Source organism: Saccostrea echinata, unplaced genomic scaffold, assembly GCF_033153115.1.
Source record: "Saccostrea echinata isolate AGI-Se365-2 ecotype Australia unplaced genomic scaffold, CSIRO_AGI_Sech_v1 ptg000020l, whole genome shotgun sequence".
NCBI classification, from domain to species: Eukaryota; Metazoa; Mollusca; class Bivalvia; order Ostreida; family Ostreidae; genus Saccostrea; species Saccostrea echinata.
In genome coordinates this window covers 5,297,057-5,369,145 of record NW_026889769.1, presented here as the reverse complement: position 1 = coordinate 5,369,145, position 72,089 = coordinate 5,297,057, and the positions used below count along the sequence as shown (strand labels likewise).

The window sequence follows — 72,089 nt, the reverse complement described above, 5'->3', positions numbered from 1 at the left end:
TTTATTATATATTTATGACACAGATTTTACATATGAAGTGAGTTTATTAAATACTAAAACCAGAGAAATCAAAACCAACAGGTGCAATGACCTGAGGACACACTTACATAATAGGTCAAACTATTTTAACAACTTATATGACAGTTAATGTTCCCTCTTGGTCAGTTAAAAACAATTATGAATGACAGACAGCTGTTGTTTCCCATTCTGTTACCAAATAACATAACTACTGAAATGAATTTTGGTATAAATGTAAATGTATCATTCAAATGTGCAAAATCCAAACAGGGATTGTAGTTCTTAATATCAGTAGTTGCAAAATATTCCCACGTATCTTAATTAGGACTCAGTTCCTTACAAATGGAGTATCAAACTTGAAAAAGGATTTCTTGCATAAGGTAAAGTATTAGAGCATTAATTAACAACTTGACAAGATTTTAATTCTTTTAAATATAATTAAGGAATGTTTTTAAGTTTTGTGTAAGTTATTGGTGTGTAAATCACACAGGCTTGTTATGTTGGCATATTTCATGAAAAATAGGCTTACGTGCAAGTCTATGCGATTTACACACCAGTAATTCACACTAAACTTAAAAACATTCCTTATATTTACATTTTACATGCTAAAATGCACCAAAAAATATACTCAATGTTTGAATTTCTCGCTGCCCTATATCTTCATATTTTTATTAACATCTCTGTAGCCTCATTATGACGTCACTTTAACGCCACTTTCTCCATGTATATTTTTACCCCTGAGTATACACAATAATGGCTTTAAAATCAATTTCACAGTTTGCTTAGTAGAAAAACACAGCAAATGTAAATATATATCAATAAACATCAATTACCGTAAGTTAGTTTTTAGCATGTCTAAAAGAAACTTGAAGCATATATGTAACAGAGACTTAATGGATTTGAACCCAGGACCTCTAGCATGCCAGTCAAGTGCTCTACCAAATGAGCTAAAGGGTTAAGCCTTGGAGTATGTATGAAGCCTCTACACATCTTTTTTAAATAATGTTTAGGAAGTAATCTATAGAGATATCTGAGCAGACACTGCATACTGTTACTTTATTTTTATTGTTTAAATCTTCCCTTATTGTAAACCATGCAATATAATTTGAAATGCCAAAGGCTTTGTCCATTGACTGTTTACAAGTCTTTATGTTAATTCTTTCTATTCTTTAAGGCGTATTTTAGGGGTGAAACAGTTCACCGCAGTATCGATCCACCACAGTATTTTTTCTCAGTTTGATACACAGTGCAAAATTTCAATTTTCACTTCGGTTCATTTTTCAGTAATCAGTCAGGTTTGGAATTGGTAAAACACACTACTCAGTCTGACCCAGCATAATTAAATTTTAAAAATCTTAAATTTTTTAGGAACGATAGTTTGTAAAATAATCTTTAACAGTCAATTCATTTTAATCCATGTCTTAGAGTCAATTTTCATGTAGATAAAGTGACTGGATTTACCGAAACAAAACATAAAAAAAATTTTGAATTTGCTTCCTTCTGTCGAAATGTACTGTATCAAAAATAACTGTACCGAGACAAAATTATACAATATATATCATATTGTTAAGGAGGTGTATAGTTTCACCCCTACAGTATTTTGACTTCTTACCTATCCCCAGTTGTGGATACTGCATTAGAGGACTCTTGAAGTCATATTTCTGATCATTCTTCCACTCTATGAGAGCCAGTTTAGCTCTCTCTTCTTCACTAAGATTTTTCTCCCATTTTTCTATCTGCTGTGGATCCACTTCATTCATGTTTGAACTCTCTTGTGGCATCACTGTAATTTGACATTATCAGGTCTGGTACAATCACTACATTTTTAAAATTAACTGTCTTGAATTACTTTTATTTACCTACCTTAAGTAGCTTTATTTAGCTACTAAATCATATTTACTTCTTAAATAAACATTTTTTCTGGACATACAAAAAAAAAAAAAAAAAAGCACATCAATGCAGCAATAATTATCAACTTTGCATTGATCTGAAAACAGTTCATGAAAAAATCACTCTCAAAGACGTGTCCCCTACGGTAAATTGCAATCAAATTAAGTTCCAGAAGTTTTGGGGCTGTATACAACAGTAGGTTTGTGCCCATACAGTTACTTCTTGAATATAAACAAGGAAGACCATGCAGCTTAACTCCAATATATAGATAAAATAGTACATGTAAAATTACTTTCTGCACATTTCAAGTATTTCTACAGACTGATAATTGTAAGTCATAATTCTAGTGTGGACCAGGGACAGGTCGACGGTTGACACTTTCCATATTCATGTCCTAGCGTCGACCGGGTACAGGTTGCAACTGACAGTTGCAGTTCTGGTTTACTTAATAATTGATCAGTAATAATTCAGAACAATGTGAAGTAATCATCCTCTTATCCATGCCTCACCAAGGTGGTGTACAGTTGCTCAAACCTTTTGCTTACAAATGTTCAGAAGCAGCAATGTTTAAACTATCTTTACTCTGACTGCGTTGCTTAAAAAACTCCACAGCACAAATATTAGTAAATCTAGTCACATACTTGGGATTCTTTGTCTATTTTAAATAAAGAGCAAATTTGTTAAAGTTTGCATTAAAATAGCTAAAAAAGCTACTTCAAGTAGCTAAATAAAGCTATGTAGGACTAGGTAATTCAAGCTACGTAGCTGAATGTAGTGATTGTACTGGACCTGGTTTATCTCTCTGAAAATATCTTGTACACTAATTACACACATTTTCAATATTTCAAAAGTATCCGATATCTTTTTAAGCATAGCTTCGTACACTTAAACTAAAAACTTGTTACTTTAAAACGATTATATACGAACAAACCTTAACGCCTGTCAAAAGGTCTTACAACAGCTGTACAAAGGCCGAGTAAATTCGCGCTTGTTCAGCTGCTTGTTCAGTCCCTTGCTTTTTGAAATATTCACGTCATATCCTCATTTAACAAGAAATAACTTGTACCGTTAACTTCATAGATTATTCATCTGAAATCAGACACCTTAACTGGCTTAACTGCCTTAAGGTTTGGATGTACTCAAGTGTGTACGTGCAAGTTTTCAGTTTTTTTTAAAGTTGCGTAAGCAGAAGACGAAATGACCTTTTTCAATCGAATTCCGAACCCGATCACAATTTGCATTCCTAGATTGTAGCAAGATACCCTACTACAACGATTTGTCTTAATATGCGATATTGAAAATTGATTTACTATTTAGATATCAAAGAATTACCATTTTGTTTAATTTAAATAATTTGAATCATTTTTGTTTTCTACTTCTTCCAATATTAGATTGACTCAATCATTGAGTGTCTACTCAGAAATGTCTTTTAAATAAAACACTATATACAGGCCCGTAGGAAGCAATTTCAATTGGGGGGGGGGGGGGCACAGCCATACATTTTTCAGTTGACAGTTGAGGGGGCACTACCAAAAATTTCCTGACAAGCAAAAAAAAAAAAAAAAAAAAAAGAAGGTCACCAGACGTTTTTATTGAGGGGACACAAACACATAATTATCTATGTTTACTATAGTAATCTATATATCGGCAAAATTATTGTGGGGGACTCCCCCCCCCTCTGCCCCCCGGTTCCTACGGCCATTATATATATATATATATATATATATATATATATATATATATATATATATATATATATATATATATATATATATATATATCGTATAGAAAGCACTACAAAAACCAACAACACACTGTATATCCTAAGTGTCGGATCTACTAACTAGATACAAGGTCAAGGATGGAAATTTATATAAAGCACTAAAAATGACCAACGACACGAACAATAGAAATTGTCAAATTTTCGGGACGCCCTGTCCCTTCCTCAGGACAAAGAAAAAAGTTGATTAAGAAATTATAAAAACAAAGGAAATAAAAAACAAAAACGGCTAGCACTACTACTAAACTACCAAGTGCCACTTCACCAGAGTACACCCGAGAGATCGGACGTATTTCATAGCGATCCGGATTTATTTCTTTACAACTGATCATAAAATTCAAATTCAACATGTAACATTGTAAATAAATAATGTTTGGTAGTTTAGTAGTAGTGCTAGCCGTTTTTGTTTTTCCCATTTCCTTTGTTTTTATGATTTCTTAACTTTTTTCTTTGTATATAATATAGAATAGAATAGAATAGGAATTATTACCAAATCAGGGCCTAATGGGCATAAACATATAACATGTATAATTACAGACAGGATAACAGACAGAATACAACATATAATGAAGAGCAATTCTTCCATTTAGTACATTGGTGGTGTTTTGAGTGTCATATGTAGACATAGATTGTCTTGATTTAAGATATATCTGTACTCTTAATTGATACAACTTAATGTGCAATCATGTGCATTACTATTACAAATATTATTCATATAACTGAACACATAAAAAATGTCTGATACATCAACAAGAGGCAGCAAGAGTATAAAGGATGCTAAAGGATATACAGAAATCCACTTCTGAACAGATACATAATATATATATATATATATATATATATATATATATATATATATATATATATATATATATATATATATATATATATATATATATATATATATATATATATATATATAATCTAAAAGACATATATATTCAGTTTAACATCGAAATCAATGACATTTACCGCCAAATATTCTAAACCAAAATACGTGAGGGAGGGATAGACATTAACTTTCAGATTCACTTGCCCTTTGGGCAGGGGATCTCAAACTTTGACTTGTCCGAATCCAAAACTTGGTTGCCCAAATTAGAAAAAAAATTACTGTAAATTTTATGATAAAGTGTGACCAGATACACTACTGTAAACTTGGCAATTTGAGGTACCTGAATCTAGAAATGCTTCCAAGGGATTACGAATGCAAAAACAAAGTCAGTCAGGTACCTGGTGGATATCAATTGTTCGATCTTTTGTTTAATTTATAAATTAATTTATTAAAGTAATGTAAACTAGTATTAATTGTAACGGGGACCGTTACAGATGTTCCCCAAACGCTCCCCAACTTCCTTTTGGTGTCTTATTCTATTCCCTGTAAGCTTCATTAAAAAAGGCAATCAAGTATATTGGTTTTTTTACGCATTACACGCGGGCGCACGGGCATGCATGTAAAAAAATGACCATGTCAACTTGTCTACACTTTTAATACATCTTTATTTTCAAATTTCATCAAAAGATTAAAAAAATTCGGCTATATTAAGTATATCTGTCATTTTACGCATTGCAAGCGCGCGCACGTGTATGCATGTCCATGATGACCGTGTCATCTTGTCAACACTTATTAATATATCTACATATTTGAGTATCAAAGCATTTCATCAAAAAGTGTAAAATTTACAGCTATATCAAGTAATTTGGTCATTTTAGCATTGCATGCGCGCGCATGTGCATGTTGACAATGTCGTCTTGTCTACATTTATAAAGGGTCAATATATTCTGAGTATCAAAGCATTACATCAAAAAATGTAAAAGTTATGGTTATATCAAGTATATTGGTCATTTTACTCATTGCACGCGTACGCACGTGCATGCATGTACATGCCGACCATGTCATCTTGTCTACACATTAATATATCCTTATATTCTGAGTATTAAAGTATTTCATCAAAAGATATGAAAGTTTTGGCTATATCAAGTATATTGGTCATTCTACTCATTGCACGCGCACGCACGTGCTTGCAAGTGCATGCATGTGTGCGCTGATCATGTCATCTTGTGTACACTTCTAATATATATTTATATTCTGAGTTTCAAAGCAATTCATCAAATAATGTACAAGTTAAGTCTATATCATTTGCATTGTTTATTTCAATCATTGCGCATGCGCACACGTGTATGCATGTGCATTCTGACCATGTTATCTTGTCTACACTTTTAATATATCCTGATATCCAAAGTATCAAAGCATTTCATCAAAGGATATGAAAGTTATAGCTATATCAAGTATATCTGTCATTTTACTCATTGCACGTGCACGCACGTGCATGCATGTGTGCGCTGATCAAGTCTTCTTGTGTACACTTCTAATATATATTTATATTCTGAGTTTCAAAGCAATTCATCAAAAAATGTACAAGTTTCGTCTATATCATTTGCATTGGTTACTTCAATCATTGCGCATGCGCACACGCGCATGCATGTGCATTCTGACCATGTCATCTTGTCTACACTTTTAATATACCCTGATCTCCTGAGTATCAAAGCATTTCATCAAAGGATATGAAAGTTACAGCTATATCAAGTATATCTGTCATCTTACTCATTGCACGCGCGCGCACGTGCATGCATGTGTGCGCTGATCAAGTCTTCTTTGTACACTTTTAATATATATTTATATTCTGAGTTTCAATGCAATTTATCAAAAAATGTACAAGTTAAGTCTATATCGATTGTATTGGTTATTTCAATCAATGCGCATGCGCGCACGTGCATGCATGCACATTCTGACCATGTCATCTTGTCTACACTATTAATACATCCTTATATTCTGAGTATCAAAGCATTTCATCAAAAAATATAAAAGTTACAGCTATAACAAGTATATAGGTCATTTTACGCATTGCACGCGCACGCACGTGCATGCGCGTGCGCGCAAAATGACCTTCGTTCCGCAAATCTACATAACATTCCTATTAACCCTAAAAAGGTTTCACCTCAATCGGATGTGTAGTTTCGGAGATCACTCACGGACAAAAAAGTACCCAGGAAGAAAAATAATAATAATAATAATAATAAGAAACAGAGTAAAAACAAAATGTTCCCAAACTTCGTTTGGGGAACATAACTAGACTGAAAACAATATACATTTCTGTCAGAAAAAATCACTTGCCCGGTGTCGCATAATCCGGTCGGACAAGTAAGTTGACAATTTCACTTGCCCAAACTTTGAATTGATTGTGAACTGTAATTTAACTCACCGGTAATTTCCGGTTTTGCAAAACGTAAACAATGACACTTGACCCAGCTGTCCAGCGCCATGCAGCCACTAGAAAACACATCTGCGTTTTTAATTTTATCGTGCACTGTACATAGACACTCACCCCCTGACGCAGAATGCGATAATACTTAAGTGGTTTTGCACTGAACGGGAAGAAGAAGAAGAGAAATCTCAGAAAACCCCTCTTTTATTACATACAACAATGAATGTCCAGTACTATCCCTCTTAAATAGACAGTATTGGGGAAGGGGGCACTGCTGCCCCCTTTTGTTGCGGTACAGTTAAATCAGGCAATGTGGAAAATTGTTAATGTTTTAATAAAATGTGACTTGTGAAAAAAAGAAAAAAAATAACCTAACACCCCCCCCCCCACACACACACACACACATACACACACTAAATAGGATTTGGAATATAAACAATTTTTACCTTTATTTTGACCGGTCATAGCTTTTCCACGTAAGTTGTCAATTCCCCCTCCCCCTTTTCAAAAACTATACTACGTACCTGTAAAATATAGCAACATTTTATTTCGGCAACAAAATCTTCTGAAAACACACAACTCAGAATGAAATAATTTAATAGATCTATGATCAGAAGATAGTAAAAAAAGATCGGCTGATCAAAACTGACCGCTAGTAAATAAGAGCGGGATAATTCCGACACTTAAATTCATCATTGATATCGCTTTTTTTGGGGTGTGTATTCTTGGGGGGGGGGGGGGGGATTTGAATCATAAATTTACAATTCGAAAATCAACTCACCGAATGAATATTCAAATAATCGTTGAAATCCCTACTTTAAAATATTTTTTCAATTAATTTTTTGTGGACTTGTAAGAAACATTGTTTTTATAATTCGTAATTTTTTTTTTCGGGGGGGGGGGGGGGGTAAGTATATACGAATGCCGGATAGGCTCATTTTTGACACGATGAAAAAATAATTAACTCGTTATAACAAGATAATTATCTCGTTATAACGTGATACGAACTCGTTATAACAAGATAATTATTTCGTTATAACGAGATAAGTAGCTCGTTTTAACGAGATACTAACTCGTTATAACGAGTTAATTATTTTTTATCTTGTCAAAAATGAGCCTATCCGGCTTTCGTACTTAAATGTATTATAGTGCATGTATTTTCTCACCAGCACCCCGAAGATATACCAGCTTACATCAAAGAAAGAAAAAAAAAAACTTTTTTTTACTACTTTTGTCTTGCACAAGATTTTCTATTTCACTTTGAAATCTAACATATTGAGTCTAAATGTAATCTCATCGCCCTGTAGGCTGTACGATATATACATATGTCTTAAATAATCCGTCCACATAGGTCACATGAATAGTCTTTTTATGTAAATAAGGTGTTTTTTGTCATTGATAAGTCTACAATGTGGTTAGTTTAAGTACACAAGGTTTAAACCTTTCCTAGGGTTCAAACATATAGTCTAGATAATAAATGGTTTGACGATCTGTTGCAAGATAGAATAAACTGGAATGTACAGTGAAAGACACAATGTGTACTAGATAAAAGTACTTTTAACATTATATTAGACCAATTAAGTTAAAGTAATTGAATAAATTTATCATTTGCATGTATCTTCCCAATGTACGGATGTTTGTTTGTATGTTGTTTAATGTCCCTCTCGAGAATATTTCACTCACATGGAGATGCCACCACTTGCGGGTGGAGAGCTGCAAATTTTGTCTTATGCTCGGCACTTACGGCCATTGAGCAGTGAGGGGTCTTTTTCGTGTCAACACCTACTGCGACACGGGACCTCGGTTTATACGGTCTCATCCGCAGGACCGGTCTCCACGTCCCACAGTGGGATTCGAATCCGCGACGTAAGGATCAACTCCTTACCTCGCCACTCTAGAGCAGACGCTCTAACCACTGCGCCACGCGGGCGACCCCAATGTACGTAAACAGCGGTAAATTCTGTTAAATAAGGCTTCATTGTCTTTGAACATTTTTTTTCAGGGGAAATATGGTACCTCATGTTGGAAATGAATTAGATAACCTTAATCTATATGACAACATTTTCTCCAAGTCCTGAAAACATTTTATGTTAGTGTTAAGGGCTTCTTTAAAGAGTATACAAACCCACAGCTCTTTATCAATATCTCTCAGAAAGTCGACAAATAATCAGTGTTTTTGGCATTTTATGGGTATATGAAATTTTCTGACAAAAGAAAACAGAACAATTTCGGTTGAAAAATAAGATTGGAGCAGGGACCTATATACTAAGTATATAGGTCCCTGATTGGAGCAAACATTTTTTAAAACAACAAATTCATATGAAAGAAAAGCACAAAACCTAAGTTGGAAATTGTTTTATTATGCAAACACGGCGCTTTACACACAAGTAAAACTAATTTTTACAACGGTAACAAACGATTGTTCGACGCGGGGTTATATAATTTGAATACAATATCGTAAATTACAAGTTCTGATACTTTGCAAAGTTATTCTTCAATGTTTTGTATGTTTGATACCGTTGACCCCCCCCCCTTTCCTAAAAATGTCCCTTTCCTGAAAGTTAGTTGTACATGTATGAGCAAAGATTACGTGAGAATATATATTCCAACACAGTTCAAGGCACTCTCAAGATACCTCTTATATGTACCGATTTTTTTTAACCTACCAATCTAATAACACTGATCTCGAATGTCTATCCCGACCTATATATCCCTGTAGTTTGTACATGTAGCAACTCACATTTCTTTTTACAATTAAAAACATTCTTAGACTAAATTTAATAGGTCTATATTATATTTACCTGTTTATCTTACACTTTTCTTACCTACATGTAGTTAGTACCAATTTATATTCCTACACGATACATGTATAGGACATACCCATACCTATCTTTTGACAGATACAATGTACCAGATTATTTTTACCTGTGTTTCTCTTATCCCAGATATCTTTTTCCACGGACATGTAGTTTGTCTTTAAAAAACCTTACATTTGAAAGGAACCAGATTCAGTTCACATATATATTATGCTGATCTCGGATGTATTTTCCCAATTACCTCTAGTTGTACCAACTTATACATTCCTAGAAAAGAAGGCATTCCCAAAGCTACTTATACGAGGGTTGTTCGGAAAGTTCGTGGACTACCGTCATAACCTTTTTACTAAACGTCATATTATATCCAAATTTGGAAGAAATATTTCAACAATAAATTCAAATGATTAGTATTAAAAAATTTTAAAATATCGTGGTTTATTTCAAACTTATTTAGACTTAAAACATGCGAAAATCGGATCACGGAGCAGGTCAAAATTTTTTAATTTACAATCAAGACACTAAATGATGTCTGAAGTCATATCTTCTGTAAAATGACACGAAAACGAAAAAATTCTACACATTCAAATTAAGAATTGTTTCATCGTTTCTAATTCCAAATTATGACTTGATATTTTGCTTTGTTGAAAAGAAATCAGTTTCAGAAGATTGGTAGTCCTCATCGAAAAAGGCAAAAAAAAAAAAAAAAAAAAAAAAAAAGATGACGTCGTAGAACGCCACGAAGCAGCAGCTAACCATAAAATTTTGTGTTGTACTCTGGAAAACTCCAGGAAAAAGTTCTGAAAACTGAAAATACCGGAGGAAGTAGGAAATATTTCAAAAGCGAGCCATACATGTGTGTGTACATGGTACGAGCGGTATTTGAATAGATAAACTACTCTGCTAAGACGATGGTGATCTGTGAGAAAACGGATTATCTGTAAAAATCTTATCAAAAACATTGAAAAGTTAGTAACGTCATGCTAAGTGTTTGGCGCTTCACAGATGCTGATCTTGTGAAAGCACACTTATGCTGTGAAAAAAATATAACACTGACAAACAAAAAAATGCTACTGGAACAATTGTTAGCAAAATAGATTTTAAGTGATAGAGCAACGTTTTTTAATGAGTGCACTGGTATAGTGCAATACTGTGTGAAATGTATAGGGATAGTATTTTTGAAAACCTCATGTCGGTATGGTTTTGACGTTACAGTGTTGTTGAGTTTGCTCCGTGGATACAAAACGTGTTGATTTTAAAATTAAATAACATGAGTTCTATTAAATCATATGGATGAAACTTCACACTTAAACAAAATAAATATTTTTACATATGATAATGTGCTCATTTTAAATTTCTTGAAGATAGTATAACGAATATTGACATAGTCCACGAACTTTCCGAACAGCCCTCGTATAATACCTTAAATATTTATGATTTGTTGTTATTTACTTATTCGACCTACTTCCATGCATGATTTCACTTCCTTCTTTATCCTTTCTTCATCATCATCCTTATCATCATTACCATTATCATCATCATCATCATCATACTTACCATCAAACCATCATAGCTATTATCATTACCATTATCATCATCATCATCATCATACTTACCATCAAACCATCATAACTATTATCATTACCATTATCATCGTCATCATCATCATACTTACCATCAAACCATCATAACTATTATCATTACCATTATCATCGTCATCATCATCATACTTACCATCAAACCATCATAGCTATTATCATTACCATTATCATCATCATCATCATCATACTTACCATCAAACCATCATAACTATTATCATTACCATTATCATCGTCATCATCATCATACTTACCATCAAACCATCATAACTATTATCATTACCATTATCATCGTCATCATCATCATACTTACCATCAAACCATCATAACTATTATCATTACCATTATCATCATCATCATCCTTATCATCATTACCATCAACATTATCATCAACATCATCGTTCTTACCATCAAACCATCATAACTATCATCATTACCATTATCAACATCATCATTCTTACCATCAAACCATCATAACTATCATCATAACCGTCATCATCATTACCATTACCATCCTTATCATCATCATTACATCATCAGCCTCACCCTTAACGTGAACATTTAAAGTTCATAGTTGTAATGATTATCCAGTCTGTAGCGGTTGTGGAAACCTTACATAAGGATGGTTGCATTTCCATATTTATATTTCATTGTGTCCTCGCCGTTCCACAGGTGAACTATTTCATTTTATATTTCCTTTTAAAACTAAAAAGAAATATAATAGAAATTAAAAAAAGAATAAGAAAATAAGAAAAAATTAAAATAAAAAATTCTCACCTCAGGAGCATCTTAAAGGGGAACTTGGTCGCCTTTCCGTAAGGAAAAAAAATCAAGCATGAAATGTATCAAATTTTCTGTTACGTTTTATTTCTAGCATAAAAAATCCAAAGCAATGAATTGGAAAGTGATGGGGTGAGGGCGTACTAATGACTAAATTTTCAAAGACTTTATAACACTTTTCTTGAAAAAAAATAAAATGTCGGGGAACAGTGCTTTTGGTCAATTTTCCAACGTACTACGTTCTTAAAGACGCACAATGAAGGCTATATAAATATTTACTTCTATGAAGATATGATGAAAACTATTTTCTGTCCAAATATTATACGATAATACCCACAGGAAAATGAAGGTGAACTTGAAATATATAAATTTAGTGCATCTAATATATGCTCACAGATAGATGGAAATTAATATCATCCGCCGCTAAGGATTCATGGATCTGCAACAAAAATGATTTAATCGGGTGACCGTGAAAGGTAGATCTGACAATATCCCTTATTAAGTAAACACGTTAGTAGTTACAGCCCATGGGTAAGTTAAAAAAAATACCGTGATCCGTGGGAGAAAAATCTACAGCTATAAAGGTAAATCTTGAAATGTCCTGTATTGTGCAGGGATATATATAAGTTAAAACATATACAAAGTAGGGTTAGGTCGGAAAAACACCCAGGACCAGTTTCACGTATACAGATAAAAATAGCCTGGTACTTTGTTAAAAGTAGGTATGGGAATACATTGTTTGGTGTATATAGGAATATAAGTTGGTACAAAGTACATTAAGTGGGAAAATACATCTGAATGTACTGAAACAAGATGTGTTTGTGAAACACTGATGCCCCCGTATGGCAGATCATGGCGAAGGTTAAAGTTTCTCAAATGCAAGTCAAACTCCAGGTCAAGAGATCAAAAATGTTGGTACCCAAAGATAGGTCTTGTCTCGAGGATTATACCTGTGAAATTTGAAAGCCCTAGCTCCAACTGTTCAAAAGTTATGGCGAAGGTTAAAGTTTTTAAAAATAAGTAAAACGTCAAGGTCAAATGGGCCCAAAGGGAAGGTCTTGTCACAAGTGATACACATGTTCGTGAAATGTGAAAGCCCTAGAACCAAACGTTTACATGTTAAGACCAAGGTTAAAGTTTTTTTTTTTAAGTTGGTCAAACTCCAAGGTCAAAGTCAATGCCAAAATTGTTGGTATCCAAGGAAAAATCTTGTCCCAAGGAATGCACATACAAAGTATGAAAGCCGTAGCACCAAATGTTTAAAAGATATGACCAAGATTAAAGTTTTTTCAAAAGTAGGTCAAACTCCAAGGTCAAAGGGTCAAAGTTTGGTATCCAAAGTCTTGTCACAAGGATTACACATATGTAAAGTATGAAAGCCCTGGCACCAACCATTCAAAAGTTACGGCCAAGGTTAAAGTTTTTCGAAAGTTGGTCAAACTCCTAGGTCAGGGTCAAAGGGTCAAAGTGGTTGGTATCCAAAGAAAGGTCTTGTCATAAAGATTACATATGTGGAGTATGAAAGCCCTAATACCAACCTTTCAAAAGTTATGGCCAATGTCAAAGTTTTTCAAAAGTAGGTCAAATTCCAAGGTCAAAGGGTCAAGTGGTTGGTATCCAAAGGAAGGACTTGTCACAAGAAATAGACATATTAAATATGAAAGCCCTAGCACCAACAGTTCAAAAGTTATGGCCAAGGTTAAAGTTTTTCAAAAGTAGGTCAAACTTCAAGGTCATGGTCAAAAGTTCAAAGTTGTTGGTATCCAAGGGAAGGTCTTGTCATAAAGAATACATATGTGAAGTTTGAAAGCCCAAGCAACTGTTCAAAAGTTATGGCCAAGGTCAATGTATCATAAAATTTTGCAAAAGTGGGTCAAACTCCAAGGTCAATGTCAAAAATGATGGTACCCAAAGAAAGGTCTTGTCACAAGTAATACACATGTGAAATATGAAAGTCATAGCTCCAATCAATCAAAAGTTATGGTCAAGGTTAAAGTTATTGCGGATAAACAGACAGACAGACGGACGGACAGGGCAAAAACTATATACCCATCGAATCTTCGATACGGGGGCATAAAAATGATCTGGTAATATTTCAAAAGATTTAAGAGCGTCCTATATTGTGTTAATATATAAGATGGTACAAACTACATGTTGAATGGGAAAACACATCCCGTATCAGCGTAAGGTGTAGAGGTAAAAATTAATATGGTTCATGTCAGAAGATCTGCAAATGTCCTGTATTATTGGGAAATATTAATATGAACAATTTTCAGGTAGGTGGGAAAATCAGTGTAATATGCACTGGTAGGAATAATCGGGTACATGTCAAAAGTAATATACTACTTTGTGTAGGAATACATGCATTTTGGTACAAACTACAGGTAGGCGGGAAACATATCCAAGATAACACTAAGAGTAGAAGATAAAATTAATTTGGTACCTGTCAAAAGCAGGTCTCTGAATGCTTTATTTTTTATTGGATTATAAGCTGGTAGATGGGAAAGGATATCGGTATAAGCATAAATATATAAGTAAAATAAGTTTTCAACTTTCTAAGAAAAAAAGAGAGAGACCTAGGAATACCTGTATTAGCTGGTAGATGGGAAAAGACATCGGTATTAGCATAACACAGGTAAAATAACTTGTACCTTTCAAAAATCTGTATTGTTTTGGAATATTAACTGGTAGACAGGAAAAGACATCATGTATTAATAATAATCAATTCGTTATAATCAAGGTTAAATTTAAGAATGACTTGTATTGCGCAGCACAACCTAAAGGTAGCTGGGAAAAGACATCCGGGATCAACATAAGATATACAAGTAAAAATAATCTGGCAAAAGTATTGGGAAGGAATATAAGTTGGTACAAATTAAAGGAAGGTGGAGAAAGACACCTGGTATTAACGTAATATGTACAGCTAAAATAATCTGGTGCGTTTCAGAACAATTCTAAGAATGTCCTTGGGTGGATTCCAGCAATGGAACAAAGAGGATTTTCAAAAATCCTAGTTTAGAGTGGGTTGGTTGAAAAGTTGGGAAAGGGGGATACATTCTGAAAGTACACAAAGACCTTCAAAAATACCTTATTTTATGTAGAAGGCGTATTCGTTATAAATGTATCTTTGTAACGGGTCGACTTTTCTTACTTTTCTCTTTATAGTACCTTCACCAAGTAAAATTAATTATAAGCTGAACATGACTTCACTATATGTAAAATTAATGAAACTAAAGTCATTTATTCTCAGTTACAGTAAACAAATTATGATCCGCAAATAACAACCTACAACTCAAGCTTTACAAGTGTATATTTAAGGAATTACGGAGATTGAATTTTGAACTTCTTGGATATACAATTCATCAGTAAGCCTTTTTGTGATCAGCCTCGGCCATGTGAGGCATCCGGCAAATGTATACAAATGTACTATGTAGCTATTAGCGTGCACATTATGCGATGGGCTACAGAATCTTTGTTTGCTATATAATATTTACATTTCTAAATATTTTTTCTTAAGATTCTTTGCAAATTAGAAAAAGTTCATGTTCTCATGAACTACCGTGGGATAAGTAAGAATATTTCCAATGTGATGTGATTGAAGTCAAAAAGTAGTGCAAACTTTTTTTTCAAAAATGATCGTTGAATGACAAAAATATGTGACAAGTCATCAGAAAAATAATGTAAATATAATGCCCTGTTCAACGGAGAGTTTAATTCGCAGAAAATCAATATGAAGTAAAATGATGCGAAGTAAACTAATGCGAATTATAATTTTATTTCTACATCAAGGCTATTCAGTGAGTCTATTATGACGTCATTTACAAATCACGTCATATTGTGCAGCTAGAGCAAATATACATTTGACATAATGTCATAGTGTCTGTACACATTTTATGCCCTGTTCACACGGGGAGTTTAATTCGAATTAAACGTAAGTTACTGCGAATTAAATTTGATCCGCGTTCAAACGGAGAATTTAATGCGAATTAGTTTAATTCGAATTAGTTTACTGCGCATTAAATTACTTCGCATTAGCTCCGTGTGAACGCTAAGCGAAGCTAATTCGAATTAAATTTTGACGCATGCGTAAGGGCAGAATTAAGTCACATGCCACATGTCGGTGGTCAAATATAGGTATTTGTGCTATTTTTGAGTGGAAAACAAAGGAAAACTATGAACTAATCACTAAAAATTGTACAGACACTATGGCATTATGTCAAATGCTTATCTGCTCTGCACAATGTGACGTGATTTGCAAATGACGTCATAAGAGCCTTACTGAATAGCCTTATAGTAGAAATAAAATTTTAGTTCGCATTATTTTACTTCGCATTAATTAGCTGTCGTGTGAACACAATTTAATTCGCATTAGTTTAATTACCATCATTTTACTTCGCATTAATTTACTGCGAATTAAACTCTCCGTGTGAACAGGGCATTAGTGATTAACATAATTTTCCTTTGTTTTCCACTCAAAAATAGCACAAATACCTATATTTGACCACCGACATGTGGCCTGTAACTTACGTTTAATTCGATTTAATTTTATGTCCTGTTCACATGGAGAGTTTAATTTGCAGTAAATTAATGCGAAGTAAAATGATGCGAATTAAACTAATGCGAATTAATGTCCTGTTCACACGGAGAGTTTAATTCGCAGTAAATTAATGCGAAGTAAAATGATGCAAATTAAACTAATGCCAATTAAATTGCGTTCACACGACAGCTAATGCGAAGTAAACTAATGCGAATTTTATTTCTACTATAAGGCTATTCAGTAAGGCTATTATGACGTCATTTGCAAATCACGTCACATTGTGCAGAGCAGATATACATTTGACATAATTTCATAGTGTCTGTACAGTTTTTAGTGATTAACATAGTTTTCCTTTGTTTTCCACTCAAAAATAGCACAAATACCTGTATTTGACCATCGACATTTGGCATGTGACTTAATTCTGCCCTTACGCATGCGTCAAAATTTAATTCGAATTAGCTTCGCTTAGCGTTCACACGGAACTAATGCGAAGTAATTTAATGCGCAGTAAACTAATTCGAATTAAACTAATTCGCATTAAATTCTCCGTGTGAACACGGATCAAAGAGCATGGGCCACTTAGGGCCTTTTTTGGCCCTGTAAATTCCTGAAAAATTAAAACTGCATAGTTTTAGTCGACAAGGCAATAAATATCACTTGAACACTTGGTGACTGAATTTCTACTAAAAATGACGTAATTTTCTTGATAGTCAATGCATTATGACGTCATGAATTGCGTCATTATTCACATATCTCGAATATTTCTTCAAAAATGGCCAAATTATGATGCTATTTTTCAATATTTCGTATACAGCACAACCTCCGATCCAAAATGTGCAAATATATTACGAAATAACTGCTTATTAAGATTATAAAATATATTTTGATTTTTGGATCGAGGGGTGTGCTCATATTTTAATTCTTTGTTGAAGGTTCTCAAATTCACCTGTTTTCTGCAAAATTCAAGAACATCGCAATTTCACACAACCTGTTTTCGAGTACCTGGACTCTTTAGAGGAAACTTTTATATACAAACTGAAAGCGCCAAGTCTCTACTTTATATTGATGTTGAGAAAGGGACATAGTGTGTAAGTGGTTAAATTGATTTATCTACAGGGCCATTTTATGCATAAAGTGAACCTAGCTCTTAATGCCCTGTTCACATGGAGAATTTAATTCGCAGTAAATTAATGCAAAGTAAAATGATGCGAATTAAAATAATGCGAATTAAATTGCGTTCACACGACAGCTAATGCAAAGTAAACTAATTTAGGAATGACTCTAATTCTTGGCCAAATTATTCGAGTATAACCTGGTTTGGGTCAGTTTACGGTTTATAATCCGCGAAGCGGATTATAAAACAGCGTAAACTGACCCAAACCAGGTTATACTCGAATAATTTGGCCAAGAATTAGAGTCATTCCTTATAATTTAATTTTAAAATCATTAAATAACTATGGATGTAAAATTTCGTTGCTTTTTATTAGTTCAAATTTGCCGCTCAATAATACAACCATAGTAACGGAAGTGATGGGAAGCGAGGGGAGGTAAAAACTGATACATAGGCCTAGCAGCTTGTTTACATGTGGTAAGATCGAATTATTGTTTGAAGTTAAAGGTATATTTATTAAATCTGGAATTTTCCATGAATCCCGAGGACTGGAAATGAGAGGATTGTATGCATACAGATGATTCAGCTGGTTGTCAGGGGGGTGTCCCCATACCAAACCAGGTTATACAGAAATAATTTGTGTTCCTTTTTGGATATTAACCTATCAGAGGCTAGAATACAAACAAAATTAAATTATTGCGAATTAAATTTTTATTTCTACAATAAGGCTATTCAGTAAGGCTATTATGACGTCATTTTGCGAATCATGTTACATTGTGCCGAGCAGATACATTTGACCACTGATTTGACATAATGTCATAGTGTCTGTACACATTTTAGTGATTATCATAATTTTCCTTTGTTTTCCACTCAAAAATAGCACAAGTACCTATATCTGACCATCGACATGTGGCCTGTGACTTAATTCTGCCCTTACGCATGCGTCAAAATTTAATTCGAATTAGCTTCGCTTAGCGTTCACACGGAGCTAATGCGAAGTAATTTAATGCGCAGTAAATTAATTCGAATTAAACTAATTCGCATTAAATTCTCCGTGTGAACGCGATTCAAATTTAATTCGCAGTAACTTACGTTTAATTCGAATTAAACTCTCCGTGTGAACAGGGCATTAGTTTACTGCGCATTAAATTACTTCGCATTAGCTCCGTGTGCACGCTAAGCGAAGCTAATTCGAATTAAATTCTGACGCATGCGTAATGAAAGGATTAAGTCACATGCCACATGTCGGTGGTCAGATATAGGTACTTGTACTATTTTTGAGTGAAAAACTATAGGAAAATTATGTTAATCACTAAAATGTGTGCAGACACTATGACATTATGTCAATTGATCTGCCCTGCATAAGGTGACGTGATTTGCAAATGACTTCATAATTGCCTTACTGAATAGCCCTGCTGTAGAAATAAAATTTTAATTCGCATTAGTTTACTTCGCGTCAGTTGTCGTGTGAACGCAATTTAATTTGCATTAGTTTCATTCGCATTAGATTACTTAGCATTAATTTACTGCGAATTAAACTCTCCGTGTGAACAGGGCATAATTTTTGAGAATTCATGAGGTACATGAACTCAACGCTTCACGCATGGATATTCATCATGAAGCGCTGACGCGCTTCATAAATTTTGCCAACTTGAAGCGTCGTAGTAAGGGTGTCTTAATTCTTTCATATTATTCTTTGTTTTAAATCTCTGAACAGAAGTTTTCAAAACATTTTCTTTACGATATATGTTTCATACTGTCAACTTTCTTTAAATATGCACAAGAATTTGTATATTGACCAGTTCTCTGGGATTGGTTAACGAATATCCTGGAAAACAAACGAAGCTAGGGTGTCTCAGGGATATACAACTTGAATTTACCGAACTGGAATAAAGGGCAGAAAAGGATTTTTTTAAAGTTTTATAAAAATTGTTTCGGTCGATGTTGCAGACTTTTGAGTAACTTAATTCTTATGTGCGAAATCTTGCAGCATTAAAAAGAGAGGTTTACACTTGCCGATTATTTCCTTTAAAAGGAATACTAATCTTATTTAATTTCTTTCACGATCCTCCTTACATATTTTAGTTTCTGAGCCAATCAATTTCAAACAGGTTTTCATTTGCATGGGATTACGCAGATACAGAATCCATTTTAAGTGTGTATAGAATTAATGCCCGAAGGCAGCAGTTAGCCACCAATGGCAGTGAAAAAGTTTTGTGAAAGGGGGCTCTTGAGTTTCAAACACGTTACCACAGTCCTAGATAAAAAAAAATTAAAGACATTTTGCTACAAACAAGTTTTGGGATGCAGATTGGTATATTATTTGTTGTTGCAAATGACGCAAATATCAAATTCCTAACATATTTTTAACAAGATGTGTTTGTGAAACACTGATGCCCCCGTATGGCAACTTATAGCAAAGGTTAAACTTTCTCAAATGCAAATCAAATATGTTGGTACCCAAAGTAAGGTCTTGTCTCGAGGAATATTCCTGTGAAATATGAGAGCCCTAGCAGCAACCATTGAAAAGATATGGAAAAGGTTAAAGTTTTTCAAAAGTAAGTCAAACATCAAGGTCAAGGTCAAATGGTAAAACAAAATGGTGCCTAAGGAAAGGCCTTCTCACAAGAAATATACTGGTGAAATATGAAAGCTGAAGCACCAATCGTTCAAAAGTTATTACCAAGGTTTTTCCAAAAGTACGTCAAACTCTAAAGTCAAGGTCAATGGATTACAATTGTTGGTATCCAAAGGAAGGTCTTGTCACAAGGATTACATATGTGAAGTATGAAAGCCCTAGCACCAACGGTTCAAAAGTTATGGCCAAGGCTAAAGTTTTCCAAAAGTAGGTCAAACTCAAAGGTCAAGGTCAAAGGGTCAAAGTTGTTGGTATTCAAAGAAAGGACTTGACACAAGGAATACATATGTGAAGTATGAAAGCCCTAGCACCAACTGTTCAAAAGTTATGCCCAAGGTTATAGTTTTTCAAAAGTAGTTCAATCTCCAAGGTCAACGTCAAAGGGTCAAAGTTCTTGGTATCCAAAGGAAGGTCTTGTCACAAGAATTATATATGTGAAGTATGAAAGCCTTAACACCAACCGTTCAAACTTCAAAAGTTATGGCCAATGTTGTTGATTTTTTCAAAAGTAGGTCAAACTCCAACGTCAAGGTCAAAGGGTCAAAGTTGTTGGCATCCAAAGGAAGGTCTTGTCAAAAAAATTACACATTTGAAGTATGAAAGCCCTAACTCCAACTGTTCAAAAGTTATGGCCAAGGTTAAAGTAGGGTAAAATTTTGTAAAACTAGGTCAAACTCCAAGGTCAAGTTCAAATATGTTGGTACCCAAAGAAAGATCTTGTCTCAAGGAATACACATGTGAAATATGAAAGCCATAGTTCCAACCAATCAAAAATTATGGGCAATGTTAAAGTTTTTGCGGACAAACAGACAAACAGATAAACAGACAGACAGACAGAGGGACGGACAGTGCAAAAACTATATACCCCCGAATCTTCGATACGGGGGCATAAAAATAAGATTTTCTACATCTGTATCTTCAAAATTCAAACTTTTTGCGACTCCCTTTATTAAATGCATTTTCTTAAACACTTGATAGGACACAACTGAGAAATCATGAATGAAAATTAATTTACGTGGTTAAAGTTATTTATTTTAGTTACTAGTATGTAAATAAAGATTAATTAAATGTATGATTTTAGGGTTTTTATTTAAAAAAAAAACAAGTTGACTTGGTTTCGAGTAGGTAAGGTTACGATGTCAGATGTTCCACTCAAAGTGATTGTCCGGAGAGTGTGAGTAAATATCAGTATACGAAAGAATTCAGAAAACACATTAATTGTATAGATATTTCCGTAAATGTAGTATTTCGAAGCAGAAGATATTTCTACTGTACTTCTCTATGCAAAGTGCATATTTTAATTATCATCAAAGAGTATATATTTACATTTCATTAATTCAGCTTCTAAATACGCATAAAATGAGTCAAAATCCAGTGAGATTTAAGTTAATTTCAGTCAAGTCATGTCGACATATCCGTACCCTTTGAGTAAAATGCTCATTTAAACGCAGCGAGTAATTTGATGTACTTGGTCATCAAACGATGAATACAACCATATAAACAATTTACGTTTGACGAGTTTAAACATCAAAATTCCATTCAGATAATGTGCCATTTGCAATACTGGCCCACCATCTGCTGTCATTAAATAGCAATTCTGAACAGAAATGTGAAGGGCTGCAATAAATGAAGTTTTTTTTTTTAATCCTCATAAATTTAACCTCATAATGCTGATTAATGTTATGAATATAGTTGTCTAATATGTAGATGATCTTTAATTCTACTTAATTATATGTGTGGGTTTCACGATACTTATTTCGAAACTACTCTATGAAAATCAATTTTTCCCGTGCTCTGCACTTGCAAAGTTTGACATTTTGGAGAAAGCCAGTAAGTTAAGGAACGAAAGTGACCACTGACCATGCAGATTACAAGGGCAGAGTATGTACATTATTTCCACGTTTTTTTCCCGTTAAACTGAAAAGCATTGGGGTTGTAAGTATTTTTAAAAAATAGTATTTTCTCAGGTTGTATTGTAAGAGTATTCACAACATGTACATGTATTTTAATTAAATAAGTTATATCCTGAAATCAAGCAATGTTTAAAATTCACAGAATATGTTATGCACATGATGCGAAGGTTATCCCGTCTGATTTACTGAAGAAGAATGGGTTACATTGTGTTTTCTTTGTAATAGAAAGCTGAATTATCGGAAGTTAACAATTTTACGTACTCTTTATATAGGAGCAACACAAAACAAACGTCTCAGTTTGATCTTCCCTGGCTTCAGTCACTATCAGTCGTTCTGGTCAAGATGTCTAAGGTAACAGTGACCGCCGCCCTTGTTGTTGGTTTTATTGGATGCTGTGTTGGATTCACTGAAGCTCAAAACAGGACCATACAAACAATATCTCGGGCCAATAAAGAAAGGATCTATTATTTATCGACTATTTTCCAAAAATATTCCAACAACAATGAAACAATTACTATGGCTAATGTAAATAAACTCATGGTCAATCTAGGACTCCCTACAGCTTCGTATAAAGCGACCTCTGGTGAAGAGGGTGGTGATAAAGAGAATGATACTCACTGCCATGACGAGGAGACCGGATGTTCAACACTACCCACCGACAAAGACTCTGCCAAAAATAGTCCGACCAAGAGGTCCCTGCCTGTAGAAAATACTCATTATGGTCACAGTAAGGTACTTACATTGATTGAATATCTTTCTGAGAGTTTTTAAACCGATTCTGAAAGGCTCTTAAGGCCACTTGCTACCAACACACTTTTTTCTCAATATTTTAGCATTGTATAGAAAAAAAAAACAACTTCGGAACTGGTTAATATAAGTACACTGTCCAATCTTATATCAGTACCATTACTTTAAGTAAAACAAATTTCGATCTCTGATCAATATTATTAAAGCATGAAAAAGGAAGAACGCTAATAGGAATCAAAGAATATCTAAAAATACATGTATTTGCAACTTGCCTACAAATTCCTATTGACTATAGAGTATTTTTTACTCAGTGTTTGAACACTATGGAATTGTTGATGGTCTACCACTTTCAAGATAAAATGTCGATAAGCAAAGACGACTTCATGGATTTATGTCCAAGTCTCGTCGTTCTTTTGGACAAAGATGAATGCAAGAAAAATGTGACAATATCCACGAGTCAGATGCACACACATGACGAAGAGCAACGAACTCTGGCCTCCATTCCAGCTAGTGGTAAGGCAATATAGAGTCCTGTTATGCAGGATCGTTGAACCATTTTTTTTAAAGAATCTAGTAACATTGCACACCAAAGGTATAAAGGAAATCTTACATTATTACACGATTTTCAAATTTCATCCTCCATAACAAAAACACCGATATAGGTGTTTATTTCTGTTTTCGCAAACAACTTTTTCGCAATATTTTAACCAATGCCCTCTCGGTTTTAGCACTACAGCAACGAACAGCAGACTTAGTTTGCAATTAGTTTTAATTGCTCTTTTTAAGGAACTATGCATTTTTCAAGATGTTTTCACAAATGCGATCTGTATACAGGCACGGTTTATTTTATATCTTTTAGTTTGGGGATATAGCTCCTTGGCCATTTTGATCATCAGTTTGGTTGGACTTCTTGGAGTGGCAGTCATTCCCATCATGCAACGCGTGTTTTACAACCACCTGCTGCAGTTCCTCGTGGCGTTGGCAGTCGGTGCCCTCTCTGGTGATGCAATGCTCCATCTTATTCCTCATGTAAGTTTCAGAACATTAAATGAAATGTACAAACATTTTACAATTTTGTTTGAAACTTAATTATGAAAGAGACATAAGTCTTTTACGATACATATACAAATTCAGCGCGGTCTGTATTGTAGAAACCGAATTACCGGAGGTAGGCTCCCCAAATGTACACATGCAAAATTATTGTGTTAAAATCATCTGGATGACGCAACATATGCTTTTTTCCCTAAGAATATTTGGTTCTACTTGAGAACTTTTACTTCTTTTTTAAAAAAGAAGCCGAAAACGAATTTCATTATGCATACTTCACTTGAGCTGTCAATATTAATGTAAAATAATCTTCCATATTTTATTTCAACAATTAAGAAATAAAACTGCATGTGAAGACATGATTACACATGTATATATGAATTAATGCACAATATACAGACGATGACTCAAATGCTTGCATTTCTGCTTGAAGTCCTCTTTTTAATGGTCTTGGGCTCGGCTTCATAAAGTAGTTTTCTTTTCGGATTTGGATACGCCATCTTCAGATTTCTACAGCGTAGACCCGATGGAAGAGTAATTGAGAGAACGCTTTAGCAGAAGAAAAACAAGTTTTAGATTTTTAATTCTTGCAAAGAGCCAGTGATCCAACGTCTGGCAAATCAGATTTTTTATTTTAGTCATTGAATTGTATTTTAAAACATACAAAAGATGGTATGAAATATCCACAGATCTATTGCCAACAAAGATTTCCCTCACACATTGTTTTAGAGTATCTGAAAGGTCCGGAAGATTGTCACAAAGGACTATCAAGGGTTTTAGGATTTTAGGAAAGTCATCTCGGGATTTGTGTATCTAATCGCTAGGCTTGAGATGACTGGGGTATTAGTTCTTTGAATGCATTCAAAATTTCGTGATGTTCAGTATATATCCTTATGTTAAGACGTTTTTCTTTTGCTAACAATATCACATTTTATTTATAAAAAAAAAAAAATCTGCACTTCGTGAAAGCGTAGAAAAAAAACAAAAAAAAAAAAACGTGAAGAAAAAAAAACCAGGACAACATCAAAGAGAAGGAAATCCTATCCGGAGAAGATGCGTCATTGTGCACATCAAATCGTCATTGTTGAAACAGGAGAGCTCAGATCTCAGCGATAATAGACAGAAAGATGCTGTGAAGAGTGTACTGAAAATATACTTTCATAGGATGTGAAATAAGCATGCTAAAAAACATACATCCTGGTTTCACAGAAAACTGGATTCACAGAAAAGCCAAAACAGTGCGAATGCTGGTAACCGTACGTATTACTCGATTCAATTATCTTGAGTCCGACGGTCAAATGGTTGTTTGTTTGATATTTACTAACTTAATATCTTATTTTATCTATTGGTTCTGCTCTTCGGCAAAGCACAACAAATGTATTTGCATTGTTTCTTATAAGAACAGAAATGAGAGAGAGAGAGAGGGGGGGGTGAGGGGTAATACATGTTGCCTGCTCCAGTGAAGCTACATAATTCGAGAACACAGTTTCTTCTGTGGAAGAAATTCATGTACTAGTAAATATATGTAGTTTGCTTCCTCTTCCATCCTCCAACACCCACTCTCATTTACAAGGATTTAAATTGGCAATCCGGTTAGAAATTTCGTTTGCTGGACCTTTTTTAATTCACCTGAGCCGAAGGCTCTTGTAAGTGAACTTTTCTGATCAAAATTTGTCCCTTGTCTGTCGTCGTCGGCGTTCTCGTAAACTATTCAAATTTCATCCTTTTTCTCCAGAACAACTTCAACCAAACGTGTCACAGAGTATCTTTGGACCGGTAAAGGAAAATGAAGGGCCACACCCTCTTCCAAGGGGAGATAATTAAGAAATAGTGAAAATTGGGTGGGGTCACTTAAAATCTTCTTTTAAAGGGCTAGAAAAAAATGAAACTTATGTGAAAGCTTGTCGACATAGTGTAGATTTAAGTTAAGATTTAAGGGGGAGGGTGGAGCCACAATGGGCAATCAAAGTTTTACTTAGAAATGTATACGAAAAATCTTCTTCTCAAGAACAACAAAAAAGCCATGATTATTACTTACATCAATATGGAAGCATACTCAGGTAGTGTAGATTCAAGTTTGTTCTGGGGAGTAGGGTGGGGCCACAATTGGCAATCAAAATTTTACAAAGGAATACATGTGTGTATAAGGAAAATCTTTAAAAACAATAGAACAACAAAGCCATGATAAGTCATAATAGTACAGACGCATCCTCAGCCTGAAGAAATATTTGTGAGACTGATCTTGGTCTCCATAAGCACTTTTGTCTTTATTTTTAATGTTGTTGTAATGGATCGTCGGACAGTAGCCTCGTTTCTGGCCAATGATCACAGAACAACTATTTCTTTATGTTATATGTTTATATGTTTCTTTATATTTATGTGCTGTTATGAGTGTTTTCCGATTTCTTTTTCAGGGGGTAGTTAACGATCATAATCAATCTTTGTTATATACAATAAGGTCAAGTTTATTTGCCATCTCGTATTTGTAATAACTTTCCAACGTGAGTTCCGATTTATATCAAATACTATTACATGTATTTTGAAAACAGCTTGGGATACCCATTACGAAGAGTGAACTTGCAATCAACAGGCTTACCACACAAACCAAAGTCGTGTGATTTGAAGCGTCAGTAAGCACCAAATGACCACTAACTTATATAACATATTTTCAATACTAAATTATGTTCATCCAGATATAGGGTTATGTTGTTTGTAATTAATTGAGCTTCCTTTTTCATTTTTGTTTTCTCGCCTCTCAAACAATTTGATCCACCTTGCTGTTTCATTCCCATATAAGAGATAAATCAAACTGACCATGCGTTTTATAAGCTGCTGCAACCTGCAACTTTTTAACGGAGTGTTTTATTAAAAAAAACATCAACAAAAAAAAACCCCTCTCCAATAGCGCAGAGTTAATACGCAGTATTAAAACTGAGTCAAAACAAACAAACCACCACCACCCAACACACAACCGTTTTGAAAATAAAAATATCGAATTCTTAATATGAATAACTCTTCAAAGTCAATGAGTGTTTTCAATTCAAGTATCATGCACACATACTGTAGATCATCAAATTTTCGCGACACCTTATTTTCGCGAGATAGTCATTTGTTATTTATGAGCGAGACAAAATTTTCACGAATTTAGATTCTTTAATTTTTTTCTTTAGTTTTATATAATCTTTTCTAATAAAAATATACGCAAGAATTAATTTTTCGCGGGCAAACAACCTTGCGTAACTACGCGGAAATAAAGATCTCCCAAATAAAATGTGATTTACAGCACTACATAAAACAACAATTACACAGTATCAATATGTAGACTAGCACAGTTATCAAAAGTACAATGAAAACATTTTCTATTTCACTCGTATTGGAGGAGGCCATCTTGTGGTTTAAGATAGATAACTACGTGTACTGTAGCAGGTTGATTTCTTCTGGAACCTGTTATTTTGTTCATCCTCCTCAAAGAAGACGAACAATATGTGTTTATTGTAGTTTCCATCCCCTTGTGTTACGATAAATTTTATAATGGCCCTTTTCAGGCACTGGCTGGGGAGGACGAACATGCCGACGATCACTCAACTAAAGGCTCCGGACTAACAGATGAACAGAAAAACGTCTTTAAAGGACTGACGGCACTCGTTGGTATTTTCATCTTTTTCTTCATCGAAAGAGTGATGACTATTGTCACAAACATTAAGAGGAAGCGTAAAGAGGTAAGACTATGATTTTGAGTGACAAAGTATCATTGATTTGTCAAAACAGTATATTGGAAGATAAAGAGTATACACATAAGTCCAATATAAAAATGTTTTAGAAAACCCACTACGAACACCAGTTGCAACTGGCGGCCCGACTCGGTGAGGACGAGATAGAACAGATTAAAAAAGCTCACGAACTCGCTCATCTGTATCAACATGAACACGACTGCGAATCGCTGAACTGGGGATTAAATCCGGGAACCAGAGGTCAGAGGGCAAATTACTCATAATGCTATTACAACAGCTTCCAATAAATAATAATCATAACGGCCATACTGAAGCCTTTTTTTCTTTCAATATTTATAGCACTTGAACATTTTGCTGAGGAGGCCAATAGAGAACAGCAGGAAGACGAGGTCTTGATGAAAAAGATCAACGAGCAGAAAAAGATGGAACGCAAAGACTCCAAGGCGAAACTTAACCGACAGCTGAGTCGTTCCCATAGCCATTCCCACTCCCATGACGGGGGGATACCTAAAGATGTCGCAGCCGTGGCCTGGATGGTCATTCTTGGGGACGGAATTCATAATTTTTGTGACGGACTGGCGATTGGATCAGCCTTTGCTGCTTCTATGACGGGTGGCATCAGTACCACTATTGCTGTGTTCTGCCATGAGCTGCCACACGAAATCGGTAATTATCTCTAATTAATTAGCACTGCTTAAAGAAATTTAATCAATTTTGGCTTTGAGATTAGGTTTTGATGGGAGTTTCGTGCATAGGGCATACCGGACTAAAACAAACAGCATAGAAAACACAAGAGATGTTACCAACTCTGAATAAGGCAATCAGAAGTAAAGTCTAACACCGGATGTTTATTTTAGGTGACTTTGCTGTTCTGTTGAAGGCGGGAATGAAGCCAAAGCAGGCGATTGTATATAACGTGGTGTCGTCTGTGTTGGCATTTTGTGGAATGTTGATTGGTGTCATGCTTGGCAACATTGAGGCAGCTAGTCTCTGGATCTTCACCATTGTGGGCGGAATGTTCCTCTATATTGCTTTGGTTGATATGGTATGATGTTCAGTATTTTTCTAGGTTTTGTCTTATCAACATTTTGTGTGTTACTAGCACCTGAAATGGTCGGTTAATGAGAAAGTCATATCCTCCAATAACTAAAAATAAAACAAAGGAATGCAAGCGAGTAAGCAAGCAGTAATAAATGGTAACGAAAAACAGATTATTTGATCACAATTTCAATTTTCTTTACAGTTGCCAGAAATGATGACAGCCGATGCTAGAGAGGGGGAGAATCCTTTCTTCCATTTGATATTCCAGGCATGTGGCATGTTTCTGGGAATCGGAATCATGCTTCTCATAGCGTTGTACGAGGAAAACATGAAAACAATGATGGAGCCATAACACCATGACGGTTCGCTCCTCGAAAACTGCCAGAAATCCATAATGAATTCACTTGCATTATATGCAAGGTTGTTTATAGTACTGTACTGTATTTAAGACTTTTATGACCAAATTTTGACAGTCATTTACCCATGTACAGGATGTAATGTTGTTTATAACTTGGTACTGTTTGAACTATGTTTTCTGTTCAGATTTGTGTGATAGTCTTCTGTTTCTATGGACTGAAGTGTTGTCATTATTTTAAAAGCAATGTGAATTTCAAAATGATTAAGAATTCTGGAAGGTTCAATGGAAAAAGCTTTCAGAGGGACTGAAATTTCAGGAATGCTTAGTAACTTCCAGTCTCTGGTGAAAAATCTGATTGGTTGAGATAATCATAATATAATTTGCTAACCCTCATTGGAAGTAATATTTTAGACCAGATTAACGCTGTCTTTTACTTTCTTTTCTCTTGAAATCTGGTATTTTTTAGGTGGGTGGGTGGGTGGGTAGGGGGATAGCTCTTTTTATTTTTCTGTTTACGAATTAAGCTGATAAGTCAGCGAAGTGACCCACAGAACTGTTCATAGATATGAATGAAAGAATGTTGATTTATATTCAACATGCATTTCCATTAAGGAAGTCCATCCATCAGCAAGGTTGGGTAACTCTGTAAATTATCTTTCATGCCCATCAGAATTGTTACTGGCATGTAAAATATCTTTGTGCAAAAATAATAATTATTATATAATCTGAATATGATGCCAAAATAAAAAAAAATCCTTGGTTTCCCCTAACGCGACCGACCCAATTAAAACGCGCCGACTAGGATTTTTTTTCGTAAGATTATTCCAATATTTATTTTTTTTTTTTTATTTTTGATAATTACAGGGACAACAGCATTTATATGAATATTTGTCTGGTGAAAGGCTCCAAATTTAGACTTGTACGCGGAACTTTAGGCCATTGAGCAGTAAAGAATCTTTTTCGTGCCAGTATCTACTGCGACACTGGGCCTAAGTTTTTACGGTCTCAACGTCCGCATTGGGATTTTAACCTGCAACTTAGAAATAGGCCCTTACTTCGAGACTCCAAAACGAAATGCTCTAGAACCACTGCACAATTCGAAGCCCTTAAAAAAGTACATTGCATATTTAAGCACTGAAAGCTGATAGACCTGTATGAAAAATATACTCTGATGTCCAGTCTTTGTGTACCGAGAATCTTTTAAACAGATGTACAATGTATTCAATTTCAACAAATTTACTCTGGTATGAGATATTTCACAAGTTCAATTAATTTACCTTAAATGTTGAGTCTAACCGGCATTTGTATGATACTCTAGCTGTTTACAAATCGCTTTCTTTTGTACTTAACTTATTTATAAAGTTATCATTTCATTCAATTTTAGGATCGTATTTTCAAAGCTGATGTCAAAAAAAAAAAATATTTGCCTACCTACCAACCCAACTTGAGATTTTTGGGTCGGGTTAGGTGAAAACAAAGATATTTTTAATGGTGGTCTGAGTTGTAACATTTTTAAGCCCTCGGGGAAAATATTAAAAACGTAATATTCGTTCCACATTAAAAGAAGAAACACTTGAAATTTTGAAAGAATTACATTCCTTTTTGTAACCGGTTCTTGTAGAAATTAAAAAAAAATGACTGCAAGATGGTATATAGGGTTGGATTCTTAGTATTTATTCCGTGGAGATATATAGTTGATTTCAAGATGAATTAAATGTTTTAAATCAACCCTAAAATAACAATAACAACATATAAATACATAGACAACATATAAACAAGCACATTCACTTTACAACACAAAACGATCACAATTTAAACACATAAAACATTCATTTAGGCCATTACTTTACACTTTATATAAACGCATTCAAAGGGCGATAACTCTTTGAAACTCTTACTGAATTAATGATGTAAATTATATTTCTCTATACTGAAATATTTACAATACTTTAAAAATATGAGTTTAACATACCAGTGTATGGAACTGAGTGATTTATCTCTTGATCAGGATGACTTTAAAGAATTATTACATGATGACCTAATGGATTAATAAATTATAAAATCATAATAATTCAAACCCAGATCTTAATTCCAAAGATCTACATGAATTAGATTAAAACATAACTTGCTCTTACTTTACAATATCAATCTTAACTTTAATAACTTTAGAACTTTCACTCTGGCACATTCATACTCATTTAGCAAGTTTATATTAAAATACTTTATTTTCATTCATTATCTTTAATTTTAGTTTATGATCATTAGATGTGTTTATAAAAGGTTTACTTACAGTTTATGGGTGTTTAATATACTCCAAAATATCAAATATTAAATTTTAAGCAATCACAAATCTCTAGCTACACCCTTCTCAGACAGTATCTTTGAATGGGATAATAAAACAAAGGTTTCCCGCCTGAATGGACAACTTTGACCAAACAATACCAACTGACCAATAGAATGTAGGAAAACAGACACTACCCTTATTTATAAATGGACTAATCCTTATATCTACCTTAACCCATAGTCTTTGGGTTAAACCATTATTTAAATAGGGATGTTTATGATTTAAACGTATAAATAAATAATATATTAGTAATGCAGGCGCAGCGCTTGTATAGATGTATGGATGAATGAATGAATGATTAATTCCTGAAATAAAATATATAGCATTAATTAAAATAAAATAAAACTAAGTACAACTACCACATTTATAACTTATTTTTTGCTCAAATGTTTTAATTTAATAATATTAAGCCCTAAATGAAATGAAGTGTATGTAATATATGAAATACAAATAATTGGCAAAAGGATTTAGAAGCTCTTTTGATATGTGTGATGATTATCGTAAATCAATGAATTTTTTTTATTTTTCTTCTCTGAAACACTGCCGAATTTATGTGTACCTACATATTAATATTGTACAATGCTAAATTATGCAATTATGTATAACTTTCCAAGTGAAAGGATCAATATTATAAACACTATGCATTTATTAAAAAGAAAAGAATGACAAAATACGTCTTGTTGAAGTGTAACGATTGCTAGTTCCCTTGGATGGCTGATATTTATAACTATTTTTGGAAAAAGTGCAAGGTCAGGTATTGTGGGAGGAAGCTACATCCAAAGTTTCGATGTCGTTCCTCATCATGACCCTGAGGTGAGCTTTTCTGAATTTGATAGAAAAATCAGACTTACATTGTTGTAATTTTTAAGGTTGGTGGAAAGAGTACTTTTTTCTGTGCGTTTATTTAAGAAATGAATTTAATTTTCGTAGATTCATGAGGACATGAACTACGACGCTTCACGACGGCATATTTCATGAAGCGCGTTAGCGCTTCATGATAAATATGCCGGCGTGAAGCGTTGTAGTTCATGTACCTTATGAATTTTCAAAAATTAAATTCATTTCTTATATTTACATTATTTTTCATATGAGTCGCCACAAAATACGCTATTCAACTGTCATTTTTTAAGCAAAACAGTTTGCACTATAGTTTTGACGTCGAGTGCGGTATTATGACGTAACAATGGAGATATTCATACTCATCCATGGTAGTTCATGAGAAAATGAACAGTCTTCTAATTTGCAAAGATTCTTAAGGAAAGATATTTAAATATATAAATATGCGCTAAATAAATAACAAAACTTTTTGATGAAATACACAATACTCTTCATTCCACTAGTATATAAAAATTGCATACAAGATACAATAAAAATGACTAAGCACAAAATATACAAGTACATGACTGAAAATATGTTAAATATGTTCAAAAGTTATGGTCAAGGTTAAAGTTTTTCAAAAGTCAAACTCCAAGGTGAAAGTCAAAGGGTCAAAGTTGTAGGTATACAAAGTAAGGTCTTGTCACAAGAAGTACATATGTGAAGTGTGTGAAAGCCCTAGCACCAACCGTTCAAAAGTTATGTCCAAGGTTAAAGCTTTTCAAAAGTAGGCCAAACTCCTAGGTCAAGGTTAAAGGATCAAATTTGTTGGTATCCAAAGGAAGGTCTTTTCACAAGGAAGTATAAAAGTCCGAGCACCAATTGTTCAAATTCATGGCCAAGGTTTAAGTTTGGTAAAATTTTGCAAAACTGGGTAAAACTCCAAGGTCAAAAATGATGGTACCCAAAGAAAGGTCTTCTCACAAGAAATACACATGTGAAATATGAAAGCCAAAGCTTCAACCAATCAAAAGTTATTGGCAATGTTAAAGTTTTTGCGGACAAACAGACAAATCGACAGACAGGTGGACGGACAGGGCAAAAACTATATATACCCCCGAATCTTCGATTACGGGGGCATAAAAACAGTAGAAAGTTACTGAGCACATAATTATATTTAATCATGGTTTTAACATATTTCATTGTAATTCATAATAACAAAAGGATTGGGCACAAGTTCTGAAAACTTCTCTTCTGAAAACCTCTCCCTATCATCTAAATTGTCACAGTTATACATGAAGTTTTAAAGTTTTTAAAATTCATAGTATTTGCAAAAATTTTCAAACCGATACATTTTGTAGATACATTTAGATATATGTAGTTTTATATATATACATATATTGGTATATTTATTAATACTAACAAGGAAATCTACCAGAATGTTAAATGAATGTTTGAAGAAAAGAGAAGAGACGTTTATTCTCTGCAGCACTCAATGGATCTATCCCTCATAATAAGACCTGTATCTTAAATGTGGATTTTGTCAACTTAAAAGTAAAAAATTCTTTTCTGGATTTCACACACTTTGGAATAAAAAAAACAAGATGTGTTCGTGAAACACTAGTACTGATGCCCCCATATGACAAATTATAGCAAAGGTTAAACTTTCTCAAATGCAAATCAAATATATTGGTACCCAAAGTTAGGCCTTGTCTCGAGGAATATACCTGTGAAATATGAAAGCCCAAACAGCAACCATTGAATATATATATGGAAAAGGTTAAAGTTTTTTTCAAAAGTAAGTCAAGCATCATGGTCAAGGTCAAATGGTAAAAATCAATGGTGCCCAAGGAAAGGCCTTCTCACAAGGAATACACGTGAAATATGAAAGCAAGCCGTAGCACAAATCGTTCAAAAGTTATGACCAAGGTTAAAGTTTTTCAAAAGTAGATCAAACTCAAGGTCAAGGTCAATTGATTACAATTGTTGGTATCCAAAGGAAGGTCTTGTCACAAGCAATAGACAGTTTAAATATGAAAGCCCTGGAACCAACTGTTCGAAAGTTATGTCCAGGGTCAAAGTTTTTCAAAAGAAGGTCAAACTTCAAGATCAAGGTCTAAGGGTCAAATTTGTTGACATCCAAAGAAAGGTCTTGTCACAAGGATTACATATGTGAAGTATAAAAGCCCTATCACCAACCGTTCAAAATTTATGGCCAAGATTAATGTTGGGTAAAAGTTTGCAAAAGTAGGTCAAACTCCAAGGTCAATGTCAAAGGGTCAAATTTGTTGGTAATCAAGGGAAGGTCATGTCACAAGTAGTACAAATGTGAAGTATGAAAGCCTTAGCACCAACCGTTCAAAAATTATTGCCAAAGTTAAAGTTTTTCAAAAGAGTGTCAAACTCCTACGTCAAGGTCAACGTTGTTGGTATCCAAAGGAAGGTCTTGTCATAAGGATTACACATGTGAAGTATGAAAGCTCTAGCACCAACCGTTCAAAAGTTATGGCCAAGATTAAAGTTGGGTAAAATTTTCAAAACTGAGTCAAACTCCATGGTCAAGGTCAAAAGGTAAAATACGATGGTAACCAAAGAAAGGTCTTGTCACAAGGAATACACACGTGAAATATGAAAGCCATAGCTCCAATCAATAGTCATGGGCAATGATAAAGTTTTTGCGGACAAACAGACAGACAGACAGGTGGACGGACAGGACAAAACTATATACCCCCAAATCTTCGATACGGAGCATAAAAATAATATTTATCCACTACTCTACCACACGAGCACAGAGGACTTGATATTAATTGCATCTGTAGAGGTCATTATTCAATACACAATTATGTCGAAGTCTGGATCGAAGAACATCAAGTCGTCTGATACCACATGTAAAGTACGGTGGTGGAACAGACCTTCAATACTAATTATAGATTTAAAATATGACATTGATTGTAAATTTCTAATTTCAAGTGGAACAGAGTTCCATTCGTTAACTACAGTAGGAATATATTTCATCATGTCATAAACGCTGCAAAACAATTAAGCATGTTTTTTTTAATCAACTTAATTTGAAAGTATGTTTACAATACACCTGTACTATACATTTATATACCTCATACAAAATGAATATTACAAATAAACACATAATGCATACGTGCAGGCATATGACACCAGGGGCGGACAGACGATTTTTTTTCCGAGGGGGGAGGGGGGGAGGCACATCAACTTAACAAATGTCAGTCTCATCAGAAGAAAAAATAAAAACTTGCACAAACTTGAAAATCCTATTTCGTAAGGAGTGGGGGTGGGGTAAGTGAAATAAATTTCTTCAGAGAGATATCTCCTTTCCATATTAAGAGGGGCTCGTGTTTTCGGGAGAGGGGGTGGATGGGGGGTGTCCAGAGTAAGTTTTTCGTTGTTTTTTTTTTTAATCGAAATTTAAGTTTCATAATCCCTCTGTTCACTCATATAATATATTTGAACGTCTAAGATTTAAAAAAGAATGTACTTTATTTTTAAAATTGCAAAATTTTAGCACACCTTGCGGGACAAAATTGAACAAAAATCATTTCAACTTCACTAACTTATAAATCATAATCATCACAGGAGACCTCCGTGCAAAAGTTGGAAATGATAATGTCGGTCATGAAAAAGTCATGGGGAGGCATGGCTGTGGAAGTATGAATGAGAACGGTGAATACGTGGAGACAGCATCATGGTCGTTGGTGGAACACTGTTTCAGCATAAGGAGATACACAAACTCAAATGGGTGTCACCTGGAGGGAGAGATAAAAACCAAATCGACCACATTGCTATCAATGAAAAATGGAAAGGATCTTTACAGGATGTGAAAGTGAAGCGTGGGGCTGATGTTGGAAGTGATCAGCATCTTGTTACTGCCAACATAAAGCTCGAACTGATGAAAGTAGCGCCAAAAAGCAACAGTAGGCGAATAGATACAGGCAATCTAAGAGAAAACAAGACAAGACTTTAGATTAGATCTCAAGAACAGATATGACAAGAGAAGCCGAGAAAGCTGTTAATGAACAAAGAATGGGGGATCTCCATCAAATAACGAAAAAGTTGAGTGGAAAGGAAAAAAAAAGCATGCCTGTGAAAGACAAGCAAGGCAACCTCATTACATCCGAAAGAGAACAAGATGAAAGATGGAGAGAAGAGCATTTGAAGAACTGTTTAATCGCCCAGAGCCTAACGAGCTGGCACATATACAGGAAGCTGACACTGATTTAGAAATTAAAACAGAGGAACCATCTAAAGCTGAAATATACAAAGCAATAACATCCCTTAAAAACAACAAAGCACCTGGAAATGACCAACTGTCTTAAAGCAGATCCAAACATAGCAGCTGACATATAACACCCATTATTCACCAAGATCTGGAATAATACAATACCTACGACATGATCCAAAGGAAATATCAAACTGCCAAAGAAAGGAGATCTAACTAACTGTAATAACCGGAGGGGCATCACCTAACTATCAATACCTAGTAAGATTTTCAACAGAATAATATCTTCAGAATTAAGACTGCAGTCGATGCCAAAATAAGACAAGAGCAAGCAGGTTTCAGGTAAGGAAAAACCTGTTGTGAGCAGGTATTTACCCCAAGAAACATTATAGAGCAATGCACAGAGTGGCAAAGGCACCTTATAATCAAATTATCGACTTTGAAAAAGCCTTTGACAGTATTCACAGAGAAAGCTTATGGAAGATCTTAAGGCATTACGGAATACCATCAAAGATAGCTGAACTGATTAAAGCGTTTTACTTGGAGTTTTATTGCTCTTTAGGCAGCTCATCAGATGCATGCTTCATAGTAAAATCTGGCGTGAGGCAGGTCTGTGTGATGTAAGCTCTTCTTTTTATACTAGCAATAGACTGGGTAATAAAATCAACTCTTAGTGGCGACAACACAGAAATAAGATGGACTCTTTTTACCAGTCTTGAAGACCTAGACTACGCAGATGACTTGGCCCTACAGTCACACCTAGAAAAGCATATGCAACGTAAAACATCAAAATGACAGAGTAACGCAGAAAAAATTGGACTGAAAATCAATATTAAAAAAAATGAAGTTATGTCATTAAATACCAAACAACCAGCAAGAATACAGGTAGGTGGAAATAACCTGAGCAACACAACATCATTTACCTATCTTTGAAGCATAGTAACCTCAGATGAGGTGCGGACAAATATATAAAGGCCAGACTAAGTAAAGCTAGGGGTGCCTTCATCAGCCTCAAGAGCATCTGGAAAAAAATGATATAAGTAGAAGGACAAAAATAGGAATCTATAACAGCTGCGTCCTGTCTGTCCTACTCTATGGGGCAGAATGCTGGAGAATGACAGAAGGAGACATATGCAGACTTTCTAGTTTCCACAATGGATGCCTCAGAAGGATCATGAGGATTTTTTGGCCAAATAAAATAACCATTGTGGAGCTCCATGAAAAAGCAAACACAGACGATATGAGAACTTTATTGACAAAACGGAGATGGCAATAAATAGGGCATGTGTTAAGAAAATCAGCCAACAACATCACCAAAGTAGCAGACACCAGAAGGGAATAGGAGACCTGGTCAATCAAAGAACACCTGGCGAAGGACTGTGGAAAAGTGTTCAAGACATAGAGAAGTAAAGAAGTCTAGTCCTTGCCCTATATGCCCCCGGGCATAACAAGGAATAGGTAGATAGGTAACTTATAAATGATTAAAAGACATTTATCCCTTTAGGAGTTATTTCTCTTATCAGAGTATCAATGATCCTTAAGAATTCTGAAAATTCCAGGGGGAGGGGTCCATAACCCTCATGTATACTTTGTATATACCCCCCCCCCCCAAAAAAAAAAAAAATTGGCATTCTTCAGTTTCATTTTTCAACTCTGGGTCCAATACGAGTAAAAGAAGAGTTAGCGTTGTACATGTATATAGAATCAAAATTAATATTCAGAAGTTTCCTCATTAACAAAGTTGGAAACATAATTTTTGTGGGTTTTCCTGCTCCCTCTTGCACATGAGCTTTGTCCAGCGATGACTTGTAAATGCTTTCCAACGACCGTACAATTTGAAATTGAAATGATAAATTCAGTACTGATAAATAAATTTAATTAATAATTCGTGTACGTCTTTTATTATTTTGTTTTGTCATCATTAATACGTATTGAAATATATAAGAATCATGTGTAGTAAAGGGAGATCTACCTCTAGAAAGAGAAGTCTGCGAATAATCATTCTGAAAGAAGATTTTTCATATCCATTTTTACATGCTTTCTGCCGTGTCAGTTGCCTGCGACTTTGTTTTCTCCATTTTCCAAGTTTTAAAACTCTTTGAAATCAACTGGAATGCAAACGCAAAGAAAATAAATACACCTTGTGTACCAGTGCTGAGAATGTGCAAGTACGAAAACACTTGAATCTGGAAAATTTGATGAAAAAATCCGAACAGCCACGCCCCCCCAGTGAGTGTAGACAATCTACAGAAAATAAGAACCATGCGTCGGTCATTGTCTAGGAGCAACGATGCGCTACGTCTTATCTTGATTCTACGGGCTGTCATTATAACCATAAAGATATTAAGGACGACCATTACTGCTAAAGGCAAAGCAAAGGTGTAAAAGATCATTTCCGGTTTAGAGATGTAACACGTGAACATTGAATACCCATAACTATGGTTTGGGAATACAAGAAAACTTATCAGTACATTCAACGATACCATGGAAAATGGGAAAAAGAAACTGCAAAACATATTCCAGAGAAACTTTTTCCTCGTAGGAGGAGTTTCTAGTTTTGTTAACCGGGTGGTCGTAAACATACGGAAGAAAGAAAAACAGGAAGACGTCATCCACGTCATAACTGATAGCCAAAGGAAGTGGGTAATGGCGCCCACAGTCATGCAGAGAATGGATGAGAAGGGTGAGACCGTAGAAAGAAAGTAGAAGATGTTAGCTAGTAACAAATGTATAGATGTAGAGACAACATTTAACCCATAAAGATGTTTGATTTCGTCATGTATAATAAGTGTCACCACTGACCCAATACATCCGAATGAGGATAAAGATAGGCAAATCATCGACAAAACTCTTTCTTCTGTAAACGATTTCAATGATATGGAGAAGGCTGCATTCATTCCCTGCACATACTGATCCACACAGACCTCCACCTTAGCTTTATCTGGCGATTCCGTGAAGTACTCTGATTTAACACAAAAATTATAATCGACTAAACAGAGTGTTAATTTGGACACAATAACTTTGGTTTGACTTTTGTGTATTGTTACTCTTGGACACAAAGTAACTGGAGCTAAGACTGACCGCATATATCTATCAACATTTAAAATACTTACAATTTTACCCGGAATAGTCAATTGTGGATACCATAAGTCGGCAGAAAAAGGATTCTGGAAGAATTTTACGACCTGGCCTGATAAAAACATAGGGTAATATTTTGAACTAAATGATTGGCCAATAATTTCAATTTTGAAAGTCTTGGATAACGAGGACGAGAAGCGAAATATATCAATGAGATTTTCCATATATTTTTTGTGATTGTGAAGTTCTTTAACTTTCAATTCTACATACACGGCAATATAAAAATCAGAATCTTCTACAGAATTACGGTATCTGTCATCTTCGTTAGACATGCTATGAAGAACAGTCATATGCCTCTGAATGTCGTTATTCCTCAGTAGTTCATCTAAAATCGCAGAGAGAGCTCCAAGTACAGTTGTGTTCGTATCTCTTCTGTGTGGTGTAAATATCAAGTTGATTTCATAAAAGTGATGGTCTATCATTTTGTGAATTGGAACACATTCATTGTTTTCATACATCAGACTTGACCCGCAATTTATTTGAAGACATTTCCTCTGAAAGATAAACAAAATGAATTTATAAAAATCAAAATTTACAAGGATCTCAATATTGTGCAAATTCATTTTTTTTTTCAAATTATGGCGCTTGTCTAAGGTGCAGCCACAACAGGGGGTCAGTGTATAACATAGGGATATACATGAATATTTGAAATATATCATCGCAAGAGCATGCAGCAGGGCAAGTCAATTTCGGTAAGTCAAAAATAATCTGCAAGCATCTCGCATGTAGTGTATATTCAATTTGCTTAAATTATGGTCCATGGGGCTACGAAAGATTTACAAAATACAGACTGTCAAAGAAGCAAGTTTTATACACCCTTGCAACGAAGTTGGAGGGGATAATACATGTGTACTTCCGTTACGCACAAACTCACCCACTCACTATAATTTACATCGAGATAGATGTGCTCTCGCGAGGGATGCTCGGCTTTGCGATGCTTTCATTATTTAATATAAACCACCATCGACTTAAATTTGATCTAAATTTAAAGATACTCCAGTGTTGTTGACCTCCTGCGTCTACACTTTATAGCCTTCTATTAGGACTTTCTTGAAAAAAGTACAAAATTCTATCAAAACAAATCTAATACACCTGTAGGAGGCGTACTTCGTGGCGATTTTTTTCTTGGAGGAAGATGGGGTAGCATGTCATACAAAAACAGTTGAACTTCGTTTCTCAAACACCAATATATCGATTACCAGTGATATATGTCGAAGTGAGTTGGCAGTCCCCACCTCGTTATCTTAAAGCTAAACACTACTCATAAATAGGCACCGTCACACAGGTATTTAAACCCTTAGATTTCGTTACACCAGATTACACACATGAAACTCGTGGCCGAGTTGTAGTATTCCTTTCGTGGTTTTAGATTTTGTGCATTTATCCCTTGTTTATGTGCAGTTTCTGTTTGTTAATAATGCATCGATTTGTATATTTGATGATACTTTTCTCCTGGCTCGGAAAAAGTGCGTAAAATTCAATAATTTCATCTCGACCGAGTAACACGACAATGCAAGATATACGCCCACCCAGCTGAGACCTCTACAGTGAAATACTTCGAACTGTTAATCAACTCCTTACTCCGCGACTCTAGAGCAGACGCTCTAACCACTGCGCCACGCGGGCGACCACTGAAACAGTGACTAAGTGAGCGGCTTTATATATGGATCCTCAGATATAGCGAGAGACGAAGCAAATATGACGGACACATTCCTTTTACGAATCATACTGTTTGCTTCGTCTCTCGCTATATCTGAGGATCCATATATAAAGCCGCTCACTTAGTCACTGTTTCAGTGGTCGCCCGCGTGGCGCAGTGGTTAGAGCGTCTGCTCTAGAGTCGCGGAGTAAGGAGTTGATCCTCACGTCGCGGGTTCGAATCCCACTGTGGGACGTGGAGACCGGTCCTTCGGATGAGACCGTATAAACCGAGTTCCCGTGTCGCAGTAGGTGCTGGCACGAAAAGGATCCCTCACTGCTCAATGGCCGTAAGTGCCGAGTATAGCACAAAATTTGTAGCTCTCCACCAGCGTCTCCATATGAGTGAAAAATTCTCGAGAGGGACGTTAAACAACATACAAACAAACAAACACTGTTCAGTGTAATCAATCGTCACTGGAGCAGACGGACGTATTCCTATACAGCACTCGGTAGCGACAAAAAATAACTGAGTACTTCTTCTTATGCAGGAGAGTAAGATACCAAAGAAACTTACAACAGTTGCACAGGTCAGTGCAGTATACAAACAAACACAAATACACGTTGCTGCAATAAAATGTAAACAAAGGGAATGCAAGATAACCAGCAAGAACACGGGTCGCCATTCCACGCCGATACCCGTGACAATAAAGCAGTCAGGTGTAACGAATGCGAAGAGTATACCCCGGTCCTGATATCGTACATCGAAAATGGCGTGTGCCTATTTACGAGTCGTGTTCAGCTTTAATAAGGGTTGTAGGGATAGCGTCGATGAAAGAGAAATATGGCGGGCAATGCCTTTTACGAGTAGTGTTCAGCTTTAATGTTATCGCGAATCTTTGGATATCTCGAAGTTTACTTTTGGTCCCGGCAAGTTCGAGATAACAAGGTTTGACTTCTTGAACTTAAAGAATTATATGAATTCATCAAAGAGATATTTTTACGAATGTTGCTTGAAAAGGAAAATAGCTTAGAGTCTTCATAGCTTTAATCAGTTAACAGGGCACAACAAATCAAGGAAATAATTCACTGAGTTGGATGAAATTATATCCAATCCTTTTGAATAATACAATAAAATATCTTCCAAACAAAATTATAAAATGTTGTCAATGTTTACACCAACCATACAAATACTCATTCGAGGACCGGACAAATTTTAAACGAAAATTCGCGAGTTTTGTTTGTAACAGACCAGATAATTTCAATTTAATACTAAATTTTTGAATGAGTAGAACAAGGAGGGTGGTTCATTTTCTGTAATTTAATATTTTAGAGGTGATTATTTTTAATTAATCATAGAAAGACATCAAACTCCAACTCTGTACATTATATAAATATTGCATGTAGTTGAGGCTAACATTGAAAATTTTCAACCCAGGAAAGTCATTGTGAACCGAGGTACAGCTGAGGTCGAGGGATGAAAAATTCAAAGGTTACCCTCAACTACATACAATATTTGTTATACTGATGAATGATTCGCCCTAACATGATGGAGGGCGTGATTTCGTCATTCAATGGGTATTAGTAATTTTTATCAATTTTTATGTTTTATTGTTTCTCGACCAATTACATTCAACTCACTCACATGAAAGTTTAATAAATGTATATATAGGTGGCTCTGTATAGTAGTTTTTTCCCCGAAGCGCATGACACGAAGTCTCGTTTTCTATAGCATCAGAAATATACCTTGCAAGGCCGTAACTAGACTCAATTTTTAGTGAGGCAAGGGAGGGATCTATAGGGGCCATCCAAGTCCCAAGCGGGTCCAGGGTAGAGTCCTGATGAAAGTTACCGGGGGGGGGGAGGGGGGGGGAGTTCCCTAAACCTGGATTTTAGCAAATTAAAGACTCAGTCTTTGAAAGTTTCACGCTTTAAATTTTTTCATGCGTTCTAAACTATAATGAAGCACCTGATGAAATGACGATTTAGAGAAACTGAAACATAAGTTGAGAGCATTAATTTAGTACAAAGACACCAATTAAGTTAAACTTTGTAGCTCACCTGAGCTGAAAGCTCAAGTGAGCTTTTCTGATCACATTTTGTCTGTAGTCCGTCTGTCTGTCTGTCTGTCCGTCCGTCTGTAAACTTTTCACATTTTCGACTTCTTCTCCAGAACCACTGGGCCAATTTCAACCAAACTTGCCACAAAGCATCCTTGGGTGAAGAGGGTTCAAGTTTTTCAAATGAGGGGCCACGCCCTCTTCCAAGGGGAGATAATTAAGAATTGGTGAAAATTTAGTGTCATCTTTTAAAAATCTTCTTCTCAAGAACCATTGGGCCAGAAAAGTTGAAACTTATGTGAAACCTTCATTACATAGTGTAGATTCAAGTTTGTTCAAATCATGACCCCCAGGGGTAGGATGGGGCAACAATGGGGAATCAAAGTTTTACTTTGGAATATATAGGAAAAATCTTAAAAAAAACCTTCTCAAGAACAACAAAGCCACAATTAGTCATATTAATATGGAATCATCCTCAGGTAGTGTAGATTCAAGTTTGTTCAAATCATGACCCCCAGGGGTAGGGTGGGGCAAGAATGGGGGATCAAAGTTTTACATAGGAATATGTAGGAAAAATCTTTAAAATACTTCTTCTCAATAAAAACATAGCCACAATTAATCATATTGATATGAGATCATCTTAAGGTAGTGTAGATTCAAGTTTGTTCAAATCATGACTCCCGGGGGTATAGGGTGGGGCCAGAATTGGACATTAAAGTTTTACGTAGGAATATATAGGAAAAATCTTGAAAAATCTTCTTCTCAAGAACAACAAAGCCACAATTAGTCATATTGATATGGAATCATCCTCAGATAGTGTAGATTCAAGTTAGTTCAAATCATGACTCCCAGGGGAAGGGTGGGGCCAGAATGGGGGATCAAAGTTTTACATAGGAATAAATATAGGAAAACTCTTGAAAAATCTTCTTCTCAAGAACAACAAAAACACAATTAGTTATATTGATATGGAATCATCCTCAGGTAGTGTAAATTCAAGTCTGTTCAAATCATGACCCCCGGGGTTAGGGTGTGGCCACAACGGGTGATCAAAGTTTTACATAGGAATATATAAGGAAAATCTTTAAAATACTTCTTCTCAAGAACAACATAGCCACAATTAGTCATATTGATATGAGATCATCTTAAGGTAGTGTAGATTCAAGTTTGTTCAAATCATGACTCCCGGGGGTATAGGGTGGGGCCAGAATTGGAGATTAAAGTTTTACGTAGGAATATATAGGAAAAATCTTGAAAAATCTTCTTTTCAAGAACAACAAAGCCACAATTAGTCATATTGATATGGAATCATCCTGAGGTAGTGTAAATTTAAGTTTGTTCAAATTATGACCCCGGGGGGTAGGGTGGGGCCAGAATGGGGGTTCAAAGTTTCACATAGGAATATATAGGAAAAATCTATAAAAATCTTCTTCTCAATAACAACAAAGCCACAATTAGTCATATTGATATGGAATCATCCGCAGGTAGTGTAGATTCAAGTTTGTTCAAATCATGACTCCCAGGGGAAGGGCCAGAATGGGGGATCAAAGTTTTACATAGGAATAAATATAGGAAAACTCTTGAAAAATCTTCTTCTCAAGAACAACAAAAACACAATCAGTTATATTGATATGGAATCATCCTCAGATAGTGTAGATTCAAGTTTGTTCAAATCATGACCCCCGGGGTTAGGGTGGGGCCACAATGGGTGATCAAAGTTTTACATAGGAATATATAGGAAAAATCTTTAAAATACTTCTTCTCAAGAACAACAAAACCACAATTAGTCATATTGATTTGGAATCATCCTCAGGTAGTGTAGATTCAAGTTTGTTCGAATCATGACCCCCAGGGGTAGGGTGTGGCCAGAATGGGGGTTCAAAGTTTCACATAGGAATATATAGGAAAAATCTATAAAAATCTTATTTTCAAGAACAACAAAGCCACAATTAGTCATATTGATATGGAATCATCCTCAGATAGTGTAGATTCAAGTTAGTACAAATCATGACTCCCAGGGGAAGGGTGGGGCCAGAATGGGGGATCAAAGTTTTACATAGGAATAAATATAGGAAAACTCTTGAAAAATCTTCTTCTCAAGAACAACAAAAACACAATTAGTTATATTGATATGGAATCATCCTCAGGTAGTGTAAGTTCAAGTCTGTTCAAATCATGACCGCCGGGGTTAGGGTGTGGCCACAACGGGTGATCAAAGTTTTACATAGGAATATATAGGAAAAATCTTTAAAATACTTCTTCTCAAGAACAACAAAACCACAATTAGTCATATTGATATGGAATCATCCTCAGGTAGTGTAGATTCAAGTTTGTTCAAATCATGACTTCCGGGGGTAGGTTGAGCCAGAATGGGTGATCAAAGTTTTACATAGGAATATATAGGAAAAATCTTCTTTTCAATAACAACAAAGCCACAATTAGTCATATTGATATGGAATCATCCTCAGGTAGCGAAGATTCATGTTTGTTCAAATCATGACCCCCAGGGGTAGGGTGGGCCAGAATGAGGGATCAAAGTTTATATACATGTAGGAATATATAGGAAAAATCTTGAAAAATCTTCTTCTCAATAACAACAAAGCCACAATTAGTCATATTGATATGGAATCATCCTCAGGTAGTGTAGATTCAAGTTTGTTCAAATCATGACCCCCGGGACTAAGGTGGGGCCACATTGGGGGATCAAAGTTTTAAATACATAGTAATATATAGGGAAAATCTTTTAAAATCTTCTCAAGACCAGCAAAGCCACAATTAGTCATATTGATATGGAATCATCCTCAGGTAGTGTAGATTCAAGTTTGTTCAAATCATGACCCCCGGGGGTAGGGTGGGGTCACAATGGGTCATCAAAGTTTTACATAGGAATATATAGTAAAAAATGTTTAAAATCTTCTTCTAGAAAACAACAAAGCCACTATTAGTCATATTGAATATGGAATCATCCTTATGTAGTGTAGATTCAATTTTTTATCAAATCATGACCTCTGAGGGTAGGGTGAGGCCACAATGGGAGATCAAAGTTTTATATAGGAATATATAGGAAAAATCTTTTCGAGAACAGGAAAGCCATGATTAGTCATATTGATATGGAAGCATCCAGATATTGTAGATTCAAGTTTGTTCAAGGCATCCTCCAGTAGTAGGGTGGGGCCATAATGGGGGATCAAAGTTTTTCAATAGAACATGTATAGGAAATATCTTTAAAAAATCTTCTCAAGAACAACAAAGCCATGATAAGTCATATTGATATGGAAGCATCCTCAGGTAGTATAGATTCAAGTTTGGTGACAGGCGATCAAAACTTTACATATGAATATATAGGAGGAAAATCTGCTGACGAAGAACAACAGGGCCATATTGACACAGGTGAGCGTTGTGACCCATGGGCCTCTTGTTTTCATTTTTCAGAAACTCTAAAATTTTAGTGAGACACTTGCCTCACTTGCCTCAATAGTAGTTACGCCCTTGCCTTGAACTGTGCTCTCTTATGCTAATAGGCTAGTAAAGGGACATTCATATTTCAGTCCGACCCGAGATGTTCCGTTAAATTGGAATTGGATTAATACAGAAACCCATTTTTTCGAGAAAAAGCTTATGGATAACCTGTAAGTTTACACCAAAGAAAAGTTTTCGGAAGAGTCATGCAGAGTTCGATAGAAAAATGTAAACTTTGTTTCAATCACATATAATCCAGAATACTGAAGTTTTTTTTTTAACCCGACTACATTTTTTTTTCAGGATGAGAGGGAAAAATAATGATTTGTTAGACAATTTGATCTCTATACGACCATGTTAGAAATCTGATCGTATCCTGAGCGATGCATCTCATTGTCAATATAAGTTTTGGGATTTGGCAAATACTTTTATTAGTCCCCTACCCGTGAAACCGGAGGGGACTATAGGTTTCCTCTGAGTCTGTCCGTCCGTCTGTCTAGCTGTCTGTCTGTCTGTCCCTCTGTCTGTCAGTCTGTCCCACCTGGTTTTCCGCACTTTTTTCCTAAACGCTTGCAGATATTGAGCTGATTTTTGGTATGTGAGTGTATTCTTGATGAGTTACAGATCAAGTTTGCATTTCGTTCCGCTTCATTGATTTTTGACGGAATTATGGCCTTTTCAATTTTTAAGGGTTTTCCGCAATTTTCTTCTAAACGCTTTCAGATATTGAGCTGATTTTTGGTATGTGACTTTACCTTGATTAGTTATAGATCAAGTTTGAATTTCGTTCCGCTACATTGATTTTTGACGGAATTATCATGACATTTTCCATTCTTAACGGGAACCAGATTACACTTGCCGGTAGGGGACTAGTATTGCTAATGCAATACGCTCAGAATGCTTGTTTGTCTTAATATAAACGGAAGAAAGAATATGAAGATTATGCGTATGTTGAGGAAGACTATTCTGAATTACTTGCCATCAGAGGATCATATATTTGCTGTTCAGGACACTCCCTGGGTTGGGCATCTTTCTTAGAATAGCTTCCACTGAAATCAAGCAATGCCGAGAATGAAAATTTAATAGTTCCAATCGAAAAATCGTCATCACACTCTATAGCGAGATCTTTGGTCCAATTCTTAACGTTACACATTGCACAGTATATGTTCTTGAAAGTTTGATGAGTGTTTATGGGTTTGCAGTGAGTATACGGGCTAACATAATCCATGTGACATCCTCTTTCTGTCTCTGAATCAAATTTCTCCCAATCTTTCGAACCATTGCATTTTTTCTCTAGCATGTTATCGGTATAACATTTTCTGACTTTATCTTCCATAATATTCGACGGGGGTAAAAAATCTACGTTACAGAAGGGTGATGGTACAAACAGTTTTCTCTGTAATTCTTCCTCGGAAGTGATCTGGAAAGTGTCTTTTGCCTCCTTGCAGAAAAGCCTTGTCGTCCATGCCAGCAACGTCTCGGGAGGTTCTTCATTGCAAAGAGCACAGTCGCGATTTTTAAAGGTTTCGTTCGATCGCAAAGAAGTTACAGGTTGGGCCCTACGATAATCACGTTCATCGTTTTCAGATTCTTGGCATTTTCGGACAATTTCAGCGTCGACAAAATGGTCTGGACATGAAGAAATCATAAAGTATCCTTGCTCGACGTAAAATTTTTCATGAAGTACGGCTTTTCTACATACTAATGGAATGTTATCATAGCGTGAGGGCTTTGAAACTCTGTGATCCAAATATGTTATAAAATTAGGGGTACTGTTTTTACTTTGTACGTAATTTCGCCAAGGACAGCAATTTTTTTTTCGGAAACATTCATCACTGCAGCTACACAAAGAACAAGAGTGAATTTTTTGTTCGTATGTGTAGTTTCTCTTAAATTTATCTCCGAAACACATGTCCTGATTGGGACATAAAAGCAGGTGCGAGGACATGTACGTCTTTATTGTCTCGTTCTGTATCCAACTGGTCATGTTTTCCACCAAAGCTTTCTCTTCTGCTGTGGGTATACGTATTTTGATCTCTAATAGGACAGTCGGCCAAAAAAGGCTTGCATGGATCAAAGTACAGAACAAAAGCAACGTTCTTGTTCCGTAATAGGAAGTCTGAAGAAAAAAAAATGAATCTTCTTTTAAGCCGAATAATAACCCCTGTCGAATATAACTGCAGAACTGTAGCTCTCTGGTTTAGAAAATATATAAGATAATTTAAAAAAGAATTCCTATATTCCCTTTTTTCTTATTCATGGGCTGTGAAGGGTCCAAAATAATTTTACTAGTTTACCATGAAATAAGTCGCCCGCGGTTAGAGCGTTTGATTTAGAATCGCGTATATAGTAAGGATTTGATTGTTACGTCGTGGGTTCGAATCACACTGCGTGACATGGAGACCGGTCCTTCGGATAAGACCGTATAAACCGAGGTCCCGTGTCGCAGTAGCTGCTGGCAGAAAAAAAGATCCCTCACTGCTCAATGACCCTAAGTGCCGAGTATAGGTCTAAAATTCGCAGCCCTCCAATTTGTGGCGTCTCGGTATAAGTGAAAAATTCTCGAAAGCAAACAAACCATGAAATAAAACAAGCTTTTACCACTTATGGTGATATGAAGCTTGGTCTACAAGATTCTATAGACAACAATCACCATCATTGGATACCTTTTTGTATTTTGTGACAATTTTTATTACATTATGTAAAGTTCCACATTTAACATGGCAGTTCTGTTATGTCTTATAGCCAAAGAAGTCTCACAACCTTATTCATCCAAACACTGATTAGAAAGGGGTGATTTGATTAACAAGTAAAAAGGACTACTTACCATTTCTGGGCCTTACGGAGACGTTTACCTTTATGTGAACATCTGTAAATAACCCCTTACTCTGGAGTTTGGGTTTAGTCTGAAGTGTCTTCTAGAGTGGGTCCCCTTTTATCTGTTTTTCCTGATTTCACTGACAGCTTGATATTAACTTTCTTGCATAACTTTCTGAAAACATGCTGATTTGGTGTTAATTAAATACCTCAAAGAATTATTTGGACACTTTGTTTGCTAAGAAAGTTGACGAAAACCACGCTTCTTCCGAAAATTGTTTTTTGTTCGCTACATAGTCACTCTTGGGTCACATTGCAGATTGGAAATATCCTATTTCACTCTGCTTATCAAATATGATATTCTTACTTATAATGCTGCCTTCCTGATAAAGCTTCACCAATCGATCTAAATCGTGAGTACATCAAAATACATGCACATTCAACATATGATAGCTAACAGTAAGACGATCGTTTTCTATTTCTTTTTTAATTTTCATTCGATCAATTTATGACGTGGTGTCATGCGTTACCAAGTGAAACGGTATTAATTGGTACACATCTCAATTTTCCTATCTTCATTGTTATTATTATTAATTACTGATTACAGTGATGAGGGTGTTCATCCGTCTGTCTGCATGTCCGTCCATCCGTTACGCTTTGGGGTACCCATGTCTTATCCGCAACTCCCCTTATACCACTGCATAAAATTTCATGAGACTTCACAGAACCTTTGATACATAGTGCGATTGTGCACCTCCTATTTTACTTTTTGATTGGACACATATTTCGTGTCACTAATAGCAAAACAAAGACACTGCCATTCTTTCATCTTTTTCCATCTTTTATCCTCAGCTCCTCATATACCACTGATTATTATGATATTTTCACAGAATTTTTATTACATAGTGCCATTGTGCACCTCCTATTTTATTTTTTGATCGTACACTTATTCCGGCTCTCTTAACATGGACTTTGCCATTTTAATCATATGGGAGGTGGAGGTATCAGTTTGTGAGCTCAATGTAGTTTTATATATATATATATATATATATATATATATATATATATATATATATATATATATATATATATATATATATATATATATATATATATATATATATATATATATATATATATGTGCTAGTGCTGTTCGGCCAGTAAACTATTCTTGTACTTAAGCTACACTTCAGAACAAGCGAAAGAATAAAGGTAATTAAAACTTACTCTCGTTTTTTTTTTAAATTCAATCTGCAAAACTACACAGGCCCGTAGGAAGCAATTTCAGTTTGGGGGGGCACAGCCAAACATTTTTCAGTTGACAGTTGAGGGGGCACTACCAAAAATTTTCTGACAAGCAAAAAAAAAAAAAAAAAGGTCGTCAACTACCAAATATTCCTTGACAAGCAAAAAAAAAAAAAAAAAAAAAAAAAAGGTCATCAGGCGGTTTTATTGAGGGGGCACATGCTTATAGTATCTATGTTTACTATAGTAATCTATATATCGGCAAAATTATTGGGGGGGGGGCACGGCCCCCCCCCCGTGCTCCCCCGGTTCCTACGGCCATGTATATATATATATATATATATATATATATATATATATATATATATATATATATATATATATATATATATATATATGTATGTATATATATATATATACTGACATGTCTAGTAACATCATAGTATATCAGTATATAGGTCCCTGATATAACTCCATTTCATGAATGACAGAAATAAAATCTGACATTTCAGTTATATTGTTGATAATATTGTCCTACTTGTTATTCTAACTAGAAGTAAAATGTAACTGTCCTAGGAGCATGAACATGATGAAGCAGTCCTTGACTTTTATTAAATATATAATAAAGATTATTATTATTATATTTTATGAAAAGTTTTTAAAGAGTTCTGTCTCTTTGTTGATAATTTTACCGCCGAAACATCATTTTTCAAAATCATGTGATTGACCACGTGATTCTTATCAGTTCAAAATGGCAGAAGGGTCAAATCGTGGCAATTTGCATGATCTGGCCAGTTCGTCGTCGCCGAAAGAAAACAGTGTTTATAACTTGGTGCAAACAAGGAAAAAACACATAGAAAATCCACCACGTGATAGAAACAACACCAGACCAGCGATGGAGATAGGCCCATTTGTCAGTGCTGAGGTCGATAAGGCAGTAGATAGTTTCAATGTAGAAACGTCAAATCATATGTGGTCGAGAGAGGCGGAGCGTGACGATTTATTGTTTCAAGATAGTGACAGCGATAACGAATTTGTATGGGATAGTGCACGTGGTTCTACGATGCCTAAACTCGACTTACTGGAAAATGCACAGCAGGAAAACCCCGAGACAGAAATAAATGATAGACTCATTAGAAACAATTTTGATTCAAGGGAAAATGACAGACTGCTATCCACGTATTCTGATGGACTTTACAGTGAATATAATGGTCATCAGAACGGAACTGTGGTTCAGATGGAGGAGGAGGATTCAATGTGGCACTGTCATCAGGACACACCTGCACAGGTAGACAGGGTGGCCAGGAATCAGCTAATTGCCATCAGTGTCATCTGTGTTATCTTCATGATAGGGGAAATTATCGGTATGTATATTGCCTGTACTGAATATATAAGGCTAAACTGTCCTGACACAACTATTGTTTGCTTTTTTTTAATTTGTCATGACAAAAGTTGTGATGTATATACGTATATGCAAATTAATAATTATAATTATGTTATTCATGCAGATTTTGGACTTAGGTGAACAGAATATGCATGGAATTATTAAATATGTAGATAATGTAAATATATAGGCTACATGTGAGATGAATGTACACTTCAATTTTGCTTTTATTCATAACATGTTTCAAAGAGCAGGAATGATGTGCAGACAGCAATGGTCATTAGCCTTAGGCCAGACACTCGTGACTGACGGACATATTTTTGTGGCACACATGAATTAAAATGATCATATGTCATATGTGAAATCAAAATAAGCTCAATCTGACTAGCCATGCAACAATAATTTATATTTTAAAAAAAAAAAGGTATTTTTTATTAGTAATAGTAATGGTAAAGACTAATTCTATATATCTAAGGAACATTTGACTGCCAGGGATTATAGCCCTTTATATTATTATAAAAATACAAAAAAACTAGCTTTTCCTGTAAAGGTTTTGATCCACTTTTAGGTGGTGTGTTTTCACATAGTGTTGCCTTGTTTACTGATGTTGCTCACCTGGCTAGTGATCTCATTAGCTTCCTCATAAGCTTATTGGCTCTCTACCTTTCAACAAAACCAGCCACAAAGAGGATGTCCATGGGATACTACAGAATAGGTAGGTTTAGTTTATAGTATTGTTGGAGACATAGAGTTTTCAGTCATAGGTCAACTTCAACTAATATTGTGATTGACACATCAATTATATTCATTAAGCATGATATGTATCCATCCACTGTAAACTTTAACATGTTTCTGGTATAAAGATTCTTGGACTAGTTTTTATCAGAAGAAATTCACCATAAATTGATGCTTTGATTCAGCAGTGTGTTATTTATTGCTATTAACTAAACAGAAAAATAATATTTGGAGGAAATAATTCATTCTAGTTACTTGCAGATTTTATCATCACCTGTCAGGGGTGTGCATTTACAAAAATTAGTTACTAGCCCGTCGGGCTAGTGGCAGTAACAAAGTTACTAGCCCAAGGTTGCCAGTGACTAGCCCATTAACTACTGAAAACAATACATGTATAAGTATCACCAAAAAATTTAAAAAAAAAAACATTTAAGTTGAAATAAATAAAACAAATAATGGTTTGCGCTTTGTTATTGTCAGGTACTTCTCCCTATTTTTATCGACTATAATTGTCTTTGAAATGACTGGCGATAACACACACAATACATATAGGTTAAAACGAATTAAAGATAATGATTATATAACAAAGTTAATTCGTACAACAATTCAGTCAACGTAAATATACGTAATACTTTTGTTTTAGATTTACGAGCCTGACAGGCTAACGCAGTATAGATTTACGATAGCCCGACCTCTGAAATTGGTAGCCCCGGGCATTGGGCAATGGTAATTGCACACCCCTGTCACCTGTAATGATTTGGGGTTTTTTTTCCTATAGAGGTACTTGGAGCCCTGATCAGTATTTTGATGATTTGGTTGGTCACTGGGGTTCTATGTTACACAGCTGGTAAGAGGATTGTCACAGGAGACTACACTTCCGTGGAGCCCACCTATATGCTGGCTACTGCTGTATCAGGAGTTATATTCAATGTCATGTAAGTATAATTAGGGTTTGAAACAATTCACCAAAATATCGATATTGTTCAATATTATTCCTTGGTTCAATGTTCGATTCACTGTCTCAATTTTCCGTTCGGTATGTTTTTTTTATAATCGGGTTTGGTTATTCCTTGAAATAGATCGGGTTCTACCTCATTTTAATAGTTTGACACACACGAGGGAGAAAATTGTGATGGAGAAAGTTTCAGAGCAGGCTGCCACTGCTAGTATTGACATGAACAAAGTGCTCTTTTAATCTGCAGAAGCACAAGTAGTGCTCTTTATTGTATCACCACCTTTTACTTGCCTTTTGAAATCTGAATACATGTTTTCTGTAACCTTACGATTTGTTTCTTTTTAAAAATGTATTGAAAAAATTGAATTGTGACACAAGTATCACAATACGTACCATAGCTTGGAGGGGGCATATCGTTTCAGGTATAATAAACTTTTCGAATGTGATTCATCTCTTTATTCATTATGACAATTAAATTCACAAAAAGTCCATTTTTATCCTTTTATGATTCTATAATTTTATAAATTTTCTTAAGCCATGTACAGCATTGTGTGAATTTAGACTTGTCCTTTAGACCTCAGTAAGATTTTTATTTCCTTGTTAGTTTGCTTTACATTTCTTTGAGAACATCTCACTTGTTGGGATGCCACCAGTTGCTGAATGCTTCATATGGGCACTTATGGCCATTGAGCAGTAGGGATCTTTTTACTGTCACATTATGTAATGCAGTTGGGCAACCTTGGTATTTGGTTTCATCCAAAGCACTGTTTGCCACATCTGTCAGTTGGATTTCAACCCACACCATAAAGATCATCTCCCTTCTTCATATTTCTAGAACAAAACATTTAAACCACTGTACAGTAAAACTGTAGAACTCAGGTCCTGTGTCACTTGTATGCATGACATGAAAAAGAATCAATCTATGTAGGATCATACTAATCTTTTTGGTGCACCTGAGCTGAAGGCTCAAGTGGGCTTTTCTGATTGAAATTTGTCTGTTGTCTGTCATTGTCGGCATTGTGGTAAACTTTTCACATTTTCATCTTCATCTCCAGAACCACTGGGCCAATTTCAACTAAACTTGGCATAGAGTATCCTTTGGTAAAGGGGATTTAAGTTTGTTTAAATGAGAGGCCAATCTTTCTTCCAGGGGGGAAGTCAAGAAATGGTGATAATTGGGGTGGGGTAATTTAAAAATCTTCTTCTCAAGAACCAATTGGCCAGAAAAGATGAAACTCACATGAAAGCTTTCTGGGGTAGTGTAGATTCAAATTTGTTCAAATTATGACCCCTGGGGGTAGGGTGGGGCCATAATGGGCCATCAAGGTTTTACATAGGAATATATAGGAAAAATCTTTAAAACTCTTCTTCTCAAAAACAGAAAAGTCATGATTGATCATATTTATATGAATCGAAGCACTCTCAGGTAGTGTAGATTCAATTTTGTTCAGATCATGACCTTTGGAGGTAGGGTGGGGCCACAATGGGTGATCAAAGTTTTACATTGGAAAAATCTTTAAAATTCTTCTTCTCAAAAACAGCAAAGTCATGATTAGTTATATTTATATGGAAGCATCCTCAGGTAGTGTAGATTCAAGTTCATTCAAATCATGACCCCCAGGGGGGAAGGGAGGGGGTGTGTAGGGTGGGGCCATGATGGAAGATCAAATTTTAAATAGGAATATATAGGAAAAAATCTTCTTCAAGGGAACAGCAAAGGCATGATTAGTCATATTTATATGGAAGCCTTCTTAGTGTAGATTCAAGTATTCGAATAAGAACCCAAGGGCATAGGCTGGGGCCACTATGGACCATCAAAGTTTTACATAGGAGTAGTGTATGTGTACTTTAAAAGCGGGCTTCATATTTTAGCGGCTTTGGCACAGAGAACAATGCGCTAATTCATGAATACTGCTAAGAAATCATTTATAAATACAATATACAGCACGGAGATTTATAGCGCTAATTCATGATTTCGCCAACAACTCCATACCCAGTGATTGCGCTAAATTTTGAATACGCCAATTTATGTACACGTACAGTATATAGGAAAAATCTTTAAAATTCTTCTTCTCAAGAACAGTAAAGCCATGATCAGTGATATTGATATTGAATCATCTTCAGGTAGTGTAGATTTTAATTTGTTCAAATCATGACCACCAGGGGTTGGATGAGAGCCACAATGAGCACTCAAAGTTTTACATAAGAGTATATAAGAAAAATCTTTTAAAGTCTTCTTCTTTAGAACAGCTTACTGCTAAGCCATGTTTAGTCATATTTATATGGAAGCATCCTCAGATTCAAGTTTGTTCAAATCATGATACCTTGGGGTAGTGTGGGGCTGGGGGTAGGGTGGGGCCACAATATATTATCTTAATTTTACGTAGGAATATATAGGGAAAAAATCTGCAGGTAAGGAAGAACAGAATGGCCATAGTTACTCAGGTGAGCAGTGTGGCCCATGGGCCTCTTGTTTGTTTTTTTTTTCTGGAATTATTTTCTTTTTTGAAAGTTTAAAACTGGTTTAGGCTTTTGTGTGTAAAAGATGGTTTTGAAAAAAAAAAACTAGCTAACATTGTTTTGGATGTTAAAGAAGAATTGTTTATATTTTTATATCTGTATTAAGAGCTGGTTTCACTTATAAATCCTAACTTTAAGATAACAAAGTCAGTTGATTTTAAATTCATTTCCATGCAATATAAAATGTTTGTCTAGAATTGTTTCTAAAACAAAGGATCAAAAAGGGTGTGGCTTCTGCTGATGAAAATTGGATTGATCTTGTATTTAAGAATATGAGGTGTACATGTACTTCGGTTTGGATGTTTTTATTTCTACCAGGTTGGTTTGATAAGAGGCCTCCCCAGTCTTCCTGAAACTGCTTTAGACTGCACAAGTTATTGATAGAAGCATTCATGTTATTCTGAAATATGTAGAGCTAACTGTCCTTCACTGATAAAAAAAAAAAAATAGATGGCTATCTGAGAGACACAAAGCAACCAGGAAGCATATTAAACAGAAATTTTGTTTATGTATGTTATTGAATAAATGTACCTGTTAGGAAGGCCAATATTACCTGAAAGGCAGATATTGTTACATTATATCCTGTTGGGGAATGAACAGGTTGTTGAATAAACTTGTTGAAATCCTGTTAGACAACAGTGTAGCATCAGATTTGAACATTATAATGGTAAATGCTGTTGCTTGTTGCAAATTTTATGCATGTACCATTTTATTATCTTACCTATTTCCAACATTCCATGACAGAAGAATATTTAAATGATTGTTTGAATAACAGATTTTATTTCCCCACTTTTAAATGAATTTGGCAAGAAAACCCATGTTTGCTAAGATTCTTTCAAAGGTATATTGTAATGAACGGAGGTGCGCAGTTGATGTATCATATGTCAGGTGTCAGCACTCCTTAAGGTTAATGATTTCTTCAGTTCATACGTAGAGTTATTTACAAAGAAATCTCAAACTGTGATTAAGTGTGTCAATGTGTGCTTCATGTGGTTCATTCATCTCTTTAGAAAAACTATATTCATAGAGAGGGGGTGGGGGTGGATGGGGTATTCTCCCAATGTTTGAAAGAAATTAGTGTTGAATATTCATAAATTTGACTAAAATCATGTGTTACAGTGTGCGATTATAGACCACAGAACCTCGATCTCACAAGCAAAACAAGGTGACTGATGAAGTTTAATAGAAACATCAATATGGGTGTTCAGCCTGCCATAGTGTCACCAGCATGTTACCAAATTTCACCGTGAAACTGTAAACAATTGCGCAATATCAATAAACTTCACCGTGAAACTATAAACAATTACATAAAATTCAATATACATAAACACAGCTAATAATTAATTACAGAGTATGCAACAAAAAATAAATGTATTCGTCTCCTTATTCCTTGTTTTCACAATAATGAGGGGTTAGTTCACAATTTAAAGTTACCTCACTTTACCAAAGAGTTCTAATTATAGTAGCATGTACAAGCATAAGAACATGGTTCCACATTGCGTAGACCCACCCCCTCTATGAATCTGAGGAACTAGGTTGAAAAATGGCTTTGTAACTTCCTTCCTTTGAAAATGTGGACCTTCCTCAGATCAAAGAATTTTATTATCTTTTTGTGTTTCTTGCATAGCATGACAAACTTGCAGGGATCGCCTTGTCCTGCATCTGTCCATTCATACATATGGGAGATGTGACACTTGTACCGAAAAAAAACCTTAGAGCTTAAATCACACCATTGTAAAACTTCATGAAAAAAATGCATCTAGGGCACAATCGACAAGTAAAATTACAGTATCGATGGTTGTCATCTTTCTGACAAAAAAAAGTTTGGTATTAGATATGCCATGATTGATGTGATTTATTTACCAATACCAGTGTTTCTCATTTCTTTGTAAATAACATAAATAATAATATTGGAGTTATTATATTTATATAAATTCTTGATATAAGGCAAGTAATTAAAACATGAGTGCTAAAAAATACAAAGTAATATTCATGAACATGTCACATTCAGTTTGTTTACGGGATAGTATATTAGTAAAGGTCATCTCATATGAGGCAGAGGAAAATTCACAAAGGAATCATCTCTCTTGTTTACAGGGATATAATCATTAGTTGGATGTTTTAAATTTAATAGGTATTACAATGTATTTTTTAAAAAATGAGCCCTATAGCTTAGCAGGATATGTACAGTTTACCTAATGATAGTTCATAGGTAAACCTTTCTTTGACAGCTAGAGAACTATAAATTAAAATAAAAATTTCAAATAAGCAAGGGAATTTGATCATCTTTGTAATTACTAAAACTCTTTTGAAGCTTTCATGATATTCAGTTTTTGATAAGTTTAAATGAAATTATTTTTTTTTTTTTTTTAAATTCCACCCCTGGGCCTAATTATGAAATGTCTTGTATATGATTTCCAATAGTACCAGTGTTCTTTGACATGGACTTGGAATTGATCCTGTGCATTGTTTAACCAGTTTTAATGTTTGGTAGTGAATTCTTATCATGATCAGTACTGTACTTTGATATATAATTTTGTGTGTCAATTGAAGATCTGATCCTTATGCATACTATAGTACTATCATTGCATTCTTTAAATTATGAATTTCTTTGTATTGATTTGCAATTTCAATCCTTTTTAGAATGGGTGTTGTTCTGATATCCCAGAAGTGTGGCTCGGCTGCCTCTCATCTTAAATTTGGTCATTCCCACGGACATGGTCATTCCCATGGTAACAGACACTCTCATTCACATGGTCACTCCCATAATTCCCTTACCATAAACAGTGACCGGCCAGACATTGCATACAGTCCACTACTGAGTCCGGCTAGTGAGGAAGATCTGACACTTTCTGATGATGCCGAAATGCAGAGTCCAATCACAAAACATGAAAACATTAACATCCGAGCAGCCTTTATACATGTTGTAGGGGACATCATCCAAAGCCTAGGTGTGCTCATAGCTGCACTTATTATCAAATTTACAGTAAGTTAACCTCCTTTCCATTTTTTATTGAGATCCAAATTATTTTGCTACTTTCTCCTAGTTTAAAGAAAAAAAGAATTTTCTACAAATATTCAATTTAAGAGGAAATGTTTGTTATATTTGATCCTTGATTAAAGGAGATAAATATTTTGCAAAAGATTAAAGATTAACCCTTGGAGCCACATTAAGGAATCAATTTTTTTTACATAGAAACAGAGAAATACCAGTTAAAACATTTCATTAGGGAATAGTAAATTAACAATTACTTAAAATGCAAGTTTCCCCCTGAACTGTTCATTCAATTCAATGGTCTCAGAGGCCAAGAGGAGGTTACAGTGTGAGTCCAAAGACTTATTAAGGAATATACATGTTAGATAAAATCTTTGTCATGAGTCAGCAACAAAATTATATTGGTATGATATTATTCTACACTTATGTTATGTAAATTAAACTTTATTAAATTAGACTTCAACCTTAAATAAAGCATGCACATTATATATTGCTAAGCAGTGAAATTTCCTGAAATCATTGTATAATTTGTGGAGATTTTTAAAATGCTCAGTAGTTTAATGCATTTCTGTAACATATGCTGTTCATCAATGATTAAAAGGTATTTGCCAGCACAAAGTATGAACATTGATCAATACCTTAAAAGATAATTGTGTTTTACCAGAATCAATGTTCTGTAATGTGATGTAGTGCTTTTGAAGTAACGATAGTACAGACTACAGATAATGGTTTTCCAAAGAGAGTCCTAAAGCACATGAATCAATCTGAAATTATTAATATTAATAGAGTAGACTATGCATTTGAAATGTTTTTTAAATCAATAATTACAATAAGCAAGGTTAACATTCTTTCATAGATTTCACTGTATCCTTGTCAAAAGTATGTACACTAGTTGTTCATTTCAATATTTTTTTTTTAGAAAATTAAGAGATAATTAAGCAATACACATATACAGGTTCTGGTTATTAGGACCTAATTGCTCTTGGTGCACCCTTTGATGATCAATCTGTCCATCCACTTATTTGGTTTTACTGTTCTCTTCCCTTGGTCCATGTATGGGTCAAACTTCACTCAGAGAGTACTCATGGTTATACGAATTTCAGTGACATTGAACCAAATTTCAAAGTTGAAGCAGTTCTTTTGCAGAGTATATTTTTTCTCAATTTGAATCGATACCGCAGTGACTTTTATCTTGTTTTTTTAGGTCAAATCAAGTCAAATGAATTGTAAATTGTACTTGACCACAACACAATGTTGCTTTTGCCAATTGTAGCTTATGATTCACTTGAAGAGTGTACTTGAGTAAAGGGTGTACTGACCTTGAACCAAGGTCAGAGATGAAACTTATTGAAATTCCTTGTTTTGAGTATATAATTTCTGTACTTGGACAACTGAAACTCACACTTCACCCATGAGTACTGTAAACCAACTTTTATTGGCGTGTGAGAAATATTCGCGAGTTTCGCAACCTACTTAACCTCGCGAATATTTATCGCCGCGAACTATTTATTTTACTTTGTTTTTGTAGAGAATGTTTCCTCGGCCACAAATATTAATTGCCACGGATTGATATTAATGTGAAGAATCGCGAATAAAAGTTGACGCGAATAATAGTTGGTTTCCAGTACCTTGTGTCAAGGGTATGGAGTGTCAAGTCCAATGTCATGGTCAAATTATGGAGTGGGAAATTATTTTCAGGTACATGTACACAGTTTTGGGAAAAGAGGTTTTTTTTCTTAAAATAAAAGATAAAAATAGCATTTTTCTCCTTTTATGCCTGAGAAAAAAAATCTTTGTCCAATTACAGTTATGTACAGGTATCATAATGTCCTTTGAGTTTTATTGTAGCTCATGTGTATCGATCTGAGTGGTTTATTTCTAGTTACCAGGTACATGTATTACATTGTTAAAATAAAACATGTGATTAAAAGTTATTTGTAGACTAGCTGTTAAAATACTAGTATGTCACAGGATGAAAGTGATGTTAGATAAAACAAAGTCATTTTCCTCTCTTGTCTGACTGAAATTAAATCTACTGTCCCAAAAATAGTGTCTTCCACTTTCCTCAAATAGATATTTTTGGGGTTTTTTTTTAGAAAGATATGAAGTTCGATTTTTCTTTTTTTAATACTTGAAGTAAGAATTACAGTTATAAAGAGATTAAGTTTTGTTTTGTTTTGAACATATTTTATTATGTAATAAATACATAACTGGATTGGGCAGCAGGCATAGCCTTTATAAGCCCTCTCCACAGGTACAAGGTTAATTAAAATACACATATTACTTAAGGATGGCAATCAAGTACAAAATTGCCAATCGGTTAACCGCAAGACATTCCGACCAATTTGTCGGTTAATCATATCGAAAATTCTCAACATAGCTACACTCGAATAAGTAAGACTATAAAGATGTTCATGTAGTAATATTATGCTTATATTTATATATGATAAGATTACTACATATATTGTATTTCAATTCTAGTGGGCAAAAAAAAAAAAAGGAGAGAGAGAGAGAGAAATTAAGAAACCAATGAAACATCCTGAGGTCGCAGATGCATTAAAAAAATTTCAGAAAAGATGTCATTCTGCATTTTCACCATAATCAAAATTTAGTCTGAATTATCGCTTATCTTACGATTTTTGTTTTAGAATATAATTTGATAGGTAACTGGAAAGGATAGAAGAGGTTGTGTACATATAATCAATTCAATTCAATTTATTTTTACATTGTGTAAAACAACATAGAGAAAATACAACAACGATATCAAACAAAATACATGATGCAAAAGTGTACAGTTTACATTAACCTGCAAGGGTGACAGAAGCCAACGATCATTTGATTAAAATCATTAAAGAAATACGGGACAGGGTGGGTAACGACATGTGTTTAAACAGCAATTAATGACTTGAAGAGTGACCAATTACCCCCACACGATGTCCATCTGGAGAGCCTTAATTATCTTCGAATCGTGTTAAATAGATAGGTGAACATGCCAACATTTCAGAAAATTTTATCTGTATTTTTTAAATTGAATTTTCAGGAAATTGTATTCAAATTTACACATATATTAATTTTTTTTTCCCGACTAACCGATTACAGATTTTCTATCCGATTACCATCGTTCCATCCGAGTAACCAGTTAACTGATTACAAATTGCCATCCCTAATATTACTACATATAAATACAGGTACATATCACCAATAAGTTATAGTTAAGTAACACAAAATTGTATGGAATTTAGAAGAAAGTAAAAAAAATTTCAAAAAACTAGATGAGGTCTCGTTGCGAGCAATGAGTAGGTCTTCCGTTAGATTTTTGATAAGATCTTGATTGGAAAAGTTTGATTGATGAAACAAAGTAAAACAACTTTAAAGAAATAATCATATCAATTCTTCAAAATATGTTTAGCAACACATAAAAGAGCGAAATCTATCAATTTCAATAACTTCCGGTCTTTTCATTCACTTCCCGTATGACCGGAAGTACTCAAAATGACTTTTAACTCCTCACTGAGTGTGAAGGAATCATCCCTCAGAGTTGCCAGGAAAAATGAGCATTTTTTTGCCTACTTCTGGTTTGGAAGAAATAACTTCCGGTGCAAATAATATGACACAAAACAGTCTCTTTTCCTCTATTATGAACATTTCAAAAATAAAAAAATAAAAATTTGCATATTTTTAAACTACTTCTGGTGGACAACGGACATCACATCAACAAAAACCAAACAGGAAATGCAAATCTACGAGTCACAATATATCATCCCTGAAAGTTTCCGGTTTATGTGAAAATGAGAGAAAAAACTGAAAAATGGGAATTACAGCAATTTATATAAAATACAATGAATGTGTATTTGATTTAAACAAGAAACAAATATTTCATAATTTCGCATCATTTATGAAACCTCTTGGTTTGTGAAATATATTTATGAACACAATCAAACAATTTCATATTTTTTGCATAAGGAATATGACTATCACCAAATAACAATAGATTTAGAGATACAGGATGTTGCAGGTCTATACTAGATATACAATTAAAAAGATTATTTCTTTGCTTGACATAACATGGACAGTCTAAGAAAAAATGATATGCATTTTCAGTATGAAAACCACAGTTTTCACATTTGGAATTTTCATTTATATAATCTTTCTGTAAATCAGAATTTAAACTACTAGCATTATTTCTTAATTGACAATGAATAATATTTTGACTATGATTTCCATGATTAAAAAGCTTATTGGGAGTTCTGTAATGAGCCTTTTTAATGGCATTAGTGAATGAAGATAGAATTGGTAAATTTCTAATATGATATGGTGAATTATTCCATAGTTTAATTGTAGATGGGAAATAACTATTCATATATGATGTGGTCCTAGTTTGATGAATAAGAAAAGTAAGACCAGTGAGACAAGTAAGAGATTAAGTGATCTTCATGATGGATTACAGTTGGTCTGTCAACTTAGATATCAAAAATAGATAACATTTTATTACATAATAATGAATTAGTGAAATACTTTAATTTATTGAATAAAAGTGATATTTTATCACAGTATGAAAGAATATCAAAATGATATTTTGTCACAGAGTTAAAGAATATCACAAGTACTGCAAAACTCGAGATTTTCCTTCCGTTCACAAAGAGTGTTGTAATAAATATTCCCTGGCCATGCTGTTATAAGATTGAGAGAGTAAATTATAAACCATCCTGAGAGAGACTAAAACTGCCAAAGTTTCTCCAAATATGTTGTTGAAATCTATGTTTACAATGTTTTCAGTATTGCAATCACTAAGCTATGATGTTTCAGGCACTCAACTATGATATCAAAGCCTATGATGCTGTGTTATGAAAAGACAGAGGCAAAGGGAAAAATCAAAGAAAATGTGATAAACAGAAATTTCAATATTTTGTAGTTGGATATGGAATTTATTTCACTCATGAGACAGGATTTTTTAGCTCACGTGAGCCGAAGGCTCAAGTGAGCTTTTCTGATCACATTTTGTCCGTCGTCCGTCCGTCCGTCTGTCTGTCCGTCTGTCCATCCGTCTGTAAACTTTTCACATTTTCGACTTCTTCTCCAGAATCACTGGGCCAATTTCAACCAAACTTGCCACAAAGCATCCTTGGGTAAAGGGGATTCAAATTTGTTCAAATGAAGGGCCACCCATTCTTTCAAGGGGAGATAATTAAGAATTTGTGAAAATTTGGTGGTATCTTTTAAAAATCTTCTTCACAAGAACCAATGGGCTGTAAAAGTTGAAACTTATGTGAGACCTTCATTACATAGTGTAGATTCAAGTTTGTTCAAATCATGACCCCCTGGGGTAGGGTGGGGCCACAATGGGGGGTCAAAGTTTTACATAGGAATATAAAGGAATAAATCTTTAAAAATCTTCTTCTCAAGAACAACAAAGCCACAATTAGTCATGTTGATATGGAATCATCCTCAGGTAGTGCAGATTCACATTTGTTCAAATCATGACCCCTGGGGGTAGGGTGGGGCCACAATGGGGAATCAAAGTTTTACATAGGAATATATAGAAAAAAATCTTGAAAAATCTTCTTCTCAAGAACAACAAAGCCACAATTAGTCATATTGATATGGAATCATCCTCAGGTAGTGCAGATTCAAATTTGTTCAAATCATGACCCCCGGGGGTAGGGTGGGGCCACAATGGGGAATCAAAGTTTTACATAGGAATATATAGAAAAAAATCTTGAAAAATCTTCTTCCCAAGAACAACAAAGCCACAATTAGTCATATTGATGTGGATTCATCCTCAGGTAGTGCAGATTCAAGTTTGTATCAAATCATGATCCCTGGGGATAGGGTGGGGATAGGGTGGGGCCACAGTGGGCGATCAAAGTTTACATAGGAATGTACAGAAAAAAAACTTGAAAAATCTTCTTCTCAAGAACAGCAAAGCTTTGTTAAGTCATACTGATATGGAAGCATTCTCAGATAGTGTAGATTTAACTTTGTTTGAATCATGACCCCCAGGGTTAGGGTGGGGCCACAATGGGGAATCAAAGTTTTACATAGGAATATATAGAAAAAAATCTTGAAAAATCTTCTTCTCAAGAACAACAAAGCCTTGTTAAGTCATATTGATATGGAAGCATTCTCAGATAGTGTAGATTTAACTTTGTTCGAATCATGACCCCCAGGGTTAGAGTGGGGCTACAATGGGGGGTCAACGTTTTACATAGGAATATATAGGAAAAAATCTTGAAAAATCTTCTTCTCAAGAACAACAAAGCCTTGTTAAGTCATATTGATATGGAAGCATTCTCAGATAGTGTAGATTTAACTTTGTTCGAATCATGACCCCGAGGGTTAGGGTGGGGCCACAATGGGGAATCAACGTTTTAACAAGGGAATATATAGGAAAAAAATCTTTAAAAATCTTCTGCTCAAGAACAGCAAAGCCACAATTAGTCATATTGATGTGGATTCATCCTCAAGTAGTGCAGATTCAAGTTTGTATCAAATCATGACCCCTGGGGATAGGGTGGGGCCACAATGGGCGATCAAAGTTTTACATAGGAATATACAGAAAAAAAACTTGAAAAATCTTCTTCTCAAGAACAGCAAAGCTTTGTTAAGTCATATTGATATGGAAGCATTCTCAGATAGTGTAGATTTAACTTTGTTTGAATCATGACCCCCAGGGTTAGGGTGGGGCCACAATGGGGGGTCAATGTTTTACATAGGAATATATAGAAAAAAATCTTTAAAAATCTTCTTCTCAAGAACAGCAAAGCCTTGTTAAGTCATATTGATATGGAAGCATTCTCAGATAGTGTAGATTTAACTTTGTTCGAATCATGACCTCCAGGGTTAGGGTGGGGCCACAATGGGGGATCAACGTTTTAACAAGGGAATATATAGGAAAAAAATCTTTAAAAATCTTCTGCTCAAGAACAGCAAAGCCATTTGTTATATTGATATGGAAGCATCCTCAGGTAGTTTAAAATCCAAGCCCCCCCCCCCCCCCTTTTAAACTTTTCAATAATGAAGTGATTTGTGCTTTTTCCTAGCTAATGTGCTCAGGTGAGCGATGTGGCCCATGGGCCTCTTGTTATATTTCCACTCGTGCTTCACACTAATGAAAGTATTAAAAAAAAAACCTCTCACTAATGGAATAAATTCTGTATCCAACTACAAAACATCAAATATCCTCTAATTCACGTTAAACTTTACACTTTCATCCCTTGGATACCACTTATTGGATAAATTATGTTTTATTCCGGACTTTGTATCAGACATGGCCTTGATACAATGTAAACAAATACATGTAATCGTGTGTGTACAAGTATTTGTAAACATGGAAGATAGAAAAAGAAATCCAATTGATTTTGATTCATAAAGTCATTGAGTAACAGATCTTTTTATATTTCCCACTTTTTACTCTGTTTCATTGTACACTATTTTAAGTGGTGTAATGTCTTTGCCATTGCCTTGCAGCATAGAGACTGTGTAAAACCCATAAAAGTTAAGTAAAAACACTGGATCAAAAGAATCTTTCATGGTTTGTGATTAAATATGATATTTAACCTCTCCCCAAAAGATTTTTGATAGAAAACACACAACTCCTTGGATAAAAATCATATCCAATCATAAACCATGGGAAACTCTTACTACAGCATGGTAGAGGTTTACGGTGAGATACTTTTGACTTGGCGCCACGTTACGAGGCATATAAGGAGCGTAGGGACATTAACTGAGGCTCTTACTTGCAGAAAAGTTCTATACTTAATATCGGTTATTTTCTGAGGATTTTTATTTTAACTGTAGAAATTAAAATAAAAACATTTGCTTTCCTATCCACAAAAAGTTTAAATCAGGAGATGGGAGAAGGTAAGAGTTGGATGATATTTTTAAAGAACCAGGCCTTAGAATGATGTTTTATGTATATTGCAGAATGGAGAGGAGTACAAGCTAGCTGACCCCATCTGTACCTTTGTCTTCTCGGTTCTAGTCATGATCACCACAGTCAAAGTTCTGAGGGACACACTTCATGTTGTTATTGAGGGTAAGATTTTTTTTTATCCTTCAACACCGCTTGCATTGCCCCAATAAAGGTATAACCTAATAAACCAAAGTTATATTCAGTCAGTGCTGAAATATAGCCTCATGCATCCAGATATCTTTAAAAGCATTGTGAATCGTCATCCATATTGCATCTAATGGAGAGTAGAATTGCACTCCAGAGGACAGTGCAGGTAACCTAGTTTACAACCAACAAAGCAATTATGACTGAATACCTGCTCATCATAAAGACATTAAAGTGCCCTGGTAATCAACACAGTAATGGTTTAACTGATGGCTATAGAACATCAGATGACAACAGTTGAATCATTTTAGTACTTAAATCTTATTAAGGTTTGAAAAATGAATCTTAGCTCTCCTTCCTCCATTAAGAAAAGCCCTGTCCTCATCCTGCGATATTGATTTTAAAGATCATCACATAAACTGTCATGTCATTATGAAAGGAACATATAAAAGATGGAATTCCTGCTTGGACAAGATCTGTGACCTGGTTTTGATGTCTGAACTCATTACTCACTGTGTTTGACTTTGATATACCAGGGTATGGCCTTGAATCAAGGTCATAACACTAAGGTTTTGGGCAACTTCCTCCTAAATTCATACAAGTCAAGGATGGAGACCAATTCAAAGACAAGACCTGACACAGTATCAATGTCTTATGTGTCAGTGACTGTAATCAGAAATTGATCTTGAATTAAGATCGTACCTAATACCGTACATCCGGTTTTTTTTCTCGCAATTATCTATTTTTCGCATTTTTTTGCGACCATTTTTAACTCACTTAAAATAAAACACACAAAAATTAGAGGTGTAACTCTCCATTTTAAAAATGTTACTCTTTTTTTTTTATTTTTTCAAATCACAAAAAATAACTTGCGCAAAATAAAAACTGTACAATCTACTCTTTTTCCGCAAAATTTGCAACATGGGAACATGGGAACCCCCCCCCCCCCCCCCCAGATATATAGGTAAGAAAGTATTAAACAGGTCCAGCTACCTACATTTTAAACCTACTTAGAGTAGCTACTTCTACCTACTTTTAGCTTTAAAAATAGAAATAAATAATAAGTATAAGGGCATCTTTAAAAACTGGTCATATTTGTGTTTATTATGTTGTGCACTTGCATAGCAAAATTTGGGGTGTAAATTAGTAAACTTTATGAGGATAGAGAATCAGGAGAGGAAATGCATGAAAAGTCATCCCAAAAACCTTTTATCTAAGAGTGCATGAAGGTAAGTTTTAAAATTGCTTCTTAAAAGAAGGTAAAGTAGGTAAAAATGGTTATCTGGAGTAGGTTTATATACCTTAAGAGAGCTTTAACTAGGTACTAGATAGAAATAGTCTTTGGACTGGACCTGTTAAAGTTTGAAATCATTTTAATATCTCCTTGTCTTTTGACCTTGATAATTATAATACATTGAATTAGGATTTAATAGTAATCGACAGATCGTAAACAAGTAAAGGGTATAGAAAACAAAGGTAACAACAAAACCACCAAAGTAAGTCTAAATTGCCGGTGTACCCATATAAAGTTTTCAAAATTATCATCCAGAAATACCAAAGGTATAATGTCTCTTCTTCCCTGTTATTAGAAGGGGGTAGGGATGATTGTGTAGTTAGTTGTAACCTGTTTTTGAGTCTTGCTAGTAGATATTTAAATAGACAGTAAAATAACATATACTGGATTTTACATTAATTTAAGCATGTTGCATTTTCTTTACTTTTTCAGCTGTGCCAAAAGATATTGAATACCATAAGGTGCTAAACGATATCAGATCAATTCCTGGTGTTAAATCTGCTCATAGTCTGGCTCTGTGGGCCCTGACTGTAGATAAAAATGCAGTAACAGTTCATATCTCCATTGGTAAGTCTACTTAGCAGTGTCAGTGGGTTTAATCTTTCAAATAAGAGAATGATTCTAAAGATTGTTGATTTGACATGACTTGCTTTTAGAAAATTTCATTTGTGCAGGTCCCTATTCATCATTGCAAACCATGGCCTAAGTGTACAACCCTCTCTCATTCAAAGAGAGAGCTATGTGTGGACTCCAGACTGTAGCTTGAGATGATGGTTCCCTATAAGATTATAAATCAAATAAAAACTGAGAATATTAAAAGGGTTCCTAAAAAAAAGATTTCCTGATTCTGTAACTTGTCTTTTATTTTCATCGCGACATCTTTGAACTGGTTGAAACTAATCATATATATAGATACATGTATGATAAAATATTTTACAATGCTCTCCATGGAAGTCAAGTTAAAGTTTTACTAGAAAATACATATTTAAAAACAATACATCTTGTACCAAGGGTTGCTCCTAAGAATTGAAATAGAAGGGGACATTAAAGAAAGTAGAAGGGGGTCTTGGGTTCCTCCCCTAATGGGGAGTTAAGGGGGAATACAAAAAAAACTGGGAGATTACTTCATTAAAGGCTGGGAAATTCCCTGGCCCTGGGGTCTTTGACTACCAGTAAAGTATAAAATGATTTATATACATTGTATAACATTTTCTTTAACATGAGGCAAAAATACCTCTCTGATGACTTTAAATGAATTCCAGATGGCTCAAATGATCATCAGAAAATTCTGGAGAGGACATCTAGGATGCTGAGGACAAAATACAAATTTATCTTCACAACAATACAAGTGGAAATGCATCAGTCTACCATAATGGAGTCTTGTCGTCACTGCAGCATTCCAAATATTTAACTCACCGTGCTGTCATAATGGAATACAGCTTCTAGAGTGTGTTCGATGTGTTATTCCAGTTACTTCTGAGGGTGGAGCAAGGTTTCAGATTCCCTTTGTGTTGTGTAACATCTGAGAGCTCAATTAAGGATACCTCATACTGTATTAGACAGAAATCCATGTCTTTATATATTACTTGAGAGAAGGTTTACACATTTATTGAAAAAATATTGATATGATCCAGGATGACTTTATTTTCAGTGAACCGTGGCAGAGAACAGTTGTTCAAAGTTAAATAAGAACGAGAAGGTAGTGTTTCAGTAGATCTGCTCATTATATAAGCAATTCAAAACATTCCCCCAGGAAAGTTTTTCTTGTTCCAATGATTATCGTGTTTTCTTTAATCAACAGTAAAGGTGCTGTGATATTTTGAGAAATCAGTCAATGTGATAGTTATTCCATTTTGTCTTCCAAGGTTGAATTACATCTGTGTTGTTTGTCAAGCTTGTTTTTTTTTAATTAATTTTATTGATTGTTAATCAGTGATTTTTTTTTTTTTGCCTTAAAATATTGTGCTTGATAATAATCTAATCAATACTATACTTTTTTTTGATTGGTACATTAAGCCAGCAAATGTATTTAAAAAAAAAAAAAAAAATAAGGCCTCATTCTTTTTTAAATTGTTTTTACCTTTTAAAATTTTTAATTGCAACTTAGTTTGTCTCTATTTTTGCTCTTTTTCTGTTTATTTATGATATTACAATTTATTTTTGCAAATATATGGAGACTACCGGTATTTTATTTTATTGTTCTGAAAAAGATCTGGGCAAATCTTTCATTGAAAACGTCCCTTTTCTTAAACTGTGCCATGCCTTTGTTATCAGCGGAATTAAAAACCAGATTTTTATGAAACATATACATGTATCTGGAAGAGGGGTTAGTATATATTCAGAAAATGTATTTATATTCTTATTATGAAGCAGGTTGAATGCTCATGAAATCTTCCTTTTTGCTACAATCTTATAAAGCTGTTTCCAATAATAATACATGTATATAAAAACTATGTCAACTCCCCCCCCCCCCCCCCCCCCCAACACACACTGAACAGTCAACATATTATTCAGTTCAATATTTTCTCTTTTATTTCTTATGAAAAAATATCTGAAGCTGGCTATCTACGTAAAAGGTTTTTTAAATATGTGTCAAAGGTCAACTGTCTCTATTTCATCAAATTAATGTATGAGTGGACAATATTTAAGAACCTTAGCTCACTTTATATGAATGTGTAGCAGACAGTATATAGGGATTATATTTATACTGCCTCGCTAGTGAGCTAGCTATTCTAGTGATTTAGCAGAGTGTCCCTGTATTCAGTTGAGCTGCTTTTAGTCTGTTAGAGCTCTTAGATGGGTGACCGCTTCATGTTACAAATATTTTATACAGATATAAATATAAACTGTTACAATATCTATCTTGCCATTTATGCAATCATTGCAGAAGACATAACCTGCTTTTGTGGGTTATATATCTTTTCTTCAATGTTTTAGTGGTTCATTCCTGTATAACAAAGAAAGCATTTTATTGTTTAAGCAAACAGATTATATGGGAATCCATGTATAGTTTAAATTTAAATCCTTTTTTTTGTGGTTGATCTGAATTTTATGAACCATCCCTAACCTTTAACTGACTGAGAGGAATATTAATGACATTCATTATTTTGTATTCTGTATTC

General features: G+C 34.8%; 4 protein-coding genes across 4 annotated transcripts in view; 2 read left to right on the top strand and 2 right to left on the bottom strand.

Moving 5' to 3' along the window:
* LOC133190107 (uncharacterized) overlaps nt 1–3,042 on the bottom strand; it is an 8,954-nt gene extending 5,912 nt beyond the window's left edge. The window contains exons 1-2 of the mRNA XM_061325577.1: nt 2,840–3,042; nt 1,631–1,801 (exon numbers count right to left, since the gene is read on the bottom strand). Of these exons, the coding sequence (XP_061181561.1) occupies nt 1,631–1,799 (169 nt within the window). The 5' untranslated portion in view covers nt 1,800–1,801; nt 2,840–3,042. The remainder of the gene's footprint in view (nt 1–1,630; nt 1,802–2,839) is intronic.
* A 19,607-nt stretch (nt 3,043–22,649) lies between these two features.
* Nucleotides 22,650–30,643, top strand: LOC133189982 (zinc transporter ZIP10-like). Its single transcript, XM_061325438.1, has 8 exons — nt 22,650–23,073; nt 23,400–23,601; nt 23,948–24,117; nt 27,681–27,854; nt 27,956–28,106; nt 28,206–28,532; nt 28,724–28,911; nt 29,110–30,643. Exons 1-8 carry the CDS (start codon nt 22,684–22,686, stop codon nt 29,257–29,259), a joined length of 1,752 nt encoding a protein of 583 aa, XP_061181422.1. The 5' UTR covers nt 22,650–22,683; the 3' UTR covers nt 29,260–30,643.
* An 8,061-nt stretch (nt 30,644–38,704) lies between these two features.
* On the bottom strand, nt 38,705–50,612 carry LOC133189850 (uncharacterized). Its single transcript, XM_061325242.1, has 3 exons — nt 50,550–50,612; nt 47,946–49,085; nt 38,705–40,306 (listed from the first exon to the last, which is right to left on the bottom strand). Exons 1-3 carry the CDS (start codon nt 50,610–50,612, stop codon nt 38,705–38,707), a joined length of 2,805 nt encoding a protein of 934 aa, XP_061181226.1.
* Nucleotides 50,613–51,741: 1,129 nt separating this feature from the next.
* Nucleotides 51,742–70,991, top strand: LOC133189981 (proton-coupled zinc antiporter SLC30A2-like). The gene is made up of 7 exons (XM_061325437.1): nt 51,742–52,392; nt 52,981–53,127; nt 53,926–54,082; nt 59,266–59,608; nt 67,541–67,652; nt 69,400–69,534; nt 70,230–70,991. The coding sequence occupies exons 1-7, from the start codon at nt 51,780–51,782 to the stop codon at nt 70,376–70,378; spliced, it is 1,656 nt and encodes a 551-aa protein (XP_061181421.1). The 5' UTR covers nt 51,742–51,779; the 3' UTR covers nt 70,379–70,991.
* The last annotated feature ends 1,098 nt before the right edge of the window (nt 70,992–72,089 follow it).

What these genes read in the sequence shown, in the direction of transcription:
- LOC133189850 (XM_061325242.1), bottom strand. Translation starts at nt 50,612, where the DNA reads ATGAAAGAATGGCAGTGTCTTTGTTTTGCTATTAGTGACACGAAATAT. An exon ending in AATATGTGTCCAATCAAAAA is followed by an intron (nt 49,086 to 50,549) that starts GTAAAATAGGAG and finishes TTTTTTCTTCAG; the next exon opens with ACTTCCTATTACGGAACAAG. An exon ending in AAATATATGATCCTCTGATG is followed by an intron (nt 40,307 to 47,945) that starts GCAAGTAATTCA and finishes TTTATCTTTCAG; the next exon opens with AGGAAATGTCTTCAAATAAA.
- LOC133189982 (XM_061325438.1), top strand. Translation starts at nt 22,684, where the DNA reads ATGTCTAAGGTAACAGTGACCGCCGCCCTTGTTGTTGGTTTTATTGGA. An exon ending in CTCATTATGGTCACAGTAAG is followed by an intron (nt 23,074 to 23,399) that starts GTACTTACATTG and finishes TTTTTTACTCAG; the next exon opens with TGTTTGAACACTATGGAATT. An exon ending in ATATTGCTTTGGTTGATATG is followed by an intron (nt 28,912 to 29,109) that starts GTATGATGTTCA and finishes TTTTCTTTACAG; the next exon opens with TTGCCAGAAATGATGACAGC.
- LOC133189981 (XM_061325437.1), top strand. Translation starts at nt 51,780, where the DNA reads ATGGCAGAAGGGTCAAATCGTGGCAATTTGCATGATCTGGCCAGTTCG. An exon ending in CATGATAGGGGAAATTATCG is followed by an intron (nt 52,393 to 52,980) that starts GTATGTATATTG and finishes ATCCACTTTTAG; the next exon opens with GTGGTGTGTTTTCACATAGT. An exon ending in CACTTATTATCAAATTTACA is followed by an intron (nt 59,609 to 67,540) that starts GTAAGTTAACCT and finishes TGTATATTGCAG; the next exon opens with AATGGAGAGGAGTACAAGCT.